General features: G+C 32.8%; 4 protein-coding genes, 1 long non-coding RNA gene and 1 pseudogene across 7 annotated transcripts; 3 read left to right on the top strand and 3 right to left on the bottom strand.

Moving 5' to 3' along the window:
• Positions 1-5,048: 5,048 nt before the first annotated feature.
• LOC106421091 lies at positions 5,049-6,106 on the top strand (annotated as a pseudogene).
• A 2,530-nt stretch (positions 6,107-8,636) lies between these two features.
• Positions 8,637-10,423, top strand: BNAC02G20520D (uncharacterized protein At1g66480). The gene is made up of 2 exons (XM_013861950.3): positions 8,637-9,755; positions 9,866-10,423. The coding sequence occupies exons 1-2, from the start codon at positions 9,529-9,531 to the stop codon at positions 10,245-10,247; spliced, it is 609 nt and encodes a 202-aa protein (XP_013717404.2). The 5' UTR covers positions 8,637-9,528; the 3' UTR covers positions 10,248-10,423.
• A 186-nt stretch (positions 10,424-10,609) lies between these two features.
• Positions 10,610-13,735, top strand: LOC125582036 (coiled-coil domain-containing protein 97-like). Of its 3 annotated transcripts, none has more exons than XM_048748420.1 (5): positions 10,610-11,577; positions 11,792-12,297; positions 12,386-12,632; positions 13,250-13,380; positions 13,461-13,735. In XM_048748420.1, exons 1-3 carry the CDS (start codon positions 11,409-11,411, stop codon positions 12,602-12,604), a joined length of 894 nt encoding a protein of 297 aa, XP_048604377.1. In that variant the 5' UTR covers positions 10,610-11,408; the 3' UTR covers positions 12,605-12,632; positions 13,250-13,380; positions 13,461-13,735. The 3 variants fall into 3 exon arrangements, with proteins under 3 accessions (XP_048604377.1, XP_048604378.1, XP_048604376.1); XM_048748421.1 differs by having other exon boundaries at positions 12,386-13,167; XM_048748419.1 differs by having other exon boundaries at positions 12,386-13,380.
• A 1,264-nt stretch (positions 13,736-14,999) lies between these two features.
• Positions 15,000-22,063, bottom strand: LOC106394972 (putative 1-phosphatidylinositol-3-phosphate 5-kinase FAB1C). Its single transcript, XM_013835519.3, has 9 exons — positions 20,279-22,063; positions 19,486-20,199; positions 19,255-19,408; positions 17,748-19,051; positions 17,541-17,667; positions 17,279-17,443; positions 15,934-17,193; positions 15,584-15,850; positions 15,000-15,498 (listed from the first exon to the last, which is right to left on the bottom strand). Exons 1-9 carry the CDS (start codon positions 20,665-20,667, stop codon positions 15,244-15,246), a joined length of 4,635 nt encoding a protein of 1,544 aa, XP_013690973.2. The 5' UTR covers positions 20,668-22,063; the 3' UTR covers positions 15,000-15,243.
• A 9,703-nt stretch (positions 22,064-31,766) lies between these two features.
• On the bottom strand, positions 31,767-32,987 carry LOC125582245. The gene is made up of 2 exons (XM_048748839.1): positions 32,923-32,987; positions 31,767-32,709 (listed from the first exon to the last, which is right to left on the bottom strand). Exons 1-2 carry the CDS (start codon positions 32,985-32,987, stop codon positions 31,767-31,769), a joined length of 1,008 nt encoding a protein of 335 aa, XP_048604796.1.
• A 15,941-nt stretch (positions 32,988-48,928) lies between these two features.
• LOC125582035 lies at positions 48,929-50,716 on the bottom strand. The gene is made up of 2 exons (XR_007319867.1): positions 50,446-50,716; positions 48,929-50,359 (listed from the first exon to the last, which is right to left on the bottom strand). It is a non-coding gene; the product is annotated as an uncharacterized LOC125582035 (long non-coding RNA).
• Positions 50,717-54,426: the final 3,710 nt, after the last annotated feature.

The following is a 54,426-nucleotide window of genomic DNA, read 5'->3' as shown; positions in this document are numbered from 1 at the left end:
CAGTTGTCGTTTTTTTTTGCTATATTAGTTATCACTTAGTTATCACTTTGATAACAATAGAGTTAATGAAATCACTGTTTCAAATAATTGATTAAATAAAATTTCATATTGCACTCCGCGACGAGAAGAGCTTCTAATAAGAACCACATCAACATTAAAACATGTCATCAACAATTGAAATCTTTGAGAATTGCTGCCAACACTCGCTTCAAAATATTTTTGTTACCTCTTTACAGAAGTTCAACTGAATGGTAACTTTTATCTTTTCAAATCTGATAAAATGTGTTTTTTTCGATTTCTAATCTTTGTTTTGAGTTGTTCATCAAGTTATAATATGTATTTTCAAATCTTTCAGTTTTTTATCGAGTCTTTTCAGGTATTAGGTTGATTTAGAGCAGATGTGTCGAATTGGGTCTAAAAAATCATTGTAGAACTGTGTAGATGCATCAGAAGTTTACCAAAAGATAAAAGATTTCTCACCGATAAATTTCTTTCAAGTTTTGAAACAAAATAGAGAATTGAGTTACTTTCCGATGCCACTGATTTGAGGTTGGTCTACTGGTTAAATCAAATGTTATGATCGTTTTAGTGAAGATTGGTATGTCTTCAATACGAGAAAAAAAGAAAAATTTCAGTTTTCCTCATTTTTGGTTTGGTTTAACCCAAACTTTAACCATGACGTGAATTAGATCTATATCTGTTATTTCTGCAATTGTTTAGGCTATACTTTCTTTTTCATCAGACTTATTGGTTTTGGAGATTTGAGGAAACTAATCTATCCCTTTAGAAAAGATCATTTCTCTGAACCATGTTTATGATTTCTAATTCCATTATGCATTATCCATCATATCTCTATGATTCTTGTGCTATGTGTAAGTAGTTCATTAGTTAGGCTTAGGGTTTCAAGGGAATTTATGGATTGTTGATTGTAATTTGTTTGAATAGGGAATAATCTATCAGTTTTTTCATCTAAATTGTTTTTAGATCTTGCTTGGATTGATCATATAGTGATATAGCATAAGCTAGAATAGCATAAAAATCTTATTTAGTTTGTGAATGCCTCATATCAATATTTTCTTGAAATCGTTGAGACCCCTAGTTCTAGCCGAAAAACAAGAAAATAAGAGAATAAGAGTCTTCTTTTATTTAATAATAATATGAAAATGTCCCTTAAATCGCTTCCTTATATAATCTAAACTACACCTCATCTTACAAATCCTAATGAGGTCATGAGTATTAACTCAAACGCGTTTATCACATTAAAAGGAAAATACAATAATAACAAAAGAAATCCAAAGCCAAACACATAATTGAAATAAAGAAATAGTCACGCTGCATCATGTCACCTAGGGTAGAAAAAGATTCACCCTTGAATCTTCAGGATTATCACGCAAAATGATGGAAAGAGATGTTTAATGTTGAAAACATCGGAACAACAAACTTTAGGTGGTAGTTGAACTTTGTAGGTGTTAGCATTCATTTTCTCTAATATCTCTAAGGTTTTATCTTTCGAGCTTTCAACTTGTTGTAAAAGCTAGGAGGAACACATTCCTTTGTTAAAACTACCCACACAAAGTTGCCAACCCTGAATTGTAAATCATGCTTATATCTATCGGTTGTGGTCTGTACTTTGATGATGAAACCTGCAAGTTATCATGAACTTGTTTGTGAATGTGAGACAAACATCCCACCAGCTTTGTGTATGTGAATGCATAAGATCATGTCTTATTGAAAATCCTAATTCAAGCCAAAATGTAAGGAAAGAAGAGAGCAAAAGCCTTTTTTATTTCATAATAATATGAAAACGTCCATTAAAACCATAAGATCGCTTCCGTATAATCTAAACTACACCACCTCTTACAAATTCTAATGAGGTCACGAGTATTAACTAAGACGTGTTTATCACGTTAACAGCAAAATGCAATAATAATAAAAGAAAACCAAAGCCAAAAACATAAAGGAAATAAGGAAATAGTCACAATGAAAGTTGTTTAATACACTGAAAGTGTTCGATTAAATGTTTGAACGAACGTAGATAAGCGAAATATTTTTAGCCAGCAGAAGTTGATGTTAGGGAGTTTCTAAACCTATCAAACTTATTCTTTTTGCATGTTCAAAATCTAATATTCAACGGAAGTTGGTCTCTAGGATTCTAATGCATAGGGTGTAATACTACGAAAGTAGGCTAGTCTAATTGAGAGATTTTAGTTTTAGAACGGTTCTTAATACATTGTTTGTTTAATAATCATATATGTTTGTGTTTCTTGGGAATTACCGGAGACCTGACGCTTCTTATTCATAGTTTACATCACATTTACATTCGGTTCTACATTCATTGCAATTAGATAAACACAAAAACTCCTTTTTTTGTTCTAACTCTATTCGTCTCTCACAAAATTGTAATGTAACTTTGGTCTTCGTAAATTTGATCCATAAGTACTACCGCGACTTGACGTGTACTTGCAGTCTGAATTTAGTGGTTAAAACTTGATCACATCAAAATTCATTGAAAACAATACATTAAAACGGTAAAAACTTTAACATATTTAAAGTAAATTGGCAAAAAAGTACAAAACAAATCAAATCGACCAATGTTAAAATTTAAAAATATAGAAAATCTTTACAAACAAATTAAAAAAAAAAAAAAATTTCTTGACCGTTAGGGCTTTGCCCGCGATCTAGAAATGTTTAGTTTGTCCAAGTTTTGATACCGGTAGAAACATTTTACAGCCAACAATTTTGCAGCTTTACATTATGTTGAAAATTTGGCGTAAACATTTTCTCAATTAATTTGTATAATTTGTTTTTCTTTTAAGATTTGAAACACATACATCGTTGTATAGAAGTATTAGTGAATTTTTGTTAAACCACTGGATTAAAAAAAACTACTATCAGGATTTAAAAGTGTAGAACCATATAAATAGCTAATAATAAAGTATGTCTGATTGTAAAAAATAATACTGTATTGATAAGAGCGAGATTTGGATTAAAAAAACTACTATCAGGATTTAAAAGTGTAGAACCATATAAATAGCTAATAATAAAGTATGTCTGATTGTAAAAAATAATACTGTATTGATAAGAACGAGATTTGTATTAGATTATACTCCCTCTGTTCCTAAAAGTATGATGTTTTACAAAATTTTGATGTTCCAATATATAAGATGTTTTCATTTTTCTAGATAACTTTTACTTTATTAAAAACTGTGTACCTAATCATATTTTAATAGTATATTTTGTAATTGGTTGAATACCATTAATTTATAGTTTTAATGATATTTTCTAGACAAAAAGTAGTTTTCTTAATATGTGTGTTTCTACCAAAACATCTTATATTTAGGAACATAGGGAGTATATGTTTGTAGGTACGGTATTTTAAATGCGAACCGTTTTTCACATTTATGAGACTATGAAAACATCGGTGATTATGGTCTTGAATAAACGTGGGACCATTTAGCACATGGATGTGTTTTCTTTCTTCTTCATCCTCCAACCACATGCCCGATTCTATCATCCCGCAGGTAAAATTCAAATCGTTGTCTTCAATCCCTCTCCTATTCCCTGTGCCATATGCCTATATACAAAAGATATTAATTTATTCAAATTGTAATCTTCAATCAAAAATATCTATAAATTAATAATGTTAGGACTTTAAAATTTTATTAATTTATAAAGATGTTAATTTACAAAAAAAAAAATTCTTATTTAGATTTTTATTTTAATATAAATTTATTCTAGGATAAAAATTTGATTTTAGTGATAGACATTAATTATTATTTTTCTTAAAATTTGACATTTATATTAATTTTATTATATCATTTGGTATATATAATATATATTGCATAGAATTTAAATGTGGTTTTAGATATAGTATTACTAAATCTCATAAAAATATATTAAGTGTTAAAAAAATATAAAAATAATTTCATTGTGAATATAAAACAAACAATATAATAATAGGTTCTTACTTATATAAAATATGTATACATAGAAATTATTAATTTATAATTTTAGTGAGACCATATATTTACATAGAATTTTCTAAAAATTATTATCTTATTATTTTATCGATTTGTGTCAAATTTTGAATCGGTCCAAGTTGGGACCAGCGAAATTTATTAATTTATAGAAATTATTAATTTATAGAAGTTATATTGTATATTTGATAAATTCTATAGGCTATCCGGTCGGCCCCAGGAAGAATACACTTAGTGCTAGGCCTGAGACTTTTATCCGAGATCCGGATTCTATCCGAGATTCGATCCGGATCCGATCCGAAAATCCGAATATCCGGAGGGGCCGAATCCGGATCCGGATAGTAAAATGTTAGATCCGTCAAAGCCGGATCCGGATCCGGATATCTTGATTTTTTAGTCCGGATATCCGGATCCGTAAGTTTTATAAATATTTATTTCAAAAATAGTAATATCTATATATAAAAATTAATTTTATTTCATATATTTTCATTTTTATAATAGTATATATATATTTCATGTAAATTTTGTAATATTATACATAGGAAATAATTAAAAACACTATATATATTTTTATTTTTAAATTATTGTTAATATTTTTTTATATATTAATATTTTATTTATTTATTTTAAGGATCCAAATCCGGATCCGGATATCCGCCGGATATTACAATTTTTAGAAGGATATCCGACACCCGGATATCCGAGAACCCCGGATCCGGATAAGGATAGTAAAATTATGGATCCGCCGGATAAGGATCCGGATCCGGATACCTTAAAATTGCCCGGATACCCGATCCGTCCCAGGCTTACTTAGTGCTGCAGAATGGACTATTTCGAAAGCGTATCACATTGTCTGATCCGAGTTTGAATACATTCCGACTATTTTCAAGAGGGGAACCGATCGTCGGTTACGATCTAAACCACTTGAACCGAAACCCAAATCCAGACTAATCAAGTAGTGATAATTTAGTTATCAAATGGAATCAAATCTGAACCGACGTGGGTACACACCGTGACCCAAAAAATACCATTAAGCTACCACCACTTAGTTTCTATATATATACACATCAATTGCTTAACCTCACAATGAATCAACCTAAAAATAGAACCAAACCAACCAATTAATCTCCTTATTAGAAGAAGCATGAACATAGTTTGTGTCCGCGCTCTCTATCCGCCCTCCAGTAACTATTTTCTATTAATAATATAGTTTTTCGAAAGTAAATCGTGTGTTTTGCTTTTCATATGAATTATACATATACGTGCATGTTTGAGTTTGCAACGAGATATCGTTTTAATCTGTGAAATTTAATCCCTAATCAATGTTTTAGGGTTGCTACATCGTGCCGAGAGATGTAGAGTGGGAGGGAGAAACTACGAAAAACCTGAACTCAAACAAAGCAACTTCTCAAAAGACGAAGACGATCTCATCCTTAGGCTTCATGCACTTCTTGGCAATAGGTTCTAATCTCGTTGCTTTTCTTCTTCTTAATTCCATTTCAAATCTTATACTATATAAAAAAAAATACCAGATCAAAAAAAAAAAAAAAAAAAAAACCACCAGATATGAAAGTTTCGTTGTAACAAGATTTTGATGGTAAGTTTTCAGATGGTCATTGATAGCGGGAAGGTTACCTGGACGAACCGATACTGAAATAAGGATCCATTGGGAAACTTACCTGAAGAGGAAACTCATGAAAATGGGAATAGACCCAACCAACCATCGTCTCTACCATCACTCAAACTACATTTCAAGACAATACCTCAATTCCTCTCATAAGAAACTTGAAACAGATATCATTAGTGATCAATCTTCTTCGGTATGGGAATCATGTGATATGAGAATATTAACCGTTTCAAATACCAATTGCTATGATGGTAGTAGTGCTAGTAGTAGTGCCGGAAATAGTCGTTTGCCTGACCTCAACATCAGTCTTATCCCGGCAGAGACGGTGGTTTCTTGGCCAGTTTGTGGCCTTCAAGAATCTAGCAGCAATGGTTCAACGTGTCAACTGTCAAGAAACGCTTCTTCTTTTCCGGTGAAATCGGACTTTTTATTGCTACATAAAAAATGAAAATGGTGTATTTGTTTGTACTATCTTGCTATATATATATATTTTTTGTGATAATCCCGAATTGGACCGACAGATTTTCATTAGACACGTTGAAATTTTTTTTTCTCTTGAATGTTTAGAGGTTCTGACTCGGAAAGCTAGTACATAGGATATTTCCAATGGTTTACATCATTTTTTTCTCAAAATGATGTAAATTCAAAATAAATTTGTGTTTTATCCAATGATTTTTCTCTTTTTACCTCAAAATATAATATTATATATATATATATATATATATATATATTCTATTATTAATAATTACTCTTGTTATTTTTAAAACTTACAAATTTTAAAAATAATTTTTATTTTAACTATATCTTTGTTATATAGATAAATTTAGTTTCTAAGAGAAAATAAAATGACTTATATAATCTTATAATTACATTATGAAAGTTTTATTGAATAGTGTGTTCCCTCAAAAGAAGTTTAACACTAAAATGAGACTATGAATAGTGTGTTCCCTCAAAATTAAGAGAATATTATTCATAATTTTTTTTTCCTTCAAAATGATGCATCATTAAAAATGTTTTCCCCACATTTTAGGATGTTTTCCTTTAAAATGGGGTATCATTGGACATGAACTTTCTTTGACATTAAATATTTTCATCTTCCTTCAAATTACACTGTACTATTTTATGTAGAAAAGCAACTTAAGACTCATATAGTAGAAAGAATTTATCAGTACTAAAATTTGAGTGTCTTTGTACATTTTTTTTCCTATTATATACTACATGTTCAGTAAAAATAGTTTTTAAGTGTTTTCACACATGTTAAAGATCTGACTGGTTTTCTCGATACCACCCGCAACCGTAGCTTTTGCAGTATATAACAGTTATTGGCTTTTTAAAACAATCACAAAAATGTTATGAATCACTTTAAACCGCTTCAGACCTTTTAAAATCAAAAGCTGGTTTATACACGTTTTTTGTTGCGGACGGCTACGGATGGATAATAAATATTAAAATATTTTTTGATTTTTTTTTAAATTTTAATTAAACATTTAAAATAGAAATATTGTAAGTAAATAAAAATTTCATTTTATATCTTTTAATTTAAATTCAAAACAGTATCATAATTTATTTTATAAAAACTTTAAACTAAGAATATTTACTATAAATTTTAAACATTAATATCTATACATATATAAATGACATAAATTTTTCTTTTAAATTTTTTAATATAAATCTTCAAAACAAATTTTATTAAAATTATAACTTTCATCTAAATTAAAAAATAAATAAATAAACATGATATTATTATTATTTATATTATATTAGTAATTATTATATTTTATTACAATATCATGTTTTGATATTTTTATAATGTTATAATATGTTAATATTGGTCATTTATTATTAAATCATTGCAGTATATCATAATCAATTAGTCATAAATATCCCTCAAACACACCAATTTCTAGTCATTGTATCAGACTATCAGTCGTATAAATCGCTTAATAACGCTAGAAACCACAATTATCCACATCAGTAAACTCCCACAACCGCACTCGCAACTGTTGCGTTTAAACTAGTCAGGCCCTAAGTAGACACATTAAGTCATTATAATAAATGTATTGTTTTGTGTAATTATCAAATTTTAATTAATTTAAATTAATAGTAATCCAATAAAGTCAATTTTTTAAAGAGTTTATTATTTTTTTAAGAGAAAACACAAAAAAAAAAATCTATTTCTGTGAAACTAAATTTTTACTAGAACATCAGTTTCAATAGAACGGAGAGAGTAAATACTAAATAGTCGTGGACTTGATTAACTAACTATTTCTTGAACCAAAAAAATAGATTTTTGTTTTTCATTTTGATCACTCCAAATATTCTGATCATATACTAACGTTAAGTACTAATTAAAGATAGCAAGTCAACATACTTCATGTCTTGAACATGATATCTATAATCAAGTTAAATATCAGCTCATCAAAGCTACCTAGTACTACGAGCACGGTAACGTGATTTAGTGGGACTAATTCTTAGGGTGTATTGAACTAAGCATCTTAAATGTTTAAGAGTTGAGAAAGCAGTTACCAAGAGGAACTATACATCGCGTTTACCTATAGTGTTGTTGAATCGAAACCTTAACAATGATATTCCCTCTTCATTGATAGACAGACATACGAGAGGTCTTACATACAAACTTTACTCTTACTCCAAACACGCTCTCAAAGTCTCATCTCTCAGTGGTGCACTAAGCACAACATTGAGAAGCCATCTGGTTACACTTACATGAACGGTATGACTAAATACAGTTTAGACAAGTAGACAACCTTCTGACATCAGACGATGTTGAAACGCAGGAAAAAGCTGTCACTTGCGTTCTTAACCTTTCCATAGTAACAATGAACTGATCATGCTTGTAGGAGCAGTCACATCTATAGTGCAAGTTCCTCAGATCTGGAACCATGGAAGCTAAAAATCACAGTCGCTACACTCTTTAACCTTTCGCTAGCTGATGAGAACAAGAACATAGTACATCAGATGCAGTACCGGCCTTAGTGCATCTGCTAGAACTTCTCCACAAATAATCTCAAGGATTACTCTCTAAATAGCTCTTAACAAATAAAAAAAAGTTTCGAAAATATTTACTAATTCAATTTCGTTGGCTGTTTCTTTTATTGATTAATTTTTAATACAAATACTTGTGTTAATTCAACATTTTTCATATGATTAACGAGGACTTTGGTTAAGCTTCACGGTTCATTTCATATAAATTACACATTTCCAGATTTTTTTTTTTTTATAACCCAGGTGTCCTGCCACTCATCGACAGGGCGATAGCTAACAGAGCGATATAACCCGTACATTGGCACCCGTACATCGAGAGCGCAGACTAGCCGCGTGGGCGGCCAAACGGCTCTCCACGCGTTGGCTCCTGGAACGCTGCGGCCCGTATTTGAATACCGCAGTGGCCGGGGCTCGAACTCGAGATGGCGGGCACCTCAGTCGAGGTTCCTATACCACCTGAGCTAGAGGCTCCGGTTCACATTTCCAGATTAATCGGAGTGATTCACGCAAGAGTCATTTTCCAGGAAACATCACATATTTTTTTCAATATCCATCTTGCACATAGATTATAGTCCAAGTGAAGAACATTACATACTTTCGATTTCAATATAATTATTTGATTTATATATATATAAACTTCGTTTTTGGGTTGTTATTGGTTTAAGATCGATAGTGAAATGCGACTTAACTTTGTCTTCTCGTTATTATTTAATTATTGAAGATTTGGCACTTTGTTGACCTAAAAATGTTCCGTATCATCAACAACCAACCATAAATCCGAAATCTATAATCATCTGATCTATAACACAGCACCCACCTTTAGATACATGAGCTCTTAATAGATACCAAACCAACCACACACACAAACAGAAACTCTCTTGTGGTACATTTTTAGTAAACGTACAAACACATTATTCTGTAATGGGTAATATCTTGGGACGCACGAAAACTGTGAAAATCATGAAGATCAATGGCAAGAGTTTCAAGCTGAAAACTCCGGTGAAAGCTGGTACGGTTGTTAAAGATTTTCCAGGTCACGTTCTCTTCGAATCTGAATCCGTGAAGCGTTTCGGTATCAGAGCAAAGCCTTTGGATCCTAAACAATACTTGCAATCCAAAAGGATTTATTTCATGGTTGAACTTCCCAGGTAATCTCTTTTACAGTTTGGGTTTTGGAAGTAATATTTGGGGGTCTGTTCTATACTTAGTTATATATATTAACTCTTAAAACGTCAATTTTTCACTTTGCTATGTCCAGTACCGGCTCTGATCGAAACCCACGTGGCAGAAGATGGAAAGAGAGAACCCCGAGAAGGGTTCGGTTGGGAATCAAGATGGGTGCCAAGGAGAGGCTTGAGAATCTGAAGCTTTCTCGTAGATCATCGTCTGATCTCTCGGTAATAAAGGAGGTTGCTGAAGAAGAGAAAGAAGTGGTGACTAGTGTGAAGTTGAAGTTACCAAAGTGGAAAGTGGAGAAACTATGGAAAGAGAGTGAGAGTGTCTCTGATTTCTACAACAAGATCACAGCACTTTGTCTCCTCAACGTTCCAAGTGGTTTGATTCATCAGAGACAACATTTGCTTCGTAATGGAGGAAGAAGCGTTCAGATTGGAGACAAAGAAGCTGTCAATTATTTTTAAGTTGTGTTGTATTCTTGTTGAAGACCAAAAGAGAAACAAACACTGATCCCTTTCTCAAGCCACGTTTCTTGCATCTTTTAATCACGAAAATTGCAACTAGGAAACAGATGTGCTCCAACTTGTGTAACACAACTTTTAGTATGTTCTTAAAATAAAAAATTTATCCTTTATTAGAACTTAGAGTTTTCCAAAAAATATCTATTTAGTTAGCTTAGTTTAATGCTAACCACCAGTATGAGAAGCCACATATTTGGAGTTTGAAGTTGGCATAGTAGCTTCCTTTTTTTTTGCATGATTGGATGGCTTCTTTTGTGTTATATATAGTCTTTTTTTTTTTTTGAAACGCTTTCCAAGGTATGATGTTATATATATAGTCTAAAAAAATATTTTCGCTTAAATTTGAGACGGATTGAACAGATTTCTGAAAATGCTCAAGAATTTAGAGGATTTGCCTCTTTTCTAAGTAGGATTCAGATTTTTTTTGTAATTTCAGTGATCATCCCATTTTAGTGTTGCTGATAATACTTTGGGACTAGTTTTTTTTTTAATATATTTATTATTTTTTAAGAAATATATAGCAATTCTATAATGAAGTGGAATCCACTCTAATAGATTGAGTAAAATAAGATATTTTATTTCTTCCACTAAACATAGAGGAAAAAAAATAGAGATCCGTAATTTAGAAAAAGAAAAAATGTAGGTTGGAATAATTTACTTTTAAATAATATTACAAAAATAAATATAAAGATGAGTCGCCAACAAAAAAAAAGTATATATATCTATACTATATTAAAAGGGTTATATGAGCATCAGAGAGTGTGTCCACGTAGAACAATTAAATCATCCAATCACAACATTTCATTAAAACACGTCAGATTTCATTAAAACACGTCAGATTATTGAGTTACGTTTGAGACGGAAGTCTCGAGATTTACGGCTCTACCTCTTCGTCTTCTTCGCTTGATACCACAGTGATTCAGTTTGATTGATCCACTTCTGCATAATCAATACTCCACGATCAATCGATTTCTTCTTTATGATTTCGTATCAGATTAACACCGCGAAGGTCTTCTCACGAGACCCAGCCAGCACTTGAGTGCGAAAATTACAGGTTATAGATTCCGGTGGAGAGGAGAAGCAACCGTAACGGGAGAGAAGGAGATGGAAGGAACAGTAATGAAAGACGCGGCGGCTGAAGATATCGCGGCGAGGCTTTCCTCTCTCGAAGGCCTATACTTCCCACGTGCCGTCCAATCAACCACTGCATCTTCCGACCAACGCAAATCCATCCTCCTAGACCTTCTCCGTCGCTATCCCGCCATTTTCCTTGGTAAACTCTCGATTGCAACACGAACTTCTTCATATAGATGCCGAATCGTTTGTATTCATCGTCCTTGAAATATCATTGTCGAGTTCGTAAAGCGATTTTAGACTGAATAAACCCTAATGCAGTTTTGGTTGTTTGCTTTTGTTCAGAGCGTTTGTAGATCACAGTTGAATTTAGATTAATTGCCTGAGTTTTATCCTTTTTGATTTGATCTCAGAGCGTTATGGATCACAGCTGAGTCTAGACGAATTGCTAGCCTTTGATGCTCTGAAACATGACTACGAGGTTGATTGGCACTTGAAGAACCTGAGGAAGAAGATAAGTCCAACCTCAGAGGAGCTGAAATCGAGGTCCGTAGCTGTGAGGAATAGGAGACTGGCCCACTTGAACAAGCTTGTATCAGAAGGACAGTATTTCTCGGAGGACGCTATAAGAGACAGAGAGCCCTATCTACACCACGAGTATGTCGGGAAGTTTCAGGATTCGATGAGTAGGAACATGGCTAGGCCTGGAGAACGTTGGTCAGAGACTCTGATGAGACGGGCAGAGGAGGCTGCGTTGGTTTCTAGGATTAGAGAAGAGCAGCAGAGGTTAGGTGTTGCTGAGTGTGATTGGGTTAGTAATGAGAACATGGAGGAGTCAGAAGAGGAATCAGAACAAGAAGAAGTGGAAACAGAAGAAGAGGAGGAAAAGCAGACAGGAGCTAGCTCAAGCCTTGCAGAGGTAACGTGTTTCTTGCTGTGTATGTTTGTTTATTCAACTGTGGTGCAAAACCCTCTTTTTACATTTTAGCTCCTTCGATTATTTTCAGGCTGGTGGAGCAGAGAACAAGCAGGGAACAGTCTTACCACCGGAGGAGATGCAAGAGATGATGGAACAGTTCACATCTATCATGCAGCAGAAGTTTTTATCAGGAGAAGATCATGAGCATTTGGATTACACAAAGATAGACAATGACGAGAATCTTGATGATCATTGGCTTCGAGAGGTTGGCCTTGACGCTGAAGAGAAGTACTTTGGTGATGACTAATGGACACAGTCAAACTTCCTTGCTCTTTGTAAGATTTGATATCTCCTCTCTTTCTTTATCGAAGAAAATACTGATTGTTGGTATTAGATAGTGACAGTATCAGTATCTTATGATAAAGAGAGTGATTTCATCTTTGGTAGGCAAGCTTATGAAAAAGTCCAAACCCCAAAACAATAACATTTGCGTGTGTGATTTTGGTTGAGAGTCTTCAAATCTCTCTATGTATAGTCTTTACTGTTTTTTTTTCAATGGTGGAGTCGTATTTTGTTTTTGAGTGTGTGTGTTTTAGTCAATGTAAAGATGCAGGCTTGAGATTCCCATGAAAACGAATGTTATAAAAAGTTGATAGTGTTTTCATTCATCACAAAAAATATATACATAGTGGAAGAGTAGAATGGTAAATTGATGGTCTGGTTCTTTAGAGAAAGTGACGGAATGATAGAAATTGAATATAAGTGTATATATTATTGTACCCTAAACCGGGTAAAAATTCATTGAATATTGATAGGGTGCAATATAAATGTATTCTCATTGGTCTATAACCGGTCCTGTCATAACTAGAGGTATGCCTCTTCTTAAGAAATGAATCTCTTTTGCTTTGTTACTTCACCTAACTCCTCCATTTTTTTTTGTTCTTCTGAGAAGGTGAATCCCCTAAGAGAAGAGTTAACAACTTAGAGACTAGAGAAAAGCTGGGGCTGAACCAGCTACCTAAACCAGATTCAAGAACCAATGAACCTCTCCCTGAATCCGCTGATGCTTATCAGAAAATAGAGGTGTGGATCTGTGATATCAAATGTTCTGTTTTTGTTTGCCAGTATATCTAAGAATCATGTTGTGTCTGCTGTATTAACAGATGGAGAAAGCAAAGCAGGACGATGGGCTTGCAGATCTAAGTGATCTACTCGGCGAACTCAAGAACATGGCTATTGATATGGGAACTGAAATCGAAAGGTTCTCTTTCATATCTCTCAACTATTGTACATACATTTTCTCTATGAGTATTCCTCGATGAAACTGATTTATATAAATGAAAATAATCTTTGATTTATATGTAAATAGACTATTTCGAATGTAACATGTATTTTTTTCCCTTAATGGGAGTCAATAGGAGAATTCACGTATCTAATATCTATATCTATAATATCTTTTATCTTTATTCTTGGAAATCGATGATGAAAAACATGAATCTCATGAAAATGAATAATATTTTAAAAGATAATATTTAGCAGAGAAAGACAAAAGGAAAATCATATTTAGTGGAGATATTTAGTCTTTGTAGCTGTAAACTTAATTATTTGCTTTAGAATATAAGCTGTAAATTTGTAAAAACAAAATGTTGTAGCTGTATAATCTATTGATGTAGATTTATATCAATAACTTTCAAAGCACTAAATATAAGTTCTTAAAAAAATGATTTTCATAGCCAATCTATTTTCAGTTTAACTTTTGAATTGTACCTTTAAATTATTTTCTTGAAGCATGATTGGTAAATTAGATTAGTTGTGAAAAAGTATGGAAAGCATTCAGAGTACTTACCAATCACCTTTGAAAACTATTATATTTTTTCAACATTTATAAAATTTCAGAAAAATACTCAATAAGAAATTATCTTTTTACCTATTATCAAGGTATTTACAAAAGAAAATATTTATTGTATCTAACTTTTTTAAATTTGAAAAAAAATTTCAGCAACCCCATTTTATTTTTCATGCATACTTCTAGAAAGTTTAGTTTACTTGGTAAGAACTTAAACTATTAGCCACTAATTATACAATACGAATCAGAAAGATATAATGAACAGATGAATTACGAAATCAAAATTTAAAATGATTGAGATTTTAACCTTTTTTTTACTGTGATAATAAAATATATTTTATAATTATTTCTGTTTGCATTCTAATAATTAAATTTTATTTTAGTAATTTATATTTATCATAGTTTCCAGTATATACTATATCTTTAAATATACTAACATACTATTTTAAAGTTAATGAAAATAAACCCGGGCGTAGCCTGGGAAAGGCTCTAGTATATATAAAGATGAGTCAGAATGTCCTAAATGCAAAATGTTAATTTTTTAAGCAAAAATGTACAACCATAATGATATATAGATTTTCCATGTGTATAATCTAGGGTAGGAGATACATATTCTATCCACCAAACTTAATTTAACATTAAAATTAGTTCACACAAAGTTAGTTTAATGAAGATGATCGGAGCAAGTTTGAATATATAAAACACAATTCAGACGAGAGATGCTGAGCTTGTTATCGTCTCACATGTATTACACATCCTTATCTCTGTAACATTACCATTGATGTTTGTCATCTAATAATAATATCAAAACTCTGAAAATATGAGACCAATTACAGAGAAAAAAATAAAACAAAAATGGCAAATCATTAGTATTTCTTTTCTTTCAAGTTGTGTGGCATAAGTTTAGCCGATAAATACAATATACAATTCTCCATACTCAGAGAAGCCAACACACACACACCAAACACAAACAATAAAAGATCAAATCAATCAGTCAGGTCCCAACCTGTATTTGTTGTATCAGTCTGTTAAACCAATTCCCCTTTGTTATTGTAGAATAACAAAAGAATGATGAAAAATGATTCACTCTTTCACTTTAATCAAGAGGTCCACTGCTCAGGAACAGTGAGGAAGTAAGTGGTCATGGCCTTTCTAAACCTTTTCTTGTACTGTTTTGGTGACACTATTGTTGGAGAGGCGTTTTTGGGTCCACCCAAAATGCCTGAAGCTTTAACCCAAGTCTCAAGGTGCTTGTCCCATGTGTACTGTCTCATGAAGTCAATAATCCCAAGAACCAGCTCTTTACGCTCTTCATCAAACCCAACCAGCAATGAATAGTCCATTACATCCACAGACTATACAAAAAAAGTAAATAAATTAATCAAAACATTATAAGAACAATGAACTTTGTGTTTGGCAAGTAGTGTAATAATCACTTACAGCTAAGAAGTTTGTGTCATTCCATATAGCTCTTTCTAGGCTTCTCTTGGCCTTGCTCCCTAGGAATATAGGTTCTGTCCGAAGTGTCTCAAGCAGGTTCATGTCTAGCAAAACTTTGTCTTTTCCAGATGTGTTTGGATTGTACCGTGACCGTGCAGATCCCTTGAGGTCATAGATCCTAGAGATCTTTCTGTTGTAGAAGAGATTCTCCATCACCATCAAATCCATTTTTGTTTCTTTACCACCTTTAGAGTGTTTAATTGAGACCTGCACACACCATAGATAGCATTCAATCTAAAGTACTCCACTTCAAAACCAAAAGCTTTGTCCCAAAAGTACTGAGAACTAACCTGGTAGATACCGAGGATCTTAGCAAGACAAGTAGGGCTCCCGGAGCTGAGAGACTCCTTCATGTACTTGAAGTACTCAGGTGCAAAATCCTCAAAAGAATCCAGCTCTGTCTTGACAACTTGTTTTATGATGAACCTCTCGTCTAATGACTTGGCAAAGTAAACATTACTCTTCCCTCCCTGCGCAGACCATCTCTGACACCGGCTCAAGGACCTCACAAAATCCACTTCGCTCGGACAGCAAGTCTTCCTCAGAGTGTCAAACTGCGTTGCGAAGTAACACGTCACAGAGAACTTCACTTTACCTTCAGCTGCACCAGAGCGGTCGCTGAAAGAGATAGTCAGATGAGGAGACTTCTTATCATCTTGAGAAGATCCATACACAGCATGGTGAATGTAATCAACATCCATAGCCCCTAGAGAACGCCAAGTAGAGAATGTAGAAGAAGGTTCAGACTCTCTGTTACTCCTAGGGATGCCTCTCTTAACAACCCACTCTTTATACTCCTTGGAGTTGAGAGCATATGATACAACACTTGCAGGATCATCATCGTACACAGGAATCACTATATCGTTTAGGCCACGTTGAGGGATCAGCATCCTAGCTCCATCAGCCATTTGAGAAGCTGAGGAGATGTATGTAGGCGCTGAACCAACGATAAGATCCAGCTTCTGTACTTCCAGTGGTAACATTTGTGAGTAAGTCCTCATCACGTTAGAGACAGGGTCCCTCACCATGTTCCTGTACTCGCCTGAAGCGTGGAAAGATCTGAGTGTGTTGAGATACAAAGAAGATGGTGGCAAACCTTTTTGGATCCTTTCTTGAAACCGTATAGCTGAATCAAAAGACTGCACTCTAATTGGCCTGGCGAGTCTCTTGAGGGGAGACTTAGCATCTGCCTCACTATGAAACGAGCCTAACCATGCTGAATCTATCCTCTCAGACAGGGAGGAGCCAGGGGAGAGGAGCTTGTTCGGATATTTATTGTCATCATTAGCTTCTGCATCAGAATGGGCGTTTCCTTCCCTCCCATCTGAACCTTCCTGTGGTCTCTGGTCAGTCTTTGGAGGCTCATGCATCTCCAGACTCCTAGAAGCATTGTCATCACTAGCTTTCTTGAGTTGAGTGTTCAACAAGAAAAGCTGATGATCCCAAGCGTGAGAACCAATCATGAGTGCCCTCCTCAGTCTATTCAGCTCAAGAATGTCCAAACTTCCATGACTTTGCAGATTTTCCACAAAAACAGGCTGAAACGCATCCTGTTCAGGGTGAGGAAGATTCCATCAAATACAAACTCAACAAGAATCAAGAAAAGGAAACAAAAGAAGCAGGAGTGTTTCTCACATTGTATTCATCTTTCTCCTTCACGAGTTGATCTTTTAGCCCCATTATGCGGCTCTGCAGATCAGAGGCTTCAGGCTGTTCAGGTTCTAGTAAACTGCTCTTCTCTTCTATGCGGTTGAGCATACCAGATATCTCAGCATACATAGTCCTCATCTTACCCATTAGCTGTAGAATGCACCAAACATAAAGTATATAAGCTTTACCATTTGCATATTACGAAACCTGAAGCAAAATGGTCCTGAAAATGTTTCTTGAAACCAACCTCTGCTGCCTCTGTCCTTATCCACTCAGGCTGAGGATGGCTGTTAAACTCAAGCATTGATGGAGGAAGGAAGACAGTAAGTATATTGATAGGAGAGTATCTAAAGAAAGCTACCATGTTCCCAAATCTGCACAACAATAAAAACATAATTACTTAATTAGTATTGTAATAACTATAGAGAATGAGATTATGTTATAGAGTTTTTACCCATAGAATCTAAGGCAGTCTCTCTGAAGGGAATGGCCACAGGATGCAACACGGTTCGCAGTTGCATGATTAGAGAAGCTAAGCTCTAAAAACTTCCCAAAAGACAGTCCCCACGCAGCATCAGACATAACTACTCTACGAGTAGCAGGTGGGACACCATCTACATGCGCACATCTTAAGCAGCGATGCCACATCCATATCTTCCCATCTTGTTCACCGGGAAGCTTCATGGATGAGTGACGTCTAACGTTGATGGTAAGGTTCCCATTCTGGTGAGAGTAGCAGAGGACATGAGCATCAACCACCTCCTTACACGTTCTACAACTTGATGTCTGGTCGAAGAGATCATCTTTCAGGTATTTTCCGAGAGGTTTATCAAAGGATCCATAGAACTTGATCCTCAAGAGTCTTGACCGTTCACATACTGATTCTTTCAAAACACAGCGGCTTGAAAACGAGACCAAGATGCTCTGATGAGAGTCTGCAGCAGAGAAATATTCACTAGAAACATCATCTTCATCTAATGTCTCATGTTGTGGCAGGATCTCCTCTTCACCTCTAACATCTTGAGTAGATGTTTCAGGGACTTCTCCACCATACTCATTCATGGCAACTTCATAAGATGATGGGAGTATCAGACTTGGATCAAAATCTTCACATAAAGATTCAGACACCTCATGCTCTGGCATCAGTTCTGTGTTTTCAGCTGTATCAGTTAAAGCATGGAGGTCTTTCTCTGTAGGAGAATGAGTCACTAGAGAAATGCCATCATCAACAATTCTCCTTTCAGAAGCTGACCTCACCATCCCTGGTTGCTTAAGCCTAATCTTAGGCAGAGAAGCACCTTCATCCGCAAGGAATGAAGTCTCCAATGACAAGTGATAAGCTGCAAAAACAGCGTACTGAATAACATGCTTAACCTTCTTCAGCTCTTCACGGCAACTTCCCTTAAGCACAACCGTGCAACCTAGGCGCTTAGGACACCCTTCAAAGTACATCAGTGTCCTTGAAGGCTTCCTGTTGGACTGAGTCCCAGCTTCATGTTGTTCCAACACTTTCTCTGTCCGGAAGAGCTCACAGTGTCCCAACCTAGCAGTGGAGATACTATCTACAGAAGGGCATACAACAGCACCGGTGCAACGAGCTATTTGGTCTAGCAATGACCTCTTCACATTGAGCACCAATGAAATATCCTTCTCTAGAAGATACTGCTGAGCATATGAAGATACACTCTTCTCTACTAGCAGAACATTAGGATGAAGTGAATCTATTCTTGCTATAATCGCCTTGAGATGATCATTCTCCTGTCCCCCCCACACACAAAAAATTATTAAGATGAGTTCAGTGTCATGAATCAAAGATTATAAGGAAGAGCAGGGCCGGTCCTGGAAAAAGCCCAATGCATTCGCCAATGCCCCCAAATATTTAGAAGAAAATTATTGAAATCTTTACTAAATCGGCTACAGCCCCCAAAATCTCAAGGCCGGAAGAGTAGCCAAAGACTAACCTGTTGGAGAAGAGTGTTGAAGGAAGCTAACTGGCCAGCAACTCTCTGATACTCAAGAGAGCCAGCTAAAAGAAGCACCCTTGGATGTTTGTACTGAGAAGTCATTCTCTTGTGTGTTATGTTCTTGCTACACACTATTCCCCGGACAAGGATACTGCAGAAAACAAAGGTGTGTTCAGTAAGAAGAAGAACATCAGTAAATGAAAAGAGTTTCTAAGAGAAAACCTATACCTTTCATTTTGATTCCCTGATGCTACACATTTGATCTTGACATAGTTCCCTGGATCCATACTACCTCCTTCACGAGTATCAGGCTTTACAAAATTAGCAGCCTGCCATGCCAAAGCAGTGACAATATCAAGCCAGTTACCAGCACTGCCATCATCATCATCACAAGGAGTAAGCTCCTCCCCACGTAATAGCTCTGCAACAAGAGCTCTGAAATGGTCATGCACCACCGTTCTAAAAGGTTCATTACTGTTCTCTCCAAGCTTCTCTCTAGAGAAGCTACTACTCAATGAAAACTCGGCAGCAGAGTCCCCAACATCATCCTCATCATCATCATCATACGCAAAGTAGTTACTACTCTCAGCATCATCATTCTCATCTTCAGGAGGTGGAGGGTACCAGATGCGGCCGTTGTTCTCAAAATCCAACGGTTGTTGCAACGTATCTACCTCCTCTTCTGGTTCCATGCCCCCCTGAACTGGCTTGGCTCTAGGGCTAAGGTCTTTGGCGTGCTGTACAAAGCGCCCAAGAGGACTAAAATTGTTCCTTAATGGACTGTCATGAGGACTGGAACCAGCAGAAGATTTACAACTAAAATGCTCATGTCTAGCACTAACACTACCCGAATCTATATCTGAACTGTCCTGATAGTATTCACTAGAAGGGCTTAGAAACTGCTTATTACCACAGCTTCTACTTCCTTCTTCTTCCTCTCCCCTGCAAAACACACACAACATAATAAGACACAACAAACTCCAAAGATGTGTTGCAATAAAAGGTCAACAATCACTTTTACCTGCTAGGATAGCAACGAATAGAAGCAATGTTCCTGCAATCTAGGAAAGATGGAGGATCAGGGCTATCACGAGGGTGAACCTTATCATATCCTTTTTCTCTTAACTCAAGAACCTCACCATCACATTCTCTGCAAAGCTTCTTGTAATCTTCTTGTCTATCGGATTCAGAGTAGCAGCTCTTGCACCATAAACGGTCACAGCTGAGGCAATAGTAACCGCCGTGGTGGAGGTTGGCTCCTCCACAGTCATTGCACATTTTGGAGACAATAGGCATGGTTTCAAAGTGTTGAGAAGAAGAGTAGCACAAAGAAGAATCGCTTGGATCAGAAGTTATCCAAGACCTAACCTTAACAATCAGATCTAGGAGTGAACCATCAGGTATTCCCATAAACAAATCAAAATATTCTTACTTACGAGAAGAAAAAAACCCTCCTCTCTCTGATATTCTCTCCTCAGATTTTTTAATGAAGAAAATAAAAAGGAATTAAAACTCTTTGAAATTTTTTCTGTAAGAAAGTTCAAAAAAAAAAAAGAAAAATCTCCCACAACAAAAAATGGTGGGTAGAATTGAATGAGAAACAGATTCTTTATTTGTTTTTTTTTGGCAAGCAAGAACAAACCCTAGATCAAGAACCCTCTATTAAGTAATTATGGACCAAGAAACAGATCTGATACCAACAACAAGAAGATTCTTGACTTTCTCTTTGATCACAAAAGAAAAAAACAAGAAAGAGTGAAACTGAAGGAGGAAGAAGATTAAAGATTGGGCAAGATGAGAATCAAAAGGAGGAAGAGGAGAAGTACAGAGAAGGTTCCTTTTCTACAGAACTGAGCTCGCATCTCGAGAACCCTTGAGAGAGAGATTGATTTTTGTTCTTCTTCTCCACTAACAACAACATCAAAACACTAGTTCTTTCTCTTTCTGCTTTTTTTTTTTTTTTTTTTGCTATTAGAGAAGAATGATGATACAGAGCTACGGAAGATTTGTAGAGAGACGCGATTCCTTATACTGCTCCGCCATTAACTATTCTCACCTTTTTCTCTCTCCTCTTTCTCTCTCTTCTTTATATTTTTTTTAATTTACTTATCCTATTTTGTAATTCCAACTAGGGTTTATACCATTTTTTAATTAAAACAACTGTGATCTGATTTGTACAGATTGATTTTATTTAAATTAAATTATAAAATAAAAAACATGACAGAGACCTTAAACTGGTTTTTTCTTTTATTTGGACAAGGCAGAGACTCCTCTGTCTTCAAGGTTCCGTTTTCAATTGGTCACCAACGGCGTTTTCTTTCTTTTTCTTTTTTCGTCAACTTTTAATATTTATAATAAACCTTTTTGGTGAGCTTTCAATTAAATTAAATTTCTTTTCTCAAATATTCACGTTTCGTTTTTTTTGTTTCTTTTGTTTTAATTATTCTCTTCCTTGTTTTTGATTTAATACACACTTTTTCCAACACACAAATTACCTATTTAATGCTCATATTAAATACAAAAGATTCATAGTATTCCTAAACTTTTAAATCTTTAATAAACGTGTGTATCTTGTCTGAACAATTAGTCAAAATTCTACTTAATTGTTGTATCTGTATCGATAGCAAAATAATATACATGTGGAAAGGATAACAAAGATTATGAATCGAATAATGATTACGGATACGCTTTTCAGCAAAAGAAACACATATAATTGGAGAATGAGAAGATAACGATGATGTAATTATATATAATTGTACTAATTTTATAAGATTGATGTAAAAATGTAAATTAGAATACTTTGTGTACTAACTTTGACTAGGCTCCGAGTCATTAATAGGCTAATTAGCAGAAGAATCTGGATTATTTGTGTGTGTAATTATTAATTAACTTGACTAATTAGTTAACAACTTAAAACAGTTGTCTGTTAGTGGTGGTAGGGGTTAATACGGGAAGGTGTGGTTAATGCGTATGTAGGTTTGGATTGAAGTCTTTATTTTATTTATAAATAAAAGGTAAATATATAAGTTAAAATAAAATTCCAGTGGATGATGAAGAAGGTAAGTTTCTTACTTCTTTTGAGATTCATATCCCACCGCCACGCGCTGATGACATGTGACGTGTAAATTACACGCCGTTGACAAAAGGCAATATATAGGAGTAAAATAGAACCATCCGTTTGTGTGTATAAAGCTTTTAGGTGGGTCAAGCTGCAGAATTGATCCATAACTCACCCGTTTAATTCACTTTTATTATTATGCCTTCTCTTTTTTTCTTTTTTCTTTTTTTTATTATGCCTCCTCTTTACGTATTTAATTAACTTTATATACAGTGAAACCTCTATAAATTAATAATGTTGGAATTACACCAAAACTATAAATTTTTTTATTAATTTATAGAGATATTAATTTATCGATATACTAATTGAATTAAAAACTTAATTTGAAACTATAAAATTATATTATTTTATAGAAATTTTTAGTGTATATTAATTTATAGAGTATTAATTTAAAGAGATTATACTGATTTAGTTAACCTTATATAATTTCATCCATTTTTCATATTTATTTCATTTGTCTTCTCTTAGATAACAAATCTTTTAAGAGATATGTAAAGTATTTTTAAAAAATGTAACTGAAAATTATTTTGTGACAAATGATGAAATATGTGATTTTGAACTAATTCTCAAAACTGTAGATTAAAAATTGGTATAATTACTTGTCTACAAATTTATATATGTAAATCTATCGGAATTATTTAATAACAATTTACCAACAAATTACCTGAAAATTTCATATTAGAACACCATTTTTCATAGATATTTTAGATTATTTTATCATGATTAAGAAGTGTTTATTGAAAATAATTTTATTTTCTTCATGTGTGTTCATGCGAATGACTAATAGTGCAAATAACTAATAGTTTATTAGTGAACATAATTATATTCAAACATCTGAGAAAGATGGATAGCTGAAAATTTACTAAACATAAGCAAAAAGAAATTCAGATGTTGCATTCGAGGAGAAAAAAACTATGGGATTCTTTTCACATATTTTACATTATTTAAAAAAATAAAAATAAAACTGATATAATCTATAATATATTTGTATTTTTATATATATAAATATATTTAATTGGTAATATATGCAAAAACAACAAAGGAATTTAACCCAAAATATATTAAAATTATAAAAATATAAATACCCAGTTTTTAACAAATGATATTCTTCAAATTGTAAATATGTAAATTTGATATGATTTTTCTTTTAAAAGATAAGTTGTTTTCTTTAAACATATTTTGAAAAGGTGGGTGAGAAGCCACCATCTTATTTTGGTTGTCGGATCTTTTTATATCCTTTTGTTTAAATAAAACTCTGAACTATACATGTTTTTTTGGATATCTAGTTCTAACACCACCACCCCTCCCTCCAAAACATCTCTTAGAACTCCTTAATTTGTGTGCTATGAAAAACTCTTTAATTCACTATAAAACATCATACTGAACCCATAATCACTTCTAGACCAGACCTAAAACTAGACATATCCATTTTGTTTGGTCTACTTGACAAATTAGGTTGTTTCTTTTTTAAAAAAAAAATTTAGGAAAGCTTTTAAATTTTGATTTAAAACAATATATGTGACTCAGATATAATTCTGGTACCCTTTTCATTTTAAATGGTATATAGTTGCAAAACAAAAGTATTAATTATAATTAGTTTACACTTTCGGTTTGACCGTACTTCCAAAATGGACCTCTAGAATTGATGGATCTTTCGTGTTATATGATAATGTCTGCGTCAAATTCAGGGTGCAAAGGGACCCACTTTAGGCTTACCTCTCCAACTCTGCCTCCAATCAACAATCTCTCTATCTTATTGTTTATTTAATTTTGTATAAACCATGCATCGTCATTGTATAAACCAATTGCATACAGTATAAGGTGATGCATATGTTACAAAATATGTTTAAGAGCTAATTTGGTTAAAAAAATGAAAGATTGGGGAAATTAGTAAAATGCCAATAACAGTAAAACATAAGTTAATGTGTCATGGATTGTTGATGTTTAAAGACGATAATGGCCTTTGTAATTAGATAGAAGTAGAACACATCTGACACAATAGATCTTACATGATTTGTTTAAGATTTTATTAGATTTGATAATCTTTTATACATTTTTTATTTATTTTAAACATACATCAACAAACGAAACAAATCTTTTTTTTTAAAAAATTATCCTCGTATCTCTCTCTATCATCGTTTTCTTCTTCTTTTATTTCATCTTCTTTATCCAAAATTTCTTCATCCTTCTAATGATTACACAAACCAAAAAAGATATGTTTTACTGTCATAATCATGTCCCAACAAACATAATCAAGATATTGAAACCCTAAAAATATCAAATCACCGAGCTAGAGCTATCAATCGAAACCTTGAAACGGAAAAACGATGGGGTGGGGGACAATCAACAAGAAGCTACAAAACCAAGAAGGTAATCTTTTTTTAGTTTGAAATATTTAGTTAGATGTGTAAATATAATAGTAGCCTGATAACAACTTTGAGACCAGCTACAACATCTATTAGTTGGAAAATAGTTTTGGAAATATTTATTGGTGATTGGGGTTGCGTTATATACATTGCAAAGGATAATTAACGGTGTTTCTGGTAGGGGTGGGCACTTCAGTTATTTTTTCGGTTCGGTTCGGGTTCGGTTCGGTTAGTTCGGTTCTAGTATTTTTCCAATTGAAATAAACCATGGTTAGTTTGGTTTGGTTCGGTTCGGTTTGTGTTCAATTCGGTGTATATTCGGTTCGGTTTGTATTCGGTTCGGTTTGTTTTTTTGGATCAATTTAATTAGGTTCTTCTTAGTTTAATTTTATAATAGAAATTATGTTCTAAAACATAAATTATGAAAACATAAATTATGTGAACTAAATTCAATATAAAACTGAAACATATTTTTTTTAAAGTCACAAAACGTATATAAGAATTAAAACAAATGAAAGTTAGCTAAAATAAAAAAAACCAACATCATTAGTAATGTCTCTTATATCATTATCAAAAAACATGTAATGAATCATCTTCCATGTGACGTTGTGGAGAAGAACTTTTGTTTTTAATAAAATTTGCTTTAAGTTTTAGATTTAGATTTAATATCCACGTTTACATATACAAAAATATAAATATACAAACTTTTCTATTTTTTTTAAATCAAATATTTTGATGATTACATATTAGGTTAGAAGAATATATGTTAATGAATGAAAAATAGAAAATACGTGATATAATATTAGAATTTTAGCATATTCGTATTACTAATATTTTTAATTTAAATAACTACAAAACACATCGGTTTCTCGGTTCGGTTCGGTTTAAACCGAACTAATCGGGTTGGAAAAATCTTCAACCAGATGGTTTGAAATAGATTTTGGTTCGGGGTGAATCGGTTTCGGTTCGGTTGGTTCGGTTTGACTCGGTTCGGTTCGGTTTTTTTGCCCACCCCTAGTTTCTGGTTGCATTTATAGAGAATGAGTTCTCTTAGTTCTGCCCTATGTAATATACTTTTTCGCTTGGTAGTTGGAAGGAGATGTACACAGCCTTTTAGTTTGTTCAAAATTTGAGAAATATGGTTATACACTATGAGATATTCATTATTTTCATTATTTATATTTGTATTAATTTGTTTTTGATCCCAGGAGAAAGATGGATTGGTACGTCTATGGCGGTGCATTGGTACATATTATCTAAGTAATACTAATGGACAATTAATAAAAAAGATATCCGTGTAAATATAAACTTAGAAGGAAAAATAATGTTATGCGTTCTTTTTACATATTGTAAGTTATGCTCATTGCATTTCTATTTCTTATGATCTCTATAGGGATTGGATTCTAGAACTATGCAAACTACGATCGTCTACTAATGCCAATCCACTCATGTACATCACCTATGTTTTCGGATTGCGGAAGACGGTTATTATAACACTTAACTCGGTCTAGTTTATTTTTAGAAGGTTAAACTTTTTTATAACTGTTGATGGTGTTTGGACATCGGTTACCGTTGTTTTATTGGGTTTGTGAAGATGGTTATGTGATATTTTCGTTTGGTTACATATTGTTTTGCATGGTTAAAATTTCTTGTAACCGTGTATGTAACAAATTAACTTAATATGTATAATTTTGACTGTATATATATATTTCATGTGACAATACAACAAATCAAGAGGATTGAAAACACATGCGCAGACGAAGGTTGTTGACGATATAATGAACATGAATCATGAATTAGAAATAACGAACATTTCCTAAAACGAGGTAAACTTTTTATTTATTATCACAAAGCATTTTAACCATAATTGAAAGCCAAAATCATAAACATTAAATCATAAATCAAAACCCAAAGTTGTAAACCTAACCCTAACCAAATCATAAACTCTAAACCATAACCAAATCATAAACTCTAAACCCTAACTAAATCCTAAACCCTGATTTTTAAACCTAACAGAAACACCTTAGACCCTGACCAATTAATCATAAACCCTTGAAAATTTCATTAAGCCTAAGGCATGATAGATGGAGAAGAAATATAAGTCAATTATTAGATGTTCAATTTCTTAAAAAAAAATTCCGATACCTTTCCAACAAGATTCGGATAATCGGGTTTTGGTTTATCAGAAACCATCGATGAGTTTTTAAGAATTATTTCATAAAAATTTTGAGAACTCATTATGTCGCTTTAATCCGACAAATTCCCAAAAAGCTTGATTACCAATGCTCGAACTCCACAAATCCACTGTCGGAGTAACCTAATAGTTGTTAGAGTGGAGGTTTCATTCTTATAGTGTAAGGGTTACGGTAACCCACGAAAGAAGTTGCATTTCTGGCTATTATAATAGTTAGCCATCTAATAAAGGATTTGGGTGCTACTAATTTTATTAAGAATTTTTATAGAATGTTATATGCAATAAAATGTTTATGTATATGTATTCGCAGGAAATGTCAAATTGTTTGACAACTAATATAATATATACACGGTTAGAAAATGAGTAACTTGGAATAAAAAACTGATTTGTTGGTAATATCAGATTGTTAGACAGTTAATATAATATTTACATGGTTAACAAATCAGTTATATGAGATAAAACTTGTTTTAATTATGTATATCACACTATATATATATATATATATATATATCAGACAGAGACACATTGATGGAGAGTTTCACCGAGATACAGCGGCAGAGAGCTTTAGCAGAGATGCAGTGGCGGAGAAGTTCATCCAAAGGGAGGCATCTTGACCGGAGATGTAGAGACTGAGAAACCCTAGCTTGAATACCTTGAACAATCCTTCAAGTCCGTTTTCAAGCTCTTCTAACCAATGAACATTGAATCCATTCACTTATTACCACTAATCTCTTTATCCTCTTCTTGATCTTCCTTTATCATCGTCACAACGAGTTTCTCTATTTCAGTTTCCATAGCTTCAACCCTGAGACAGTGCCAGAGCTTGGATTTTATTTATTCACTGCCGGAGTACGACATTTTTTTCTTCATAACAACCACTCATCCACACAAAAAAAATATGAAACCAAAAGAACATGGGCATGACATGAAATTTTTTGGAACGATTGTCAAAACGAAGAGAAAAAGATAAAAGGTGATTTGAGCAATTACAAGTTGGAGTAGGTGAGAGAATACAGGAAAGAAAGATTTTGAGATTCAAAAATTTTAAGTGACAAAAAAAAATTAAGTAGATGTAGAATCACTAAAAGATACGAGGATTTGTTCAAAAAAAATATGAATGCAGAGAATAATATCTCATCAAATCTTTAGCAAGATATCACCTATCTAAAATGTAGAGTTCTTTACGTTCATATAGGTGCATCATAGTCCAATAAAAAAGCTAACAGTGTCAAAATAGTAGACTTTGGTATATAGCTAATAACGCATAAGTTCTCTAGTGTATGTTCTAATTTCTCTATGTTTAATTACTTTTTTGTCTATAAGAATTAATTAGTTTTATAAATTATGAAAGGGCAAGATTATGTTTACATTTCACTGCTGATCAAAAATCCTATTTAACTGTTTAGATATTAAAAATAAATCTTCAATGAAGATTGTAATTAATGTAAAAATCAAATACTATTTGAAAGAATGAAAGTTTTCAATACATGTCTTATACACACATACTTGAATAATGCCAGTTTGTATGGGCTGCCATTGTGACATTTCCAAATGAGAACTATTCCTTTTTTCATTGTTGATGTAATCTATTGGCAACTACTGCCATTGTGGCGTGATCTCATTCGGTGTTACATTCCACTAGTGCCGTTGTGCACGGGAGAGATCGGTCGGATATATATTGTTATCTTTTTTATATCACCACTATCACAGACACATAGAGCATCCAAAAATAAATAACTTTGAGTTCTTATGTTTAATTTAAAATATATTTGATCGAACTCATGAGGGCCTGAGTGGACACATTTCATAACCAATCTATAAGGCCACGACCATTACACGATTGTTGTTGTGAAGTCTCAAGAATCATCTCTAGATATAAAAGATACTAATAACTTTTGTGCTCAGTATTTTTTCAAAAAAAAAAAAAAAACTTTTGTGCTCAGTTTTTACGAATAAAAGACTTTCTAGCTATATATATTTTGGCAAAAAATTTGTCAGCTACACAATGTATATACTAATACGGTGGAACCATCCAATGTACGAGAATAAGTTAATAACTACACGACGTTTATGTTAATACATGCCACGTATACGAAGTAAATGATTATATGGTATGAACATCACAATCGGGTTTAATTGATTTTAAAATTAGTTAATGATGTCAATTCATAATATATTAAACTTAATCCAATTAACAAAATCCGACCCGACCTGTGTTCAAAATTCTCGCGAATTTCGTTTCTAGCTTCAGTCAAAGCTTTCTTTTGCCATCCAAAAGCTTCTTCCTCATCAAACCACTGAAGAAAATTTGCATTCACTTCCATGCTAATACAAACGCAAAATTGAGAACTTAGTAAGGAACACTCTAATTCAACATATCAAAAAGCACAATTGTTGCACCTTGTATTGTTCACATCCATAGAACTTTTGACTTGGATTTTTGTATGTCCATGTTTGAGACATCTTCGCGGTAACCCACAATAACAAAGCACATTGCCTTCTCTTGCTTTGCTCCTTCGCTTATGGTTGGATCATGCACCAAATTACATCTTTCTCTCTCTCTTTCTATTTCTCTCTTACAAATCGGATTTTTTAACCCTAAAATTTACGATTTGGCAAAGATAAGTGACATAACTTGAACACGGGTCGAGTTTATGGGTTTGGGACGTGTCGCATTTTGTTAATTGGGTGTAAGTTTAATATATTACAAATTGACTCCATTAACTAATTTTAAAATTAATTAAATCCGATTGTGTGATGTTCCCACCATATAACTATTTACTTCGTATATATGACATGTATTAACATAAATATCGTATAATTATTAACCTATTTTCTTACATTGATGATTTCCACCGTATTAGTTTATACATGGTGTAGCTTGCAAATTTTTTCCATATATTTTCTACCTAATAATAATCATGAACTCGTGGATTATTCCCAATATTCATTATTTAATGTCATTACCCACGGTTTGTGCGCTTGTGTTTAAATTCATTTAATAATGATTCATGTATCTCTAACCGTGCACTTCACTTTTTCCTTTATTTATTTATTTTTTGGCAACAACCTTTATTTTCTCTAAATGGAGATTCTTCTCTTTTTCTTCATGTGCACTAATTATGAGATCTATACATTAATCAAATATAAAATACACAAAAAGACAATAATAAAGAAAAAAATATTTCTATTAGAAAATAATAATAATTCGAACGGTCATAAATTTCAAGCTTCTTATTTAATATAAAAAATAAATTTCTATAAATAATTAGATATGACAAATCGACAAACTCAACGTGGAATCACGCCAGTTTGTTGAAGTCTAGTCTAATTTAATCCTAGTTAATATGGATAGATATGTTACATCATACATGGTCTATACTCCTGTTTAATATTCCAAATTGATCTGATATAATTCCCATCTTCGTCGTTTCCTATAAAGCAAAATGAAAGTTGACAAAGGAAAAAAATAGTTCAATTTGATATGAATTATGTATGCCGAAACAAATGGTATGGCACTGGATCGCGTCACGCATTTTTACAGACGTGAATGCAAAGAGTGGGATAATTATAATGTTCACACCGAATTTAACACGGTACATGCTTTTCTTTTGCCATAGTACATGCTTTTGTAAGTGTGCGTGTAAGAATGTTTGATGAAAAAACAGTTTCAAAAAATAAAGACTATTCGAAGAAAATATTTGAAAATGATAACAACTCTATAGTAATTCATTTATGTGTTATTGCTTTAAAAAATTTTATTAAAAAATGGAAAAACAGAACAAGCGGAATTGTTTTTTTTTTTTTAACCACTAACAAGCGGAATTGTATAAAGTGCTATAAACGGGGAGAAGAATAGAGGAACAAACAGAATTGGAATTTGACTAAACAAGGAAGAAGGGAAAAAGTCATTTTCTTGGGAAATACATCAATTGACAAAAAAAAAACAGTTCGTAGCTATTGGCGTAGTGCCTAATCCTGTAATCCATATAGTCCAAATGTAATTTGTTAAGTTTATTAATAAGAAAAAGGGTATAATTTGGAAATAATAGTAGAAAATTCATGTTGCACACACACGACATTTATTATAAACGGAAAATAAAGCAACACATAGTTTTCTTCAAAAGCACTCAATTTTTATTCTCAAGTCAACTAAAATCTGCTACGTTCGTAGAAAGCTCATTACGACGAGTCGGTAATTACCGTATCACATCAAGTTTACTTTTATTAACTCTGACTTCAGAGAGGAGCACACTAGTTTCTTTGATCTATCATCTATCGAGTGCCCAAAACCTGTAAAAAGTAATGGTTTCACTGACTTTGTTTTTTTTTTTTCTGTGGAAAACTTTTTCACCCAATCTCTTGTTTGGTTATTTGATTATAGTTCCAAACCAAGAAAAACATTTTTAAAGTGGTGTCACTATTGGTGGCATGAATCCAATGGAATTGAAAAAGAAAAGTATTGCTATTGATAGTGGGTGTAGCTTGTGATGTATCAGATTGAAAGGCCCAATAGTTTCTAACAACATTCTTGTAGGCACAATAGCTTTTAACAATATTCTTGTAGGGTAGTTTTAAAATATTTTTGTAGACGTCAATGTATAAAACCAACTAAATTGATTTTTTTTCTTCCAAAACTCTCAAACCGTAAACACTAAACACTAACGATATGACAATAATTTTTCAACACGGTGTGATGTTTTTTTTGCTAAACTGTAAATATCATTAAAATGAAAGTTATAGGTTTATTTTTCATAATCCTAGTTAGTGAAAACCTTGGCAAAAAGAAGATAAAAAACAAGGTTAACACAGTTGAATCGAATGAGTAGACTCATTGGATCCAAAGCTGGATAAGAGAACTGAACTTTTTCCTATGTCTTCTCGCACTGATAACATTGCGGATGTCCCTGTCGATGGTGCTGAACGTCGTCTGCGGAGGGGCGAATCCGTTGTGGTGGTTGGCTGAGTTGCGCTGTCTCCAAGTGTTGTAGATGAGTGATTGAGTGACCAGTTTCTTGAGGATGTTAGGCGCTGCAGAAGTTGAAACTCTGACCCACGACAGGAGCTCAGTCCATGAGATAAAGGGAGCTCGGTTTCGGTCAAGACGCGCGAAGATCAGCCTCCAAAGTGAAATCGTATATGGACAGGAGAGGAAGAGGTGGTCTCGAGACTCCTCATTGTTGTTGCAGAAGCAACAAGCTGTTTGTACATTGAGACCCCAGGAAGACATCCTCACCTTTGTCGGTAACCTGTTGTAGTTTGCAAGCCACATCATGAAAGCTTGTCGCGGGATAGCGCCGGAGAACCAGATTTCCTTAAACCAGTCCTTTGGAGTAGCTCGCGGCCTTAATGCCTCCCAAGTCTTTGAAGAAGAGAATCCCATGATGTCTCTACCATCAACGCACCAATGATATGAATCCTGCTCGTTGAGATGTCTCGGGTTGGTGATGGTAGTCAGATGAATGTGCAACTTTAAGGCGTTATCTGAACGGGGTTGGGATAAAAGCCAACCAGAAGCTGAGCATGCATCTTTGACATGAGCTGAGGTCGGTATTCTCAGGTCCCTCGGTCCATTCGGTCCAAGAAAATTGATGAGTTGATCAAAAGGTGTCCATCTATCGTACCAGAACCAGCTGTTTTCTCCATTGTTGACATTACAGAAGATGAAGCTCTGTGCTAGCGGTCTGAGAGATAGAATAGAGTTCCAAGAAGCAGAGTTAGTGGTTTTAATCTCAAAGAGACCAAAAGCTTTTATTTTGGAGGTGATGGTGCTTCTGCCATTGGACCCATAAGAGCAGGCACAATAGAGGATGTAATGGGGTTCATGGGCTCAAGTTCCTAGGCCCGAATTGATTTAAAAAATTGAAAAATGACTTTAATTCATTGAACCGATCCTTAGTAGTGAACTCGTATGAAGCGGTTCAGACCACGTGTCAATCAGTCACTGCCTTCTCTTTCCTTCTCCACATCCTCTCCTCGTCTCTTACAGAAGCTGGAGTTCGGTAATAAGTCTAGCTTTAGCTTCCTCCACTCTCTCTCCATCTCTTTCCATTGTTTGTCCCCTTCTCTCCTCTCTCCTCATTTCATCAGATTCAATTCTTTCTCCTTTCATCTCAATTCTTCTCTGTTTTTTATTTCTCTTTTGTAACAATCAGAGGAGAATGGTGGTGGTCTGACAAATTGGACCTTATTTCTTGTGTATGTTTATTGAAATCAATATATCTACTTGTGTGTTTCTTCCTCGCAGTGGTGGTGGTCTGAGAACCGGCGCTTCATGTAGTTGGGACCTCGAGAAGATATGTAATTGGTTCGCGGTGAAGGGTCCGGTGAGAAGTTCGAGTGCCAAGCTGAGGTTCGTTTCTACTAAAGTTTTGATTTTTAGTCATGGGAACTTGATTTGAATGTGAAAGTTTGAGACTTTATCACTGGCAGGTGAGCAGATTGTTGGATTTGATAGTTCATAGCTTATATAGTCACAAGAATTGATTGAATGTGTATTTTGTATATGTTTACAGTAATGCAAGTGATGCTTTGATAAGCTGAGGTTCTTGAGTGTGACAGAGCCTGCTTTGCTTGGAGATGGTGGTGACAAAGGAAGAACTTATAGACTGTCTGTCTTGGAACCATTGCTCAGAGTGGTACTTCCAAATTCTCGAACGCTCTTAAGGTTTCATTTTGTATTCATGATTGCTGTTTGTTGTAATTGTCGATGCTTTAGCTGTTAACTCTGATGGTCATTACTTGACGACTAGAGGAGTTGATCGCCATGTTCATAAGGTCCAATTTGTCTCAGCTTTTATGATTATGTGTCTACAGGCATTTACAGGTCACAAGAACACTGTTTTTTCCCTATGTTTCAGACACAGAACTGCAGAGCTCTACTCTGGTTCATTTGATCGAAGTGTCAAGGCGTGCACTTACGGTTGGGAGAGATAGAACCATGCAACTACACAAGGTAATATGCTGTCTTTTTTGTCTTCCATTGTTGGAGATGATGTTTAATGCCTGAGACAAGTCGTCTGATTTACCATGCACATCTGCCTCTGACTCTTTGCGTTCTATATAATATACTCTTTGCGTTCTATATAATATATATTCTGTAGTTTGTGTATTGTGTTACATGAAGGTAGACAAGGCAGAGAAGCTTGATGGAGGAGAAGGTGGCAAAAGGGGTGAGTCATTAGTGGCGAGGACATTAGGTGTTTAGAGTGGAGAAGGTCCAAGCTCCGGTATGTGACTAGAAGACGGTGACGTTGGAGATAGAACTTTGGGTTTAGAATTTTAGGTGTAGGTTTAATTGTTTTTAAAAAAATTAGTTAAGTTTGATATACCTGTCATAACTATGTAACCAATTTCAATATATAAAAAATTTAATATAAATTTGTATTTTTATATTTTATATTTTTTTTAATTTTTAATAATGCCAATTATTGTATGAATAATCTTTGTATGTTATTGAATTCTCAATGTATTGAATAAAATTTTTATGTCATTTTTATGTTATCTATTCTTAATGTATTGAATAAATTTTTTTAAAAAATTATAAAAGATTATTATATTTTATTCATGTATTGTTAATTAATTGATGCGGATGCTCTAAGGAGTTAGTTTCTGAGAACAGGAGCCAGACGAATCTGAGACATAGAACCTAGTTCCACTCACTGAACTTTCGCAATCCAAGCCCACCCTTAGATTTGGGAAGACAGACTTGAGACCATGCCACCCTAGCCGATGCTCTTGCTTCAATGCTACTAGACTAGAGAAATCTAGAGCACATAGATTCAATCTTTTTTAAGCAGCCTTTAGGCAATAAGAAAGTGGTCATCCAGAAGTTTACTGTCCCATTGATGACCGTAGAGATCAGTTGGAGACGCCCAGCATAGCTAAGCATTTTTACAGCCCAAGACCTGAAAGTATTAGCCAGCTTTTGCAACAGGGGTTCATACTCCGATATCCTAAGCTTTCTATGCATTAGAGGTAAGCCCAGGTATCTAATAGGTAGCTTACCAGTGGGGTACTCATACCTTGCTATATCAGTGGTCTCCTGAGCATCAAGACCTGCCAGGAACAGTTCCGTGTTGTTGTTCTCAGTTACCATTCACATATGCTTTGGTATTAGCCTTTATTTCACCTTAATTTTTTCTTTGCATAAATATAACATTTGCATTTGTTAATAATACTGTGCATTGTTCCTAGATTGTTTTGGTGAAATGTTCCTAGATGATAGTTCAACCGGTTACACACCAGAAAATGCACATCAGTAGAGATAATGCACATAATTTGTTATCAATACGCCAATACTTTACGATTCTCATTCAAGATAAATTGTGTAACTTATGTGACTTTTAGTGAAAACAATAAAAATACTAAATCATTGTTGTGGTGCAACATATACAGAGAAATTTTCATGATGCAGTCGAGATTTGATGCGGTCTAACAGTGGTTTTATTTTATTCTTCTTAATTTAATTGAAAGATAAAAAATATTTATTTAATAAATATAATTTCACTCAATAGGATTTTAGCTGTTTAGAACACTAATAAACTACGCATTGTTATTTTAGTTGTTAAATAGTATTACTATTATTACTTAATTAAAATATTATATTAAAAAAAACAGATATATTAATTTAAATTTAAAATATAAGTTATATTTTATTTTAATCAGTGTTTTAAAAACTGAACAAGATTGATTGGCTGAGTCGTTCATCTATCCGATTATAGATTGTATTAAAGACCGTATTTGTGTTAAAGCGAAAAAAATTGCACAAATATCTGACTAAACTTGCTAAAACCAGTGTATCAAAGTTTTATTTTTAAATTTGCATACAAATTAGAAAATAATATATATATATATTATATTTAATATTTACTAGCAAAATTATAATATATATTTTATACCAATCAAATATTAGTCCACACTACTTATTCTATTAAATTTGCAGTTATCCTACAAAAAGCATGAACAACGAAAATACTATTATTTATTTATTTATTTTATTTAGTTTCTTTTTAAAAAATTTCCAAAAAACATATGTACATATAATAAAAAAGGAATTTTTTTTTATAAATAAAAAAACGAATTGAAAAACGAAAATATATGTATATAAAATATGATTTCATAAAAAAAGTTCACAAAATAGTAATATTACATTTAAATTTTTTTTTAAATAACAAAAATATACTTTTGAAATAATAAAATACTTTCTTTTCTTCTATATTTTCGTAGATGAAAAATACAAATTTGTATATAATGTGATTTCATTAAAAAAAGTTTATCTATCTTTCTATTTTCTTAGATGATTACATAAAATAATTAAGTAACATAAACTGATATATGTTTAATTCACTAAAAATAGTTTATAACTAGTATTATTGAAATGTTTTATTTTATTTCTTATATTTAGTTGACTATAATATCTTTCAATTACAGCAAAAAAAATATCGATAAATTATAATTTACTTATATAATATTATTTTCAAATAAAGTCACAATTTTGTTTACTACTTATTTTTAAGAGATGTTAAAAAAAAACTAAAAATACATTTTAAAAATAAACATCGTTTGATAAAATAGTTAATAGTTCAATGAGGTAGGTATATTATATTTTATCATTATTAAAGTTATTTGTTTTCTTAATATTAAATTTGCTTTTACATTTTATGTTTTTATGTTTGTGGAATTTAATATAACAATAATCAAAATACCACAACAAATCTGAATTCTCAATTTTAAGATTATTTAAAATAAATTTCAGTTTCCATTCAATAAATCAAAGACATAAAGTTATTTAGAATTTATAAAATATTTTAATTATTGTAAATATTGATATGTGTTCATGAACTTCCAAAAATGTATCAGCTACTTATGCGTGTAACTTTCTATTGATCATCTCTTTATTTTATAATATTTTTTTCATAAAACATCCACATATAATTTGATAAATGTTATGAAAATACTTGCAGATTTAAACGATAAATAAAATTGATTTGATTTGACTTAATTATAATAAAAAATAATAATTATACTTCAATTTTAATTTGAAAGAATATATGTAACTCAATATACTCACAATATGAGTGACTCACTAATTCAACTTATATCCAAAATCATAGATTTAACTACGTTAAAATATACAATTTTTTTAAAATAGTAATTTTTTTTGTCAGCGTAGATTTTGCAAACCACACTGGTCTGCATTCATATGAACGTTAAACGACGGTTGTTTCCTTGTACTGCGTGCGAGACTGTCCGCATTTGAGTTATGCGTCCGTGGTATGGTATATGAATGATCTATGAGCTGTTGGAATATTTTCAAAAATGTTATGTCTTCTAGATAGCTTGTAAAGGCTGGTCACTCCTCTGGTTTCGAAACCATCTTCACCAACTGAGAACAATCCGTTGCAAATGTAATCGAGAATTATCTAAGATTCCTCATGGATTCCATTGTCCATATGAGAGCCTCTGTCTCCGAATGTAGTAGCGACTGACTCGCTCTTGTATTCGTTGCTCCCATTAATCCATCAAAACCTTCCTGGGTACTATACCACCCTTGCCCTGAATATATATCCTGAATTTTCCAAGATTCGTCCGTAAAGCACTATCTACCTGGTATAGTCGGTACTATCGATGGTACGGGTAATTGAGTATGATTCATTCCCTGTATAGGAGAGTTTTGTGCTTCAGCCCAAAGTAACAATTTCATTTCTGTCAATCTGAGAGTATCTCTTGGATCCATATCCAAATCGCTAAATACTTTATTGTTTCTTCATTTCCATATATTACATAGAAACCATGCAAAGTGATGATCTTTCCTTTCCGGGGAAACTCTCCAAAATAAATTATCCATATTGGTAAACAGTGATTGAGTGGAAAATATATCTGGATTCAACTCAAAATAGTAATTTACTTTATAAATATAAATCATTAAACAACTCAAAACATATTAAAATGAAAAAAATATTAACCAACTGTTACAATTTAGTTCTATTGTAAAATTTATATATATACATGAGACTTCATAATATTATCGTTATATTAATTTATGTAATTTAGAATCAAACACTTTAATTTATTTTTATTTCATTATAAGCACAATATATTTTAAGTTATACATATTCTTCATAAAATATATCTACATATCTAAGACAACCACCTAAATGCAAATAAGAAATTAATCAAAATTTTAATATATTTAGAATAAAATATATTATAGTTGAATTCAGAGATGTCATTTAATTTACCCAAGTGATAACTAAATCGACCGTAAAAAAAAAAACCGATTAAAAATAACATATATAAAATCATATGTATAATTAAAGTACTATAATATTATTAACATAAATGATGCATACAAATTATAAATTAATTTAAAATTTAAAATAAATAGCAATCAATTATTATAGCATACTATTTACTTTAGAAATATTTATATCCGTGCATGAGCATGAAAAATTTACCTAGTAATACTGAATCCGTGATTATAAACTTACAATTTAAACTTTATTTATGTAAGAACTGAATTAATAGATGAAATAGTAATAAGTAATATGGAAATGTAGACTGAATAGTTTATACTAGGATAAGACATGCGTCTTGCGCAGAGTGAGTTTATTTGTATTTATTATCAATAATTTTTTTATATATTTGAATATTTTATTTATACACACACAATGTTTTTTGTTGTTATTATATTATTTCTTTTCGATGGATCGGTTCAATTTTTATTAAAAATTATGGAATTAAATTATAATTAATATATCATGGATTGATCGGATTGGACATTAAACAAATTATAATACAAAAACCTTATTTTTTTACACCGAATACATTCTTGAAAACAGTACTGTTTTCACAATTGAATTATTTTGACCTTTAATTTTCATATGGTTTTGAAAAGTTTCAGATCAACCATCGAATTGATACATGTCATTTTATTGCTTTTGTTCGTATGCTTAAGGAAAACTTACATTTTTGTAATTTAAAGTCGTTTTAAAAAATTTAAAATATAACATATAAGAAAAAATCTAACATATAAAAAAATATAACATATAAGGTTTCCTCATTTTTGTAATTTAATGTCGTTTAGAAAAATATAAAATATAAGGTTTTCTCATGTTTGTAATTTAAAATCATTTTAAAATATTCAAAATATAACATATAAGAAAAAATCTAATTTTTCTTATTATATGGTTAATTTGATTGTTTAATTTTTTAATAATATAAAATTAATCAAAAACGAAGAAGGATGCAAAAATTGTTATCAAATCTTTATTATTCAGAGTCATTTATTGTCATATGTATGTTAATCATATTATATAATTTCGTAGCTTTTATTTAAGGAAATAATACACGCTTTTTATATTTTGGGTTAATATAATGTTCTCTAATAATTGAATTTGAACCAACATTTTTTTTCCAATTGATTCTTAAACTGTCATGTAAGCTAAATTATAACTTAATTAAGTGACATGTAAACATTATATTTTTTAATTAGTACAAACTTATTATAACTTTTTAAATGATTTTTAATTAATATATATGGGATATGACGTGGAGGATTTATGGAAGCTTGTGCAATTGGTAGGTGCAGAAAGTTTGAGTTCAACAAACAACAAGGTTCGGTGGAGATTTTTAATTTGTAGTTATTTTATAATTACTGTTGAAATATTAAATCTGAATCCGCATGAGTTAATACTTACCGAACTTATGATTTTATTTTTGTGTCGACAACCTATGATCTGTTTTTACTCCATTTTATATAGGAACTCTGTTTTCTTTAACATTAAAAATAATGTGAATCATGCAAATAATCTTTTTCAGATATCGAGTTAGCCTTTAAATTGTTCGATTTTTTTTTTTTTAAACTTTGTATATTAAGGGTGGCTTAAATCCGATGCACAAAGTAACACCATACATAAATGTTTCTTTGTTACACACACTTCTGATCGACTAAAACATACACACTCATATATAAATCAGAACACAGACAACATACCGAAGAAAACGGATGATCGAACCGTACATGAATTCAACTCATCTCAGAATAATTGAAGTTCATCATTGTACTATCACTAACGACACTACAGTAACATTCCACATAAAGCTAGTACATGGTACACTGGTTCTCTGAACAAAAATAAATTGAAGTATTCTTATCAACCCACACATGCACACACACAAACTTGATATAATCAGGGCTGGCTGATGACCAAGTGCCAGCAGTGCGATCGCCCCAGGGCCCACTGCTGGAGGGCCCATAATTCTAATTTTTTTTTTTGGTAATGTAACATTTTTTTTTGGTTAACTATAAATTTACCTTTTAGAAAAAACGAAATTAATGAATATTTTTTACATATCTAAATATATGGAAACAAAATCTTATTTATGATAATCCGTATAAATTTTCACCAAATTATAATTAAATAATAAAAATAATATAATTAGCATTAAGTAGTGGTTAGCCGTTAATGGTGAGTTTTTTTAGGCATAATTATATTTATCAAATTTCTTCTTTCTCTTCTAAAAACTGTTCATATACCATTGACGATACAGTTTCAAAAGATCTCAAAATCGTTGATTCTTCAAGGATTCTTGCATCTTTGATTATTTTCTGTAAGTGATCCTTATGATTTTGTTTACTATCCTGTTTTTTTTTGCTTTTCTCTACACTTGATCTTCTAGAGAAATTGCTGATTGTTTTTTTGTTTGCTTCTTTGATTCTTGCATAAGCAAGACGATTTTACATGTATAAACTATAAGAAAAGACATGTGCATAAAGAATTACGGACGAATCACTGATTTTGTTTTATTGTTTCAGGTATCCAGCTTTCACTTTTAGCTTCAGTCTTCAGCAATTTGATTCTTAAATCCAGGTGTACTCTTCCTCTTACTAAACTCTTAGCTTGTATCATGACTGGACAAAATTCTGGATGTAAAAAGAGGCAGAAAAAAAGAACCCGTGACTTGTTTATTCAATCACAAAGAGGGTCTTTAGATAAATTTGTCATAAAAAAGAATGCTGCTGAAAATTTGAAATCTGATTGTGTGGATAATATTCCTGAATCAAATGATCATTTTGATGATACTATTGGTCATTTGAGTGAGCATGATAATGTGGTAAATGCATCTAATGTTGATAGTCAGAATTTTTGTGAACAACCAAGTTCTTGTGTTAACATATATGATCCTAGGTATTGGGAAAATCTTGACAACAAAATGAGAGATGTGTTAATTGAAAAAGGGCCTAAAAGAGAAATGAATCTTGTGTTTCCTTTAGATAAGTATTCTAGACATTTCTCATATACTTATTATATGAGAAAGATGAGCAATGGAGAAACTAGTGATAGAAATTGGTTGGTTTACTCAAAACATGTGGATAAAGTCTATTGCTTTTGTTGCAAATTGTTTAAATCTAAGAGCTGCTCAAATATGTTTGCAAATGATGGATTTAATGATTGGAAACATCTTAGTGAGAGGCTTAAAGATCATGAGAGAAGTATAGAACACATGACTAATATGGAAACTTGGAATGAGCTGAAAGTAAGGTTTGAAAAGAATCTGACAATTGATAAAGAATTGCAAAAAGAAATTGCTAAGGAAAAAGAACGTTGGAGGCAGGTCTTAATTAGAATCATTGCTATTGTAAAATTTCTTTCTAAACGGTGCTTAGCTTTTAGAGGAAAAAATGAAAAAACTTTACCAAGATAGCAATGGTAATTTTTTAGGAGCTATTGAAATGGTTGCAGAATTTGATTTGATAATCCAAGATCATATTAGGCGCATTCAAAATCATGAAATTCATCATCATTATCTTGGTCATAATATTCAGAATGAGTTTATTTCGCTTTTGGCTCATAATGTTCAGCATTCTATTATTGCAATTATCAAAGAGGCAAAATACTTTTCAGTGATTCTTGATTGTACACCAGATGTGAGTCACCAAGAACAAATGACTCTAATAATACGATGTGTGAACATGTCTGATAAAAAAGTTAAAGTAGAAGAGTATTTTTTGGAGTTTCTAAAGGTAGATGACACATCTGGTCAAGGGCTCTTTGAAAAATTATTAGATGTTCTAAAGTCTCTTACTCTTGATGTTGATAATGTGAGGGGTCAAAGTTACGACAATGGTTCTAATATGAAAGGAAAACATCAAGGTGTTCAAAGACGATTGCTTGACATAAACTCAAAAGCTTTGTATATGCCATGTGCTTGTCATAGTCTTAATCTTGTGGTTAGTGATATGGCTCATTCATGTTTGAAAGCTATTTCTTTCTTTGGAGTTGTACAACGCATATATACCCTGTTTTCTGGTTCTACAAAGAGATGGAATATTTTGCTTGACCATGTTCCTTTTTTACAGTGAAATCATTATCCAATACTCGCTGGGAAAGCCGAATTAACAGCGTGAAAGCTATCAGATTTCAAACTTTGCAAGTAAGGTCAGCTTTAATAGAATTGTATGAATCATGTGATGATGCTATGACAAAAAGTGATGCTGAAAGTTTAATTATGGCATTTGATAATTTTGAATTTTTACTTGGCATGGTCATTTGGTATGAAATTCTGTTTGCTATTAATTCGGTTAGTAAGAACTTACAGTCTAAATCTATGTGCATTGACAATGCTTTAAAACAACTCCAAGGTGTAATTCTGTTTTTTGAGAAGTATAGAGATGAAGGGTTCAATTCTAGTTTGAATGTAGCTAAAAATATTGCTCATGAGATGGATGTTGATCCAGTTTTCCCAAATAAGCGTCGTGTCTTTAGAAAAAAACAGTTTGATGAAACTGATTCAGGTGAACAAGTACTATCAGGTGAAGATGCTTTTAGAGTTGATTACTTTTTAGTTGTTGTGGACATGGCATTAACTTCAGTGAAGAACATGTTTGATCAAATGATGAATTTTAAAAGTGTTTTTGGGTTTTTATTTGATTCTTTGAAATTAAAAATATTAGACGAAAGTGAGCTTCGAACTCATTGCGCTAACTTTTACAATACTTTTTCTAATGGTGATTTTTCTGATGTTGATTTGAATGATATTTATTCTGAACTGAGAATGCTGCAAACGACTTTACCTGATGTATCTATAGAACCTAGTGAAGTTCTTGAGTTTGTTGAAAGTGTGGGTTGTTATCAGAATGTTTCAATTGCTTATAGAATTATTTTGACTACACCTGTGACTGTAGCCTCAGCTGAGAGGAGTTTTTCAAAATTAAAGTTGTTGAAAAATTACTTAAGATCTTCAATGTCTCAAGAAAGATTGAATGGTTTAGCTATTTTATGCATTGAAAAGAATATTCTAGAAAGCATTGATTTTGAAACTGTTATCCATGACTTTGCATCGAGTAAAGCTCAAAAAAATGTTTCTTATGATTGCATTTCTTTTTAGGATGACTGTTGCTTTTTTTTCTTTTTCAGATTCGGGAGAACATCTTATATTATGAAGGTTTTTTTGAAAGCAAATCATCTCATTCTCAAGAAAAGCTATAAAAGAATCAAGACTATTTTAATTTTATGGTTATGTTTATATTTCCCAAAAAAAAACTGTTTTATATTACTTAGTAGCTACGATATCAACATTACAGTTTCACATGTTGAGGGTCACTTTTTTAGTTTTGCCCCGGGACCCGTAAAACGTTTGAGCCGGCCCTGGATATAATAAGATTTCAAATCACATATACACAAAATCTGTTATTTTCGTAAAACAATGATAATGTTTAAGTAGTTTTGTACTTTTGCTATATCAGTAAAGATGATTTCGTGTGGACTGTGTGGTCATTATTGATATCAAGATTCGACAAGACCCATGTGCGAGTTAAAAACTTAAAACTAACTTTCCTATATTAAAAACTGACTCAAAACAATAAGTTGGTAATTTCGATATTATTTGGTGAAACATATCATATAATTAGGTGTTTTGCCCGCACATGCGGACTTAATCATTTTACTAATAGTTATTAATATACGTATTATGATTTAAACATAAGGATAACTTATTCTTAATCATTTAGTTTTCTTCGATTTTTATTTCGGTCTACGTTTCCCTAACACAAAAAAACTATAAAAGTATGAGACTATAAGAGCATAATTACATATCAAATATTTTACACAATAAAGTAAATTAAGAATGTGAATTTTTAGTCTTTCTTAATCTACTTTGTATTTTTGAATCAGAAACATGTATTAAATTACCAAAAAAAAAAACACTAAAACACACAAAATCCAAGCAAGAACAAAATAAATAAAAAGTAAATAAAAATTAAAGTTCGATGATAATTTAGAAGATTTTTTTTTTTAAACGAATTGAGAAAATGACAATATTTCATTGGTTTACTTGATCAATATATACATTGACTTATCTTAATATTTCATAAGTTTACTTTTAATAAAAGAAAAAATAGATAATGATAGTTTTATTATTAAAGTTAAATTATGGTTAATTATATAATGATAAATCTAATTATTAATTAAAAATATATCTATTTTAGCCGTTTCATAGCATGATTACATATGCAACTCTCTAAACTTAATATCAAAGCATATTTTTCTTATAGATTAACAAAAATTAAACACACACGGAAAATAACTACAGAAGTAATTCAGAATACTTAATTCATAATTCCAAACTCCATGTAACAAAACCGACTTGCTAACTCAAAGAAAGAAAAAAATATAGAATTCCAACTAAAAAAACAAATATCAGAAGTACATAAATATATATGTCAAAAACTATAATCGAGACAATTTAGAATGAATGAGAAAAATGAAACTATAGAATTTTAAAACATCTTACATCATATGAAAATAAGAATTGGTCCTAACTTGTGTAAACTAATTATAATTGTAATTCCAGTTTCAAAATTTGAAATAGTTTTATATTATTTAAATTAATAAATTAATGATTTATGCTAAAAACTAATAAGAATCTCGTGAAAGTTAAAATAATTATAATCATATTTCAATTAGAAATTTCAAAATATATATATTATTCAAATTAATGAATTAATTAGAAAGTATGAAATATTTATATTCTCTAAATTAAGAAACTGATTATTTAATCTAAAAACTAATAAGAATATGACAAATAAGCAAAATTAGCTAAAATCATAGAGAATGTGACAAATCAGCAAAATCACTTCATAAATAATAGTATAGATTAAAGGATAAAAATGTTATTGAGATTTATTATTGTGTTGTAACTTAATAAATTACATGAGAATTGTATATATACACAGAATTTATACATATCTCTACTAGAATAAATCTTATAATATAAATCTAAATCAACTAATAATCATTATCAAAATGGAATTTATTTAATATACTTCGGTTTGAGTTTCACATACTTCGCAAATACTTTAACTGTTCGTAATAGCTGGTCGCAAGATAAATATCTTGGTCATCTTCAATACATATAGTTTGGCTACTGCTGATTCCATAAGGCCATTCCGAATATCTTGGGAGATGCCAATTTTCAACATAGGAAATTTAGTTATAACTACGCACATGGGTGGTTCGAATCTTCATTTCACGGTCAATATAATACAACTTTTCTTTCCTGTTTCCGTTTTCACAAGAGACGTTGGTAGGTGCGGTATGCGGTATAGTGCATAAGTATAAATTTGTGTGTGTGTACATTTATTCCGCACGCTCTAAATAGAAGAGAAGGCATGCACATGAACCACCCGTGAGTCAACAAACCTCTGTTCTAAAACTCGGACGCCCAGCCGCCTAGGCGTCCGCATAGGCGTTCGACGGTGGTGCACCGCCGCGGTTTTAGCCAAATCGTTACAATAAGTCGGATAAGCAATAAATCACTTAAAACCCGACTAATCGCCGCCTAATTGTCCAGAAATCGGACAAAAAGACCAATTTGAACAGTAAAATTTTGGATTTTGAAGACAAATGTTTGGGCCATAAGACAGCCCATTTGCTTGAGCTGAGATGGGATCTCCTCTATGTATTTATAGAAGACTTTGAGGCTCCTCTTCTAAGGAATTAGTCGATGTGGGACAAATGCCACTGGTTTCTAATTTTTTTTTTCTGACTTGTGCTACTTAAAATAAAAGAAAAGTTGCATCAGAGTAGAATCGAACACCACACCTCTTACTGCAACAATTGCTAAGCAAACCATTGAGCTATGTTGATTATTTGTTAAACATTCACATGTAATGGTATGTATACATATATTTATAATTTAAAACATATAAAAACTAATCACCGCGTATACCCCGCTTAATCCCCGATTTTTCGGTAACTCGCTAGGCCCAGGATTGCCGTCCGACTAGCGCCTAGCGTAGTTTCTAACAGGGCAACAAACCAAAGGGTTCGTGACTTGTGATTGGTTGACACGTGTGAGGCTCTCTAGCCCAGATGTTTTGTCAAGCCTTTTGAAGAATCCTTATATTAACTCATGGTTGGTTGCGTGGATTCTCATCCTCCATTGTATATCTTGTTCTATAAGTAGCTAGGGTTCCTTCTTTACAAAAAAAAAATATTTTTTTCTTTAAGAATAATATTGGGTTTATAGGTGGATATCAGAAGATGGAGACGATCAAGAGTGGTTCGATTCGATGCTAGGCTTGTCAAAGTGAGCAATCTTATGTGTTCTCATCTTTGTTTCGTTGTCTGTTCGACCTTGGCCTCGATCTCTCCTCGAAAACCCCAGTTCTCCACCGTTATTTCATTCATACATCCTTCTTAATTATGATCATATATCATCAACTATTATTACTTTTTTTTTTGGTTTAACCAACTATCATTACATGGTATCGATTTGTCAACTATTATTCATGGTATCGATTTGTGAACAATCCGGATGACGATTAAACTTTTAGTTTCTCAGGAATTTTTGGTATGGTTTAACATAGATAGTTTTAACCATACAAGACATAATTTTTGGTATGGTTTAACATAGATAGTTTTAACCATACACATACGGTATTCTATTTGATTGAAGGTATGCGTTTAAGTCATTTTCCACTAACATATAAACCATTATATTCATATACATACGGATTTTGTTTATTTTGCATTAAGTTGTATAGAAGCATGCAAGCGGATTTCGATATGAAGAAATAATTTTTATATATGGAAAATTAGCGATAGTACAGATTAAAAAAATATATGGAAACATTTGTTTAAAAGCATTTTGGTTAATCCGGTTAGAGGGAAAGTGTTTTACCTACTGAGTATGATAAACATATATATTATGTACATACCTATGGGTACAACAAATCAACATAGACATGTATATAGAACATATTGACGTGAAAGAGTTCTGTATAGCTCAGCATGCTTGCATCTGCACATACGCAATACCATGAGTATTGTTAATATTGTATGCATATACTGATATACAGGCCGGACATGTCATCACGATGTGAAATAACTAGCCGTATTAATATTAAGTCGTTACTTCCTAAGGAGTCGAAAATTGTTTTAGTCAAAAAAAAAAAAAAGGAGTCGAAAATTGTTATTTGGTCTTTAATTTGTCGGTCTGGAGCTTAATATGTGATTTAAAAACTTTCTTTTATGTGATGGTAAAAAGCCAAAGCCCAAGGTCGAACAGACAACGAAGATAAGATGGAACCAGATCGGGATTGCTCCTTTGACAAGTGTTTGCACTGAATCCAACTACGTAGCTTTGCTTGTACATACATACATACATACATATATATATATATATATATAATATTTATAAGTGCATGATTCCGACGTAGTGGAATAATTAAACAATTTTGTAAGAAAGGTTAAAGTGAAAGAAGAGGAAGATCGAGGCATATGGACCTCAAACCCTACCAACCCCCACCACCCCCCCCAAAACACAAAACCAAACCAAACCAAACTCACATCTATTTGTTTCCTCTCTAAAACCCTTCGGGTAGGTGTGTTTTCGACGCGTGATATATTCATGTCTTCCCACCGTCTTTTTCCTAATTAGCTTTGGTTTGCTTACAGCAACTTTATTGCAAAGGTTCTCAGATCTAATAAGTATCTCACAAATATAAAAAATGATATTAAAATGAACAGTTTAATTAGGTTGATATAATTGATATTTTCATATCTTATATTCGTAATGATTTGATCGACCATTGCTGTTATTAGAGCTTCCATGTTCAAAAACTGAGGTTTATAGGGTTAGTTAGTGTTTATTTATGTAGTTGTTAATATATAAACCAAATAGTGTAAAGAAAAAGATATAAAATTTATATTTAAAATTTAATAATTTATATGAACAATAAATTTAAATATTTTTCTTATTTTACCCAAAATTAATTTCAAAAATATAGAATTGTAGTAAATTTTTATTTTTATAATTAATAACTAAAAAATTATAAAATTATATAGCGTCAAAATTATTTATTTGTAGAGTTTTTACTGGAATTTGTTAAAAATAATTTGAGGTAGACCAAAAAAATCTGAAATAGGTCGACAAAAAATAGAAATTAGTATAGTTTTATGGCCCAGTATAATGATTAAGCAAAAATTGTGGGTTTCAAAAGAACCAGGTCTTGAAATTTGGGGTTATTTATTTTGGTGATCTCTATTTTTGAAGAAGAGACAATCATGTGAGTAATATGTTTCGTTAACTTCTTTGTTGTGTTGTACATATTTGGTTTTGCTGGCAGTTGTAGGTATATTAGCAACGATGTGAGGTCGTGTTGCTGAATTTGTGAAGGATGCTTTGTTATTGATCATGTTAACGCATGTTGTTCGATTGACGTTGGATGTTTTAGCCTAAATTAATCTGAGTCCACAGAAACATTTTTTTTTTTTAACACAGAGTTAAGAGAATGGTTGCGTAGACTTTCATATGGAATGATATGGATATAGTACTCGGATGAGCAGATAACTTAATGGATGTCTTTATTTTGCATTAGTTTGTATGCCAACATTTGTCTCCGCTTGTTCTGCTTTTATCTAATCAAAATATATGATTAGTGACAATACAAAAATTACATAGTCTGAACCAATAGAACTCATATTCTGAATAAGGATAGTTTTTATAAGTTCAAATTAACAGTTTTCAAACTCAAAACTCCTCCACTGGTCAAGATCGTTTCACAACGAAGAAAATTGAAAAAGTTTTTAACATAATAAAACGAAAACATAGTTTTAGAGTTGTAGGATTTCTAGATCTACAAATTCTTCTTTTGCCGATTTGAGCTCCATCTCGAGCTTGTTTTCTGGAACAAAATACAAAAGCAATATTAGCTCATTATCTCTCAGTCTTGTACCAATTGATACCTAATCTAGCGAATAAATTCGATATTCAACTAATATGGCTTACTTATCAAAAGTTTTAAATAGTACTTCAATGAGTATGTAAGAGGATTTTAGATTAATTTCACAGAATTTTTTTATGCTTTACCAGTTTCAGCTTCTTTCCTCTACCACGAATCATGTTATTTTGAGGTTTCAGCTTTGTATATCTGTACCAACCAATGGTGATGGTAAAAACCTGATGACAAAAGCAGTGCCATTTACCAGAATATAAGTGAAACCAATGCGCTACCGCTTTGTGCTAAGGTAATGAGATTTGATGTGTGTGAGCTTGAATTTTTTTTCCCAATCCCTGTTCACCTAATCCGATCATAACTTGTTATTTTTCTCAAGAAATTGGAGCGAATAAACATAAAGATTTAACCAAGAAACAGAGTTCAAGGTTTGCACTTACAGAAAAGCTTTGTACATGTAGTAGCAGAGAATTTACACAAGGCAGGTCAGATAACCAGCTTCTTTTATATGAGGAAAGACGCCGCCTCCAATACGCACCATCCATAGAAACCAGAGTCAGCAGGCTCCTGATATATATCCTCACAGATAGCAAGCTCCTCATGATCATATGGATAGCTGTAATAGAAAATCAGAACCATGGAGATGAAAGTTAGTTTAGAATATGTTCTATACCTTTGCGTGCATTTATCAGTTAATTGTAGAATGCTTCTTACATGAGACCAAAATTCAGAGTACAGTTTCTTTATGTCTTCACTTGTAAGCTCAGTGCAAATGCTGTATAGAAAAGGAACCGGTTATCAGTGAGCTTTATCCTCTATTCTTCTTCGAATTGATCTTTGTTTTATTATCATTCTGCTCATCTTCTGGGAGAGATCCTCTATTTGTCATCTCTCCTTTGCAAGCCTCAAGATTTCCACAATCTTCATGTCTATAAACTGAGCTTCCAAATATTTCTCAAGGCGATAAGCAGCTAAACATCAAATCTGTTTTGCTGTGCCAGATCTCTAACCCAAAGCATAATATCAATGGATATGACGCCCTGCTCCTATGCTTAAGACCAAGATTCATATTTACCTACACATTTGCGAGGAGAGAAGCTGGTGTTCACATGCGAGTAAGCAAGACCAACGGAGGTTGTGTTGTAACTACTTGTTTGACACAGTGAAAGTCTAAAGATTTTCTGAAAAGAAGAACATATTTGAGATAGTATTAGGACTTAAATCTGGAGCAGAATTAAAACTTAGATATTGGTAGTGTAACCATTACCGTTTGTTTGTCTTCTACTCTGCCGCTCGGCGGGAAGATGATGAACTCATCACCAGAGCCGCATCCTATGTCACCACCTGATACTCACACTCGTCACAATCATTAGTGCTTTCGTCATCTCCTGGCTTCAGCTGATGGGAAGCTTAAACTCATGTATGACTGCCTCTGTGAGATTAGTGAATGTACATGAGTGAGAGCCTTAAATATGGAAATATATTGGGAGCCTGAGTGAATTTGAAGAGTTATATGCCAGGTGAAACGAATTCATTAATTGAAGAAATCGATGGATTGTTGAAGATATGCGTCCTTAAATAAACTCGTTCTTTTTTTGGTGTTCAACTAAATAAACTCATTTTATAAATAAGAAAATTCATCATTAAAACACAAAATATATTTTTGATGTGGGACCCACATATGCTTAGGTGTACACCTTTAGGAGAGACTAAACTGTACTATTATAATATAGATAGACTAGGGTTAAACCCGCCCTACGGATGGGTGAGCAATTTCAAAAACAAATAAAAATATTTCAAATTTAGTATATATTTGAATATAGTTTTTGTATATAAGTGTTTTGTAATATTTTGTATTAATCTTTAATGCTGCAAAATATTATAATAATTAGATATTATGTTTTACATTGTGGAAGGAGATATACAAATGAATATTTGATAGTGATATCTCATTCAATTCATTATACACTTTTCAAAACTAAAAAGTGGTTTTGTTTTGTTACTTTGAATATCTAAATAGATAATAAACCAAATGATTATTAAAGATATAATTAAATTAAGTGCGGGGTTATAACTCTAATTTTTATTAATGATTAATTTTGATTGCTAAATTATCAATATTTAATGAAGTTACAGAATTTTTGTGTTTGTGAAAATATAATTTTAATCTACTTTGTTTATATTTAAAATCACACATTTGAAAAATGTAACTGTAACTATCATAATTACCAAAGTTTAAAAAATAAGAATAAAAGGTTAAACTCAACGAAACACCAGATCATTGGAGCTTAATAGAGAAAATAACATAATATCATGTTTTACTGATAAATTTTATTGGATAAATTTCAAAATGTGAAAAATTTCTTCACTTGATGATGTGTTTTCATGAAAACAAAAACAAAATTCTACTTTATTAATAGAAATTTATTTATTATATTTTATTATTTTTGATACGATACATATAAACAAAAGCGTGTCGCTGAGATTTAAACGTATATAGTAATGGAGAGAAAGAAGCTAAGGCATGGCTAAATCAACTCCATGTGATACATATGTAAAACCATGAGAACGAAAAACAAAATACATAGTTGCATTTCAGAGTTGATTGTTTGCGCTATGGTGTAGTAACTCTACTTTTCCAAGTCATCCCTCAGTATTTGTCTGTCCTGAACCGAGAAAATGTAAAAACTCATGTTGTAATGCTGAGATCAACTTCTAGATCTGTCTAGATGTAGAATTTTAAGAATCGTATGGATTCAGAAGTGGTTAGATAGCTGTCTGGCAGTATTTCACACTTATAAAGATGATAAAGGCAGTGATCATAGCCTACTTGTCTTACGAAGAGAAAAACCAACCCTTACTTGCAGCTGTACTGGTGGTTTTTGTTGGGTCCCTCCTAGATGGAGAGAACCAATTGGGGTGAACTTAAAAAATAATTAATGTTCCCCTTTGGCACTTGACACAATAATAGAGTTTTGACAAAAAGAAATAAGAGAGAGAGAAAAGAGAAAAAGAGAGAGAAGGAGAAAACTCGTAAGGTGATTTCAAGACTGGATTTGGAGGGTCAAACGGATCCTGATCGGGCTGATATTTTGTGGGAAGCTGGTTCAGTCAGTGGGTTAGAGGTTCACCGAAGGGATTTGGATTTCAACGGTTGGATCTTCTGTTGTCTGGGTTTTCTTGAAGCTGGTCGCCATAGTTCTTGAGCAGAGCAGTCTTGGGTGTTTGGCAAATCCAACGGTGAGATCTTCTCTTATTGAGCTGAAATTTGGCAGAGGTATTGTCGACTTGTTTATCTTGGATTTGTATGGTTGGATTAGTTTCTGGAAGCCGGAATCTTTGTGAGCTGAGGTCGTTTGGTTGCTGCCGGTTTTGAAGCTTTGTGTTGCTCTCTCTTGTTGTTGTTGTTTGTGTTGGAGATAGCTCTTTGTAGCTAGACTCTCTGTTCTGTTCAGGCTGTTGAACAGGGAGGACGTGGTTGTACTCATACCATTTATATAGTGGATTTTTGAGTGGACTACGGTCCCGTGGTTTTTCCTTCTCACATCGAGGAGGTTTTCCACGTAAAAATTGTGTGTCTCATTTAGTTATCGCAACTTTGATATCTTGCCATCGTCGAAGTATTTTCCTCACAGGTTCGCACAAGGTCAGGGGAACACGACCATTAGTATTTCCGCTGCGCCGTGTGACTTTCCCCAACAGAGTGGTATCAGAGCTTCTGGTTTTAGAGCTTTGGTTTTGATAACTTTGGGTTGTTATTTGCTTGTGTGAAAGATGGAAAATATGAGCAGGATGATAAGCTTGAATGGTGCTAACTATCATCTATGGAAGGGCAAGATGGAGGATTTGCTCTTTGTTAAAGAATTCCATGTTCCAGTCTTCGAGGAGCAGAAACCTGAGAAGAAGACGGATGAAGAGTGGAAGCTGCAGCATCGCCAAGTGTGTGGGTTGATAAGGCAGTGGGTAGATGATAATGTGTTGCATCATATTGAGACTGAGACGGATGCTCGTTCTTTGTGGAAGAAGCTGGAGCAGTTATATGCTAGGAAGACCGGAAACAACAAGATGTACATGATCAAGAAGTTGATTGAGCTGAGGTATCAGGAGGGGACTCCGATGACAGATCACTTGAATGCGTTTCAGGGATTGCTCAACAAGTTGTCTGATATGGGCATCAAGTTTGATGATGAGATTCACGGTCTGTGGCTTCTCGGTACTTTACCGGACTCTTGGGAGGTTTTCAGGATGTCTCTTTGTAACTCCGCGTCGGAAGGTGTTATTTCGATGGATTCAGTGAAGAACAGTGTTCTTAATGAGGAAGCAAGAAGGCAGTCGAATGCTAGCAGTTCGCGTTCAGATGTCTTTGTTACTGAGTCAAGGGGGAGAAGTACAAGTAGAGATCCCAAGAGAGACAAGAACAGGAGCAGGAGCAAGTCTAATAGATTTGCTAATATGGAGTGCTACTTCTGTCATAAGAAAGGGCACATGAAGAAGGATTGCTGGAAGTTGAAAAACAAGCAGCAAGGAAATCAAGAAGAAAAGGTGGATCGGGTGACTCTCACCGAAGATCAGTTTCTCATTCTTCTTGAGGGTGATGCCATTAATGTCGCATGCCAGGACACCAGTTGGGTGATTGACAGTGGAGCTACTACTCATGCTACATCACAGCGGGATTTGTTTTCTACCTATACTACGGGTAATTATGGTTCTGTGAAGATGGGGAATGATGCGATGGCTCAGGTTGCTGGCATTGGTGATGTTTGCTTGGAGACTAGTCTTGGTACTAGGCTGGTGCTTAAGGATGTTAAGCATGTTCCTGATATTAGGATGAATCTGATATCGACGGGAAGACTTGATGATGAGGGCTATTTCAGTTTGCACGGTGGTGGTAAATGGAAGCTCTCTCGCGGTTCTTTGATTGTGGCTCGAGGTGAGAAGTCTTCATCTTTCTATTGGATGCAGGCTAAGGTCTCCAAAGATGTTGTTAATGCGGTGGAGAATGATAATGCCATGGAGTTATGGCATAAGAGACTCGGTCACATGAGTGAGAAGGGAATGGTTGTGTTGTCTAAGAATGAGGTGATTCCAGGAATCTCTGGTTTGCACCTACAGAAGTGTTCGCATTGCTTTGCGGGAAAACAACACAGGGTATCTTTCAAGTCTTCCGCACCTTCTAGGAAACCCGAGGTACTGGATTTGGTACACTCAGATGTGTGTGGTCCAATGAAGACAAGATCTCTTGGTGGCG

The sequence above is a fragment of the Brassica napus genome, chromosome C2 (genome assembly GCF_020379485.1).
Source record: "Brassica napus cultivar Da-Ae chromosome C2, Da-Ae, whole genome shotgun sequence".
NCBI classification, from domain to species: domain Eukaryota; kingdom Viridiplantae; phylum Streptophyta; class Magnoliopsida; order Brassicales; family Brassicaceae; genus Brassica; species Brassica napus.
This window is presented reverse-complemented; position numbering and strand designations above follow the sequence as displayed.

Excerpts from the sequence above, each read along its gene's own strand:
- BNAC02G20520D (XM_013861950.3), top strand. The coding sequence starts at position 9,529 with ATGGGTAATATCTTGGGACGCACGAAAACTGTGAAAATCATGAAGATC. Across the intron at positions 9,756-9,865 it reads TTCATGGTTGAACTTCCCAG|TACCGGCTCTGATCGAAACC; the intron begins GTAATCTCTTTT and ends TGCTATGTCCAG.
- LOC125582036 (XM_048748420.1), top strand. The coding sequence starts at position 11,409 with ATGGAAGGAACAGTAATGAAAGACGCGGCGGCTGAAGATATCGCGGCG. Across the intron at positions 11,578-11,791 it reads CTATCCCGCCATTTTCCTTG|AGCGTTATGGATCACAGCTG; the intron begins GTAAACTCTCGA and ends ATTTGATCTCAG. Across the intron at positions 12,298-12,385 it reads CTAGCTCAAGCCTTGCAGAG|GCTGGTGGAGCAGAGAACAA; the intron begins GTAACGTGTTTC and ends GATTATTTTCAG.
- LOC106394972 (XM_013835519.3), bottom strand. The coding sequence starts at position 20,667 with ATGGGAATACCTGATGGTTCACTCCTAGATCTGATTGTTAAGGTTAGG. Across the intron at positions 17,668-17,747 it reads GACTGCCTTAGATTCTATGG|ATTTGGGAACATGGTAGCTT; the intron begins GTAAAAACTCTA and ends ATTGTTGTGCAG. Across the intron at positions 15,851-15,933 it reads AGATCCTCGGTATCTACCAG|GTCTCAATTAAACACTCTAA; the intron begins GTTAGTTCTCAG and ends TGGTGTGTGCAG.
- LOC125582245 (XM_048748839.1), bottom strand. The coding sequence starts at position 32,987 with ATGGAAAGAGATGGAGAGAGAGTGGAGGAAGCTAAAGCTAGACTTATT. Across the intron at positions 32,710-32,922 it reads ATTACCGAACTCCAGCTTCT|AAGCACCATCACCTCCAAAA; the intron begins GTAAGAGACGAG and ends GTCCAATGGCAG.